Genomic DNA, 72,089 nt, shown 5'->3' with positions numbered 1-72,089 from the left:
GCCTTGAACTCAGAAATCCGCCTGCCCCTGCCTCCCAAGGGCTGGGATTAAAGGTGTGCGCCACCATCGCCCAGCGACCTTCAAGTCTTTACGGGAGACCAATAAAAAGAATGAATTACTGCCCTGAGAAAAGGCCCGCCCTTAAGTGCCATTGCAATGCCATCCCTCTCACACCCAGGCCCTATGAAGGCAGGGGCTGTGGTCACTTTTAACCAGTGCTACATGGAGATAGAATGGCATGTGGTGTGTAGACACTAGGCACTATGAGCTTATTCTCAATGCTGCTGACTTTAGTTAATATCTCTTGATAACCTTGTTCATAAGGTAAAGAAACATGACAGGAGACCCAAAAAGCAAAGAACTCTGGTTAATGCAGCGATGCAAAATGAAGAGTTCCCTACATCTGCTGCTTCACTTTCCCATAATTTTTCCCCATGTAGAACTGTAAAAACTCTTGGGCAGCTTCTTTCTTATACCAGGATTAAGCACATAGAACATAGCTTAAGTATGGGATGGATGACAATTGTAGTCCCTAGAAGTCCCTACATCCTATAGTTGCTTATAAAGAATTGTGTGTTGCAATGGGAAAAAATATAGACATCCTGTTTATAAAATATGCAGGTGATAGACAATTTAGTATAATGAATCAAACATTAGGTTGTATGAAGAAGCATATTAGGCAGTACTCTCTAAAAAGACAGAACAAGTAGAATCCATACACCGTAAGAGAAGATTTGTTAGATTAGCTTATAAGATAGAGGCCAGGCAGTCCAACAATGACCGTCTGCATTATAAAAAGACATAGAACTTGGCAACTGCTCACTCTGTGAAAATGGATGTCTCTGGAGAGCCGACATGGTGCTGAAGGTCCAAAGCTCCTTTGAGAATCATCAGTACCGACTTCACAGTGGCAGGCTGAAGCTGGAGGCTGGTGCCAACGAAGGGTGACAGCATCCACAGTGGATGCACTCAGAAAGCAAAAGCAGTAAAAGCATTGCTTCCCCTGACCTCTTGGTATTGAGCTGCCCATTAGAAGATGCCCAGTCTCAAGGCAGATCTTCCTTCCTCAGTTCATCTTCTCTGAAAACATCTTCATCTTTGGAGCTGTTCCTACTGGGTGATTCCAAGTTCAGTCAAGGTGACGGTCACCACCAGCCAATTCAGTAAGAAATCAAAATGACCTCAAGAGTCTAGGAGGCTAGCCCAGAATCACTGAATATTAAAAATTATACAGGAGAGGGCAAATGTATTTCAGTGATGTGTTATATAAAATATCTTTGTGATTTAGTCAACTGCAAACTAATTAGGAACCTATTGTAGTAGCTAACAGCAAAGCCAGTAGATCAACATAGCTAAGAGAGTGTGTTAATTATTAGGGTACCACCCCTCGTGTTGTGTCCATCTGAAGGTATATTGTGTTGTTAAGAGGTACATTTACTCTCTGTGAATGTGAACCTGGCCTGGCTCAGGAGTATGCTATCACTGTAATTTAGGCTCGTTTTCTATCTTGCCTGGTTATGTCTTGCTTCAGGCTCTTTGTTTAGGGTGTTGCCCGCACAAACTCATTTTCAAAACCAAAAATTCTCATATACTCCCTGTCTGGAATACATCCTCCTCCCCTTCCCCATTACTCGGAATCCCAGGTACCTTTGTTATAACTGATAAGCCCAGCAGGTACTATATTATTCCTCCAAAGCCATGCTTTCTGTTAAGATTTCCTCTTGATGTTGTATATTCTAAGTGGTTTTGATAAATGTATGATGACATGTAACCCGTGATCATAGTATCCTGTTGAGTTGCTCCACAGCCCTGAGAACCCCTGTTCTCTCCTATTCATCCCTCTTCCCACCAAACCCTGGCAAACACTAATCTTTAGCCTGTCTTCCTAGCTTTGCCTTTTTCAGACTCAATCCATTTTCATGCTGTAGCCAGGTTGCCTTTTACTACATTATAACCATGTCATCCACTCCCCTCGTTCTTTGTTGCTTGGAGTCAGGATTAAATATAGGGCTGGTTTGGCAGTGAATAAGGTGTTCGGGTTCTCTCCTTTTACGGAAGAGAGAGTGCGTGTGTGAACAATCTATAAATAACGGAGCTAACAAACAGTACAATGAGCTCATGTGCAATAAGTACTACCATGAGGATGCCACAGCAATGCGATAAGGAGTCACTGGGACCAGGCTGGCGTCTCTTTCGAGTGAGAGAAATTGGTGTTTAGAGTTGAATGATGGAGATTTAGCCTTGAGAAGACTTGTGGGTGTGAGCCCTCCAACAGGAGGAGCAAGCTTCAAGGCCCTGAGCCGGGTATGTTAAGGGTCACAGAGCAGCTGGCAGCAGTGGCAGTAGAAGGAACTTCTTGGCTGGCACATATGGAGGAGAGAGAGAGGAACCATCATTTATTAAATTTTTTTTTTACTGCTTTTAATTATAGAGATATTGGAAATTGTCACTTGTATCCATATGAAAACAGAAGAAATGGAAAGTTACCAGAGTAAACAATCTGACCAGAAACAGTAGACCTGGGATCTGAACTCTGATCTGGCTGGATGCATTCTTCACACCTTTATGTAATTTCTTTGGCAAAAGAGTGTGGAAAGTTTATCCCTGCTGAAGAGTCCTTATTGACACATGGTCTTGCTGTGTATCCTGGTCTGGTCTCTACATGTTGGGATTCCTGGTGTGTGCCTAGCCCATAAACACTTTTCATTTATACAGTAGTTATTTCTTTTGATATTTTTAACTTCATTCTGCTTTTGAAAGCTACCAGGTGTCATGACCCTTGGACTCAAGGCATCATTTTGACTGTGTTGATGATAAACAATGATCCAGTGTGCCTCTCTGCAGAAATTTCCTTATTTTAAAACAACCATTCAGAGCTGGGAAGACAGTGGCTCATTGCATATAATCCTAAGCCTTTACCTAGTTTCTGTTCATGATGTCAAAATAGGCAAAAAGACTTGAAGAGATTTCTATCAATTTTTTGGGTTTTTTTTTTGTTTGTTTGTTTTTTGAGACAGGGTTTCTCTGTGTAGCCTTGGCTGTCCTGGAACTCACTCTGTAGACCAGGCTGGCCTCAAACTCAGAAATCCGCCTGCCTCTGCCTCCCAAGGACTGGGATTAAAGGCATGCACCACCACTGCTCAGCGAAGAGATTTCTATATTCCTTAGGGAAAACATTGTGTTTGCATTTTTAAGCAAACTAGTATAGTAAGGTACACGATATGCTGAGGTCAGTTGTTCACATAGAAGGTTTACAGATATGCTACTTCATATAAGTATAAAGACACAGAAATTAATGAAACACATTTACCTCATTACCTTGTAACCTGGTAACTGCATTGAGCCACGGCTAGCATGCATGACAAAAGCAAGTTTGATTATTCAGATCGGGTCCCATATTTACCATTTCTTCTTAAAATTTGAATTTGCTAGTGTTCAATGAAGTCCATAAATAGAATAATTAATATAGCACTTCAGTGATAGTGGCTGGAACATTCCATTTGCTCTTAGTGAATCTGCCTGTATCTGTTTGTTAAAAAGAATTCAGTGTGCCTATGTGATAGGCTGGACTAATTCAGAGTTGTTTTGAACTATGCTTAATTATGTCTGGTCAGTTTTTGCCTGAGTAGAGGAAGCCTGGCTTTGTGCAGAGATATTCAGGTGGATTTGGGAAAGGGAGAACAGAAATTTTGGCTAGGAAAATTATCTGTGAAAACAATAAAAGAAAACTGGGGCATTGAACATTTAGTGGCAACCTTCCGAACCACATAGAAACATGTAATTATAGAAACCACCATAAAAGTATCTGTAGAAAAAAAAGATAGCAATAAAGATAGAAGGAAAATAGCAAAATAATTGGGCTGTAAAGCCAAAGGGGAAAGTGGACAGCAGCCCAGGTGATGTGAGAGTATGAATAGAATAGAAAAAAAAAAAAAAAAAAAAAAAAAAAAAAAAAAAAAAAAAAAACCAAAAATGTGAGCCAAGTGCAAGAAGCCTATCTACAGAAAGAGTTAGCTGTCGACACAGGTTAGGGTCCACACTGGAAGACTGAGAACAAGGTGGGCTGTATAGGGAAAGAGGCAGACATACTAAAATCATGTCACCAGATAGGAAGCCACCGCTTCTTCCGTGGCAGAATAGCAGAGCGGGACCAGAATAGAAAAGAGAAACTAGGTGCGTGACCAACTTCTGATTCCTTCCCTCTGAGCTTGTCTTGTTCTTGGTAATGGATTTAGCAACAAAAAGCGAAACATTTTAATGCTTCCATTTAAAAATGCGATTGCAAATAATAGTGTGGCTATTTCAAAATAGAATACGATGCTGTGGTCACTCAGCTCCAGCTTGTAACCTCTCTTTGTCGTCTCTCTCTCCCTTCCTCTCTCCCCACTCCCTTCCCCTCTTTACCTTTCTCCCTCTGTCCCCTCCCACCCCATGTGTGTGTGTGTGTGTGTGTGTGTGTGTTTAACCCCCTCCCTGCCCTTTCCCCCTTTCCCTGCAGTTTTATCAGGTGATGTATTGTCAGGCTGCAAAGTGCAGCAAAGAATAGACTTGATTTGAGTATTACAGGCTTTGTTGTCTAAACTATGAAAGCATTATTAGTCAGACTGATGGACTGAAGTTGGGGGAGGGGTGAAGTGAGGATCCATTTGTGCTTTTAGACTGATTGCTCTCAGTTATTTTATTTCACTTCTCAAGGGTTTTTTGTTTTGTCTTTCCTTTGTAGTAACAACCACAAAATGTGCAATCTGTTGGTGTATCTTGTTTCATTTCATTGCAGATTTTAAGTGATCCTGTAGTCTTGTATATAAATCACTTATACTTTTGTATGACATTTACTGTTTTCAAATTCAATGTAAGTTGATGCATGACAAGATAATTGACAAGCCTACATTACACTGGCAAATGACTGCAAAAGATATTAGAACACTCTATTCTGCCCTTCTTGTGCCTGCCTACTGCCAATCACTCAGCTGTTTTGACAGGGAAGCTCCACATACAGCAACAGTAATCACTATTGTTCATAGCCAGCGACCAACCTAGGGAGATCCTGAAGCCCATGAATAGACTGACCGCTTATCTGATGAAAGTAGCTTGCATCTTACTTAATAAGGGAGAAATGATTGCACCAGGGCAGCTGGGGTTTTATTTCAGTCAGAATGAGTTTGGTGCTGTTTTGTATAGCTTTGGATCTACACATCTCATGTGCTTGGAGTGCTTTATCTTTCATTTCCCACATTTTTCTTGCACATGCCACAGAAAACAGGGGAAATGCTTCCCTGTGTTCTCCCACTCCAGAACTGCATTCTCTATTGTTAGGAGTCATGCTGTTGTCAGGAAAAAGTGGGAGGGTTCCAGGATAAGAAATCCTCTACCAGGGTCAAAGGATGCTATACCAGTGAGGTTTGTAGACTTGTCCAATGTTCATTTCACTGCTGATACAGAATAAAATTGCTATTAAGCAGTCCTGAGCTCCCCTAAGCAGGGACCAATCTTTCCTGGAAGGAAAGAGCAAGCTAGGCTGCTCCCAGTATGGAAAGTAAAGTCCTCCAGTTGTTATTAGGAAATGACCAATAGCGAGATGGTGAGGTATTGAGCTTAAGAGAGGAGATTTGATGAAGAACTAAAAAGATTTTGGTGAAGGGGCCAACAGATCAGGGAAGGAGATCTGAGGAGAGTGGGAGGTAGTCATGGCATGCTGGCTACAGAGGAAGGAGAAGAGAGAAAAGTAGATGAAAAGGTAGTCAAAATACTTCAAGAAGAATATGACTTAAATGAGTCATCTTTTGCTATCTATGGGGTATTGTTCCAGAACATCCCATCTCAAATGCCACCCCCCAAACATACCAAAATCCAAGGATGCTCAAGCATCCTGTTAAATACAGATTATCTGCAGTGATCTATGCCCATCCTCTAGGCTACTCAAACCATCTCTGGATTTTTTTTTTTTTTTGGTGCCCACTGCAAATGCTGTTTAAGTGGGTGTTCTGCTGTATTATTTATGGAATAATAAGAGGAGCAAAAGTATCTATGTCTTTAATATGGTGTTTTTCCACCTTCAGTGTACTGAATCATTTAGGGTGGAATATAATAATAGAATATCTATAATACATAAAATATCATCTATCTGTCTATCATCTATCTATCTATCTATCTACCTATCTATCTACCTATCTATCTATAATCTATATAGCTCAGTGATATATATAAACTCTTTCCATTGTAAGTCAAAATCTGCTTTGTTCATACCTTTGGTTTGGTGCTATTCAAGAGACTAGGAGAATCAGAGGAGAATTGCATAGCGCAGTGGCAAATCATTCCTGTTATGGCTACCTATGAACTTCTTTCTGGGTTTCTGGGAATAAAGAATCATCTGTGACTCAACACATTATGAGCTCTGAAAGGTCCTATGGAACAATGATACCTTCTGCCTGGTGACTCATAAAACAAACACAGCATTCAATCTCAGAAATAGATAGTCATTGCTTTCAACTGAGAAGCCCACCTATGCTTGGCTCTGTGATGACTCAGGACTGGAAGAACAGGCAAAGAGATGATAGAGCCAACATCACAGCCTCCAGGAGAACTAATCCTGTGTTAGTCCTCAGCAGCAGTAACATTTAATACTACAACCTTCAATAGTTAAATACTTCCAAATCTCATTTTGCAGTTAATGAGGGAATCACACTGTGAAGAAGGTATGGAACATTTCAAACAGCTAGTCAGGTCTGTTGTCTGAACTATCAGGCACCATATTAATGCTTTCTCTTATGTGTCCCAAAGGTAGAATTATTATACACAGCACTCAGGGTTGAGAGCAGCAAAAGATGAAAAAAAAAAAAAAAACCAGAAGCATCTTTTTCATGCTCTGTGGCATTGCCTGGATTTCTACAAAGAAGCTACATGGGCTGTGTGCTTCGTCTTGTATGAAAGGGCTTAGATTGACTGTCATTCTGAAAATATAATTAAGCGTTTCAAAAGGCATAACATTATCAGGCATAACTTCAGTTATGAGTCACACTAGGATATGACTGCAAAGAACTTCAGAATAAAGAGAGATACAAGGATACAAGAGATCATAGGTAAGCCAAATGAAGAACTTTTGAATGTTCGGAGGTGCCTCATAATGCTATGGTCAGTCATGGCTGTGGAAAATTTAATTTCTTGTCTTGGAATGAGTGGAAGGATGGTGGTGGGAAGGCTGGTAGAGGAGAGGGGTTAGAAAGTATGTTTCATCAGAAAATTGAAGGGAGTCTGTGCTGCTCAGTTGTCATGCATGTAGTCCCTATATAAGTCACAGACTCATTCTTTTGTAATTCCTATGTGACCAAGGAATGCATTACTCATGGTGAAAGTATCAATTATTTTTAAAAAATTTCTCCTCAACTTCAGCCCTTTTGAAACTGTTCCCCTGGAACTTTGAAGTGGACTAAGGACTTTATATATTCTAGGCAAACACTCTACCACTGAGTTTTATCCTCAGCACTTTAAAGTTTTAAAACATTTAATACATGAATTCTCTAAGTTGTTCAGGTTGGTTTTGAACTTACTATATAGCTCACACAGGACTTGAACCTCCTGCTCTGTCTCCTAGGTTTACAGGTGTAGATCAACAAACTGGTTGTTGTTGCTTTGTTTAGCTATGAAATTGAAATCTATAGACTATGTTCTGGTCAACTAATCTTTAGGCCTTTTCTTTCTGAAAACAGATAAGGGAACACTGGACTTTGATAGTCTTCATTCCCTGTCCTGAGGACCAATTTGAGATTCTGTAAGAGATGATTTTCAGTACACACAAGACCCTGCTACATGATCAGAGCTAAGACAACTGATCTTCATGTAAAGCAACCACCCTGCCAGGCACTTTTTAGTAGACTCACTGAGGGAACTTGGCCCACAGAATTCAACAATTTCTTTAAAGCATCTGCCATCTCGGGACTCTTGAGGTCAGCATATCTCCAACCTGTAGGCATTATGATATTTTTCTCTTCTACTCACATGCATCACCAAGCCCACATATGGAATTCTTCTTAGAGCTGTGAGTCCTAGCGAGAGAAATACCACTTTTTATTTTTAACCCATTGGTAAAGATTAAGCATCCTCCTACCTCCATTTTCTTTTCCTGTTCAATCTTTATAATTTCCTATCTTTTGGGTTGAGATTCTGGACAACTGACTTTTTTTTTCCCAAGTGGGATATACTTTTTATGCATCTGCCATTCTTTCTCCAGGCAGCCCTCACAACAGTGTTCCTTTTATCTTGATTTCCATCTTACTGTTATTCTAATTGGATGTATTCTATTTTAATCAATAACCCTTTGAAGTTCTAAGCATCTATTCTATGATGACTCCTCTAGTATCCTGTTAAGTCTCATCTTGAGACTTTTTTAAGAAAGAAAGAAAAAACTTAGTATCCTACAAAGACAGAGGCAGACAATGTAGGCAAGTCTGCTGGGCATTTTCTTGATTGATGATGGATATGGAAGGGCCTAGCCCTCGGGTGGTGCCATCCTTGGGTTAGTGGTCCTGGGGTATACAAGAAAGCATATACAACAAGCTATGAGGAAAAAGCCAGTAAGTAGCATGGTATATAACTTCTCTTCATGATGCACTACAGCTATAAGCTGAAATAAACCCTTTCCTCCCCAAGTTGCTTTTAGTTATGGTAGTTGTCACAGAATTAGAAATAAAGTAGATATGATTTTTGCAAAAATGTCCAAATTTATGTAGGCATTGTATTAATTACTTTTTTTGGATGCTGTGACCTAATAGCTATCAAGATATACCTTAAGGGAAGAAGAATTCATTTTGGCTCACAGTTTGAGAGGATTAAGTCTGTCATGGAGGGAATAGTATGGTGGTAGGCATCTCCAGGGAGTTAGGAGTGTGTATCTGCCAGTCTTTACCTTCCATCTTGGTGGATCAGGAAGCAGAGATGAATGCAGGTGTACAGTCTTTGTTTGCCTTCAGTCTTGGACCACACCTTATAGAGGGAATAAAAGATCTTCCCTTTTCAATTTTAAACCTTTCTGGAAAGACCCCTATACAAACCATCAGAGATGTGTTTCCATGGTGATTCTAAATCATGTCAAATTGATTGTGAAAATTAACCACCCCATACAGGCAGTTACATTCAGATATGCCTAATATCCCACATGTATATTTCTTTGTTCTCTTCTTTTGAATTCACAACCACTTTGAGAGAAGGAGATATTTATGGTGTGAAAATGGAAATATATCACTTTAAAGGGCTCTGGCCATTTCCCGGATGACTTATGGGGTTATCTGCACCTATGATGAGAGAAGTCATGGAGAAGCTGATTCAGTCTTAGGGTGTTGGAAACATATCTACAGAGTAAGAGAGATAAAAGAGATATCCATGAAGGAGACAGTTCTGAGAATTCGCTGGCCTTCTCTCCCACTACTGAATGACATTTATTGACCAATTAGTGCTACGAGGTATTGTGGGATTTCCTTTTTCTCTGCCCTGCTGGAACTTACCTTACAGCATGACAGAAGAACAAACAAGTAGATGGTAAGGAGGCTTTTGTAAGAAAGTGGTGGGAAGGGGACTCCATTGGAGGCTCCAAAAGCAGCTGCTGAGATGTTGACAGCATGGAGGGGAGAGAGGGCAGCAGAAAGAAAGAAGGTTGGTTGCAGACTTGAGGCCAGTCTTGAGGGATGAATGAGCACAGCCTACCTAACTGGCAGCAGAGGTGAACGGGTAGCAGTGATGGGATTGGAGATAGAAGCATGGCTGAAGGTTGCCCTAAAGAGTTGTCCATTTTCCCTAAAACTACTGGGTAGCATTAGATTGGATCTCTGCAGAAAAATGACAAACGGATTTATTATATCTTAAAGACACAAGGGCTTCCGGATTGTCATGGTTACAATCACACTCCCCCCCAAACTTCAGAGTCTCCCAGATAGGGAAGAAAGAAACTGTGAGTCTTTGAGAATTCCATTTAATCCAGTCAGCCAAAGAACAGTTTAAATATTATCAACCCTGCTTAGAGCTGTTCTTATGCCAAAGCATCACTATGCTACTATATTCTGGGGGCGAAGCTAGGCTCTGCCTGGATAATTTCTGAAAAAAAAAAAAAAAAAACCATTTCTTTTTTCTCTTTTATTTTCACAGTGGCGTGGAACATTCAGCACATATCAAAGTTTCTCCATGGGACTTTGCCCCCTGTTGAGAGCAGAGCTAAGACTCAGTAAATAACTATTTTATCTTAAAGTGGAATAGCAGATCTAATCTGGGACACTTATTATTGAAAAAAATGATAGTACAAAGCTAGATAATAGCATAGTTTGTACTTTCAGAAGTTCCTGTGTTGAGCCTCAGGGTCTTCAGAAAGCAAGGGCTTGTACGTAGATTTTGGGAACACTGAATCTAGAACATGCTTTCTTACTATTTCCATTTGGCATCCCCTCACCTGGTTTAAAAAGCCTTATAGGATTTAGAAACAAGAAATAGTTAAGCTTTAAAAAAAATCTGGTTAAACAATTACTTTTTTTTTTTGAAAGCTAAAATAGTTTACATTTGAAGTATTCAATTTGTGTTCTTTTTACCTAGAAACAAGTAGGTGAACTGTATCTTATACCGGCTGGTTAATACACTAATTCTTTGGTACCTTCACCTTGGTTCCGTAATCCTTAGGCATGAAGAGAAACTGACTTTATATTTAAATCAAAATGCTAATTCAGGTAGACTGCACTGCTAATTATGAAGTGCTCTTTTTGTATCAAGAAGAGATGATTCCAGAGTGAGCTATTGAGCTGCCTTTGGGAATTTACTAAAGGCAACATAAGTGGCCACATCATCTTCAGGAAATTAAAATCTGCAAGCCGCTGTATTCGATTTTGAACAGAAGCATTTATGCTTGACTCTTCACATCTCTTTATAAATCTGGTTTCAACTGGCAAGATCAAGACTGGCCACTAGATTTCATTTTGAGTGCCAGCCTTCTTCAGTCGTCATGGTGGGAACAAGTGCAGGAACACTTCAAGTGTCTGTCCCTGACCTGTTGGAGAAAGTACAGTGTTGGAAGAGCAGCTTCCACTATGACAAGAGTCAGGCTAGAGCAGTGGTTCTCAGTCTTTCTAATATTGTGGTCGTTTGATACAGTTCCTCATGTTGTGGTGACTCCCAACCCTAAACTTATTTTTGTTGCTACTTCATGACTGTAGTTTTGCTACTATTATGAATCATAATGTAAATACTTAATATGCAGGAGATCTGATATGAGACCCCTGTGAAAGGATCAGTGAATTCCCAAAGAGGTCTGACCCACAGGTTGAGAAGCACCAGGCTAGAGGCTGTTGAATGCACTCATGGGTTCTGTTTGATTCAGCTCTTACCAAAGACTGGCATGTTGGTGGGATTTTACACACCCTGTCTACATTTTAATTTCTAAATTTCCTTTTACTTTCCATTAATTTTTAATTTTTTAAAAGTCTATTTAGTTAAGTTAAAAATATTAAAATTTTAAATTGTATGTGTGTAGATAATTTACATGCGACTGTCGGTCACCATGGTAGTTAGAAGAGGGTGCTGGATCCCCTGTACCTGCAATCAGAAGTACTTGTGAAGCACTGGATATGCGCGTTGGGACCCAAACAGATCAGTTCTCTGCAAAAGCAACTAGCACTCTTGCTGAGCCATTCTTTTGTCCTCGAGTTTATTAATAACATGTATTTTGTATGTGTGCCACATATCGTGACTGTGCATATGTGTGATACATGTATGTGCATGTATGAGTGGGCCAGAGATCAACCTTGAATGTCGTTACTCAAGAGCCATATGTGTTGTGTTTTGAAACAGAGTCGCACTGAGACCTGAGGTTCACTGAATTAAAGTGATTGGCTCGATTTTGAGTAGCGCGGTTTGGTTTGTTTGTATCTCCTCAGAACAGATTAGCACATCCTAACAAGTACAGCTGTCTAGGTGCTGGGGATCAAACAGGTCCTCATGCTTCAACAAGCGTGAGGTTCAACATGCTTCAACAAGCATGCGGCTAGTTCTTTACCAACTAATCTATCTCCTCAGCTCCCGGCTTTTAAAATTATACCCATCTGACTTTGTTATAAACTGATATCATCTCAATGTGACTTTGATTTATATCTCCTTGGTGATAAAACACTAAACGTTTTGGAAAAAAAATAGAAAATGCAAATTTTGTATGGTTTTCTTAAAATTTCTGTGTATGCAATTGCTTCACATCTGGCTGTTTGAATTTCTTGCCTAACTGCATGGCTGGAGCTGCAGCACAGCACGGTCAAGCATATGCATCACTGTCTTTGTCTTCTTTTAGGGGGCTGTTCTCAGTCTTTCCCCACTAACACCATGTTGGCTGTTTGGGGAGATTTCTGCTCAGCTGGGTGTGTCTTTACTATTTCTAGCTTATGCTTTAAATCATGGAAGGATATAACATTTCGCTATGTGCTTCTTCAGTGAAGTGATCACTTCAGTGAGTGATCATGTGCCTTTGTTCAAATTGATTCTAGTAATATGGTATCTCATATAATTGGCTTTCCAGGGGCATATTCTTTTTTTGGGCTCAGTGTATAACCTTAGGTGTCATTGCTGTTGCCGAATCACTTTCTTCTTGTGTGTGTGTGTGTGTGTGTGTGTGTGTGAGAGAGAGAGAGAGAGAGAGAGAGAGAGAGAGAGAGAGAGAGAGAGAGAGAGAGAGAGAGAGAGATGTTGTGGAGGCCAGAGACTGATGTCAAATGTCAAGTATCCTCTTTTATTCTCTCTCTCTCTCTCTCTCTCTCTCTCTCTCGCTCTCTCGCTCTCTCGCTCTCTCGCTCTCTCGCTCTCTCGCTCTCTCTCGCTTGCTCACTCTGTGTGTGTGTGTGTGTGTGTGTGTGTGTGTGGTTGTTTTTTGGGGACAGCGTTGCTCTGTGTATTCTGGCTGTCCTGGTACTTGCTCTGTAGACCAACCAGGCTGACTGGCCAGCTTCAAGTATCTTCTTTAATCACCCTCCACCTTAGTTTTTGAGACAGAGTCTCTTACTGAAGCTGGAGCTCACCTTTTGAGTAGACTGGCTGTGTCAAGTATTTTAAGGTCCCCTCCTTTTTTCTCATAATAGTGTTTCTCTTCCTTCCTGCTTCCTCCCTCTCTGGTATCTTAAGGAAGTCTCTGAAACTGACTAGATTCACCAGGCTCTGCCTTGCCAGAGGAAGTAAAGTGGCAAAGAAAAGTCTTCAACAAGCAAAACTGCAAAAAATGACCTTTGCTTGAGACAGGACAAGTTTCCTAGAAGCAGAAACCAGCCTGGAATAGGTTTAGATTGACTGAGGCTGCTGGAAAGACACTCTCCACCCTGTTGACCTGCTTGCATTACGCTCCAGGTTCCCATCCTTTGTAAGCTGTTACCTGTGCTGGGGTGGGCTTTGGTGATGCAACTGTTTTTGAGTCATTTCTGCTGCTATAAGTAACTTCAGTAAAACTCATTGGTTCAATAAGTTGGACTTTGGTAGTATCCTTGCTTCGGTCTGTCACAGGCTCGCTGTCTGGAGTGAGTAGACGTGTGTTGTATCTCCTGAGGAAAATATTTGTCACACAACTTTCCTTCCCCCTTCCATTTACCCTCCCCTCCTCTACTTTTTCCTCTCCCCTCCCCTCTTTTTTTCTCCCCTATCTTTCTGTTCCCTTTTCCCCTCCCTCCCTCCCTTACTTTCTCCTTTCCTCCCTCATCTCTTTCTTTTTGACGAGGTTACCATGTAAACCAGGCTGACCTCAAGATCTTGCTTCTCCTACCCAGTCTCTCACTGATGGGATACAGGTATGTACCATCATGCTTATCTTGAGAGTATTTTGCCATGTTTTGCTCCTATATTCACACTGATGTTAGTTTATGGCTCTCTCTCTCTCTCTCTCTCTCTCTCTCTCTCTCTCTCTCTCTCTCTCCTCTCTTTCTTTTCAGTGTTTTGTCTGCTTTTTCTATCAGGTGTACTGGCCACACAGAATGATTTGGAAGTGGGTCCTCATTGTTTACTTTTTTGAGAAGAAGAAAGCAAATTGTGTACTAACGAGGCGAGTGTGCTGGTTTATTTTTCATATAAAGAGTTAAATATTGGCGAATTAAAATTTTGATTTTATGACTGTCAGCACTGAGGAGGCTGCTTTGCTCAGATTCAAAGCACAATATGGTAGAAGTATGCTCAGGGTCATTTCAGAAAGTGTTGGGATTCTGTCCTAATCTCATGCCAAAATTCACTTAACAGTTTTGTGAAACTCAGGTCAGTGATCCACGCAGCAATTATCACAAAGTTATATTATGCTCACACATATGGTCCCAGATGGCAGTTTTCATGCAAGTATATAATTAATGTGCTTTGGCCATACCCTCTGTGCTGCGTGGCCTTCCCCTCCCTGATCTTCCCTTTCTCGTGAATCTCATATTGCCCTGGTCTCATTTCCATGTTGTCTGTACACATAGGATTTTATGTATCTATAAAATTTAGGATCTACAAAGAGATGGTTGTCTTTCTGAGAACACACCTGGCTCTTCCCAAGGGTGCTGGGGAGCCAATTCGAATGCTCATGCTCGTTTAGCTCGGCAGGCGCTGGACTGACTGAGCTACCTCCCTACCCGTTACTCACATTCTTGATCTTAAGACCTTGAGTCTCTGCTTATTTTTCTGTTTTGTTATCTTTTCTCTCTCATACATTGTGTCACCAGGAGGCAAACAGTGGTTCCTTCTCCAAAGTTCATGAGTATGTTAGTGATTATCAGCTACCAGCAACATCAAACCAATGGATTCCCTTTGACTTTCTGTCCAGGCCATACTCTGGCCACTCTTCTAAACCACATTACTGCCTTGTGTTCATGTTTTGTTTGGATCCTGAACTTGGTAAATCATAAATAGAACTGGGAGCTTCCTTGTGAACATTGGTTCACTTCTAAACTCATGCCAAGTTGGCATCTGCTCCCAGGGACCACATTAACATTGCCTTTTCTGATGTTCTCAGTGTTTTCCTAGGTTTCACACTCAGTTATTAAAGCCACGATTTTTCCAGTTCTCATTTCACTTGGCTTTTTGATAGCATTTACTATTGCTGACCACTTTTTGAGGTGGTTTTCTGGATTTCCTCTGCCCTTTTCTCTTTATTGACAATTTCCCCATATACACACATCCCTACCCCCTTTGACCTACCTCAAGATATTATTGTTCCTCAAGTTTCTGATCTTGGTATTCTTTTATCCATATTATACACCAATAATCTTAAATTTATTTTACTATACTACCAATTTTTCACAAACTTTGAAGGCAGCATTCTCAACTCTCCATCATCTGCACCCACTTGGTTTGCTCATAAGCATCTCATTTCAAACTTGTATCAAGTTAAGCATGTCTTGTAGAATAAGTATTTACTTGTCTATGATATGTAATTTCCAAAATTCATGGAACACATGTGCAATACCTTTTACTCTTTACACTTTTATTTTAAACTGACACATATCAATTATTCATAGAGGTTATGGAGGAATGTTTTTAAAACATTTTTATATTTGTCATATCTATCACCAAAGACCTTTATAATTTCTTTGTGTTGGGAATACTCATTATCCTGTCTTCTATCTATTGTGCAACATTCAATTAAGTCATCATCTTATTACACAGAGAAACTTTCTGTTTGTTCTGCATTTCACAGGTCAGTGATATGGATAATTATGTATCTATTCAATGTGGCAAAATCATAGAGTTTTATTTTTTTGACAACGAAGCTCTTTCTAAATCTAATTTTTTAACCTGTTCTTAAATCTTGTTATTTATATGTTATGACATATGATTGATATGACATGCCTATCTTATGATAGATATTTCTGTCATATCTATATATGCACATCCAAAATCCTGTTAATTTTTTCCCCTTCAGTTTGTTAGATCACTGAAGTTTGGATCTGTATTATTTCTTATTGTGATGGAGGTCTGACACCTCTAACTAGTTTTCCCATTTCCTCACCTTCCCCTTCAATGCTCTCTATTACCATCCCTTTAATACTATGACATTCATAATGTTGCAGGGACTCTATGTTGCCTCAGCTTGACACATAAAGACATTAACTCTTTGGGCACAACTATCTTCCAGCATTGAATATATACCCTCTTGTATAAGTGCTAGATTTGTTGATGAATTCTATCCTGTATGTGTACACATATAGATATAAATTCTTAAATGTTTCTTATAACACTCTATATCAATTCCCTGGTGTCACTGAATAATCATCCTTTTAAGTTTCTGATTATCTTTATTAGAACAACTTGATTTCATCATTTGAAAATCTACCTGGGTTGTTTGAAACTCTGTAGCCTCTGGTCAGGGCTCACTTCCTATTTTTATCTCAAGCCATATGGAGAAAGGTGTTAGAGCCCAACTCTGGAATATGTCTGCTCCCTGCATCTTGTTCAAGCTCTGCTTTAGTGTTTGAAGTAAGGGTGAGAAATTAGGAAGCAAACATCGTCTAATTATGGTTAATCGTGATGGTCATTGCTGATGTGATTTCAGTTTAGGCTTCAGCTGACTTCTCAATCCCATGCCAAATCCTGTAAGAATACCCTCACCTTATTCTGATATACATGGCACTATTTTTTCCAAATACCTTCTGTGGGTTGGGCATACCGTTACTTTGGCTTATGTCTATACAGAAGCCGTATGGTTTCTGTCTTTTTCCTATCTTTATGTCCTTCATGTGAAGCTTCCAAAGTAACAAGGCTTCCTTCCATATGTTCTCAGCCCAAATATTCCCAGTCACAAGCTATACTAGAGTTACTTCAGGATTTTCCAAATGGATTACTCCAACAGATGTACAGCCCCCAGAAAACTGGATCCAAGAACACAGCATTCGTTGCCTTGTTCAGTTATTCTGTGAAGCTTGAATATTCTCATGGAGAGAATAAAAGATATCAAAAGCATGAATACATTGGCTCACAAAGCCCTCTTATGATGCTGATGGTAGGACAATACAGGAGGCAGTGAATATGTATACCAATGGTGTGCCACAGAAGAGTGAAATTCTTATTTAATGATAGATATGCACTTAAAATGGCAGATTTACATTACGTTTGTTTTATCACAAATAGTTTCACCAGTTAAATATGGAAGATTATGGGGATTGCATAGGATGCCATCTAGAAGGATGAATACATACAGCTCTAAATTTGTGTGTTTATTTCTTCTACACATGTCTTCATTTAATACATCGTTGACTGAGATCCAAAGGCAATTCAAGATCCACCTCCAGTAGGTACTGGTCAGTTTCCCATCTTGAAAGTGAGACAGGAATACATCCATGATGAGACATGCTTTTTTTCTTATGGCCAACACCTTTACTCTTATGAGGTTTGACAACTAGTTCACCAAGATTCAAATAAAGGTAATTCAAAAGTGGTTAGGTGCTTAACCTTAGTACTCGTGGGTATTCAATTTGGTAAAGTAGATAGGGTCCTATCTGACCTTAGCAGGTCCCAGTAACATGTAGTCTTCTTCTATAACTTTCAATTAGAATTGTTTTTGATTGTAGTATACAAGGAGACACAGCTACAAGAATCTTCACAGATCATGATGGGAATCTATAATCTCAACACCTGTTCTGATCCTCCATGAACTATGCAAGTCTGACTTTGCTCTGTTTTTTTTTTTTTTTTTTTTTTTTTTAAATTCCAGCATGGCCCACATTTGACCATGTGGAGAAAGCAGCTATTAAGAACCCAGTGTGAGCCATGCCAGCTGGATGTAATTTTTAGAGTATGGCTTTCGTTCTCTATTTTCGGAAGGCATTCTATTCACTTTCCAGTTGGTCAGCATTCCTGAGACACTTGGTTCATCAGAGGTCACTCAGAGGGCTGGCCCAGGCATGAGAAGGAGGCACAGTGCTTTGGAGGCATCCTGCACACAGTCCTTTCAAAGGAAAGCAATGCCATTTTAACTGAGATACGACCAAGTTCTGTTATATTGCCGCTGCCATCCTGCAGCTCAGATTTCTCTAACCACTACTAAGTGACAGGGTAAGGGATTATCAAAGTATTACAAGTTATTTCAGAAATGCTTGGAATAGTGCACTTGTTATTTAGGGAACTTGCTTGATAGTAACTGACATTCTCAGATGAAAGACACTGGGTCCAAAGTAGATAAACCTTTTATCCTACAATGATTTACAACAGATGCAAAATCCCCTTCCTTTTTTCCCCCAGATGTCATTTCTACATTCAGGGTGATCCATATTCACATTTTAAGCAAAGGATGAAATGTGACAAAAATGTTTTTTTCCATATTCCATTTTTTAGTGAGGTGAAGTTTTCATACAATGAAATGTACACACCTCTTGCGGGGCTGTATAATTCACTGAGTTTTGATATCGGTATACCCCTGTGTTATTATTTACAAGGAAGATACAGATATTTCTAGCACCTCGACAAATTTGCCCATTCATATTTATATTCTTCCCACTTCCCGTAGGCAACTGTTAATGTGCTTTTCTGTCAGCACATATTTTTGCCTATTCTGGGACTTTGGATGTGTAAGCCCAAGCAATGTTTCCTCTTACACATCTGTGTTCTGTTCTTTTGTTCAATGTCAAGCTTTTGTGGTTGGGCATATTGCTGCATAGATTAGTATCTTTCTGAGTCTGTGCGATCTGTAAGATATTTTTCTCCCTCACAAGAGGAGGGGAAATCTCTTAACTATTATCTAAAGTATTTCTTTTTTTTTCATTCATTTTCTCAGGCCACTTGATCGTCTCCTGTAGATCACTGAAACATTGCTTATTTTTTTCCTCTTTTCTCCAGAGTGGGCTTTTGATAGTTTGATCTCAAGTTCATTAACTTATTTCACAAGTTTACATTCATTCACTGCCACATGGTTATAATTTTTTTATTTACTTGTTTTGTGGGTGAGTGTGTATGTTGAGGGGGTACAGTGTGTGTGTGAAAGTATGTATCTACATGTTCATGTGTATGCATGTGCATACAATGTATATGTGGATGCCAGAGGTCTATGTCTAGTGTCTTTCTCAAACACTCTCCGCATTTTTTGGGTCAAGGTATCTTGATGAACCTGGAGCTTGCTTATTCAGCTAGACTGGTTGGGTAGTGCATCCCATGTATTTTCCTGTCTATGCTATCCTTAATATACAGGTATATGAGTCTGACTGGGTTTTTTTGTTTATTTGTTTGTTTATTTGTTTATTTATTTGTGTATGTGTGTGTGCACGCACGCTCATGTGCACATGTGCATGCATGCAGGTATACATATACCACAACACACATATAGAGGTCAGAGGACAACTTTCAGGAGTTGCTCCACTCCTACTACCTTGTAGGATCTGGGAATCCAATTTAGGTCATTTTGCTTGTGTACAAGCATCCCAACAGCCTGTGCCTGGCTTTATATGTAGGTGTTAGAGATCTAAATATAGGTACTGGTGCTTGTGGAGCAAGCACTTTACTAAGCTATGAACTGGTCAGGCCCCCATTAAAAGCTTGCAGTAACTCTACTATCTTCCTCCCCTGTGTGCTAACTATTTGGCTTAGTGAATAGTTCAGTTATTGGCTTGCCACCTTTGTGTTGGGTATCTTTGGTCAATAGTATTGTTCTAACATATTTCTAGAATGTTCTGAAAGTTTCCTAAGCCCTTCTAATTGATAGGATTCAGATTCCAAACTCCTTCCTGATGTGTAGTAAACAGTTTTCTTTTTTCTTTCTTTCTTTTTCCCCTTGAGACAGGGTCTCATGCTTCTCAGACTGGCCTTAAACTTGTTATGTCTCAAAGAATGACCTAGAAGTGTTCTTTCTGACACCACCTCCTGATTATAAATATATCCCCACAGCAGGTTTATGTGGTGTTGGGGATTGAATGCAGGACTCCATGCATTCTAGGCAAGCACTCTACCAACTGAGTTATATTGCGACCTCCACAGCAAATAAATTTCTTACTCAGTTCTTTTATATTTCCTACTATTTTTCTTTTCTTTCTTTTTTTTCTTCTTACAAGGTTTTTGGAGTTTATCTTTGTTAAGCATAGTTTCAAGGCGATAGCCAAGAGTTTTATAACAATTTATATGTAGCTCTTGGAGGCCATTCATTGGGCAGAGCTGAACCCTGCTCTCTGGCTTCTTAATTTAATGATGTGCCTTTCTGTCTGAGTTTTCTGTACCCTGTATCACATGTGCACTGGCAAGTGTTTTCAGGAGAAAGGCAGGGAATTGTGGACCTCACTCAATAAACGGAGTTTGTTATGTTCAAAAATCTAACCTTCACTGGAAGGTACTCTACATACTACCAAAGGAGAAAGGCAAACAACAATCCAGCTACAACCCCTTTGATCTGCAATGATGAGCTGCCTGCAAGATACACTGATAGAATAGTGAAGTGTATTGTTCCTTTATTCTGTCGAGGCAGGGTCTCATGGAACCTGGGCTGGCCTCAGATGTACTATGTAGCTAAGTATGACCTTTAACTCCTGTCTGCCGCAAGATCCTGGGTGTCAGAATTACAGGCAAGAGCTAGCATGACTTTAAACACTTTTATGCTTTTGAATGTATTAAGTGAGAGACTATCTTTCAGGAGTTCATTCTAATTCAAAGCACCTAGTTAAACCTGGGTTTAATCTTAAAACAAAATCTTTTGGAAATGTTCAAATAAATATTTATATTGTTTCTTTTCCTCCCTGGCATCATCTTCTCTTTTTTTTTCCAAAAAGAATTTTTTTTTTTATTCTTATTTTTTCTCTCAATGCTGCAGCCTTTTTACCCTCAAGAACATGTCTACTCTTTTTACCCCTTCGCACATGTCTACTCTTTCCTCAATATTTTTACTGCAATGCTCCTTGAGTTACAAATTCACCATATATTGAAAGTATCCTAAGCAGAAAATGCATTTAGAATACTTAACCTACAATCATCCCAGCTTAGCAACACAGCACCAGGTAGAATTTAGGCTGTTTTAACCTTATGCCCACATGGCTCACTGGGAGTTGTGGCTGGCTTGAAATGTATCGCGCAGCATACAGTCAGCACAAGAAAGGATCTAAATTCAAAATGCGAAGTACAGTTGTATTGAATACATGTTGCTTTCTTATCTCCCATAGAGTCAAAAAGATTTGAGTTGGACTATCACAGACTGGGGACTATGTTAGATTATTTGCTCTTCTGCCCCGTGACAAAATGCCTGAGTTAAAGTATGAAAGGGTTTGGAGGGAAGCTCCTGGTTTCCAAGGTTGCCTTTACTGAGGCTCGTGCCACAACAGATGCAGATAAACAGGTAGGAGTGCTTTGTGGCAGACAGGAAACAAAGATAAAAGGAACGAATATATTGAGCTCCCAACACCGGTCTCCAATGGCATGTCCCCCAACTTCCTCCCACAAGGACCTATCTTCTAAAGATTCTACCACCTATAGGCAGTTCCAAAGCTTCCAAATGGAATTTCAGGCTATCCCACTATGGGCCCTTATTTAAAATGCTTTATATATAGTTACAGAAACTACCATCAAATACTTAACATTTCAGTATATCTTCAATACTATTTTATCATTTATGGGTTGTTTTGATTTTGGAAGTCAGAAGTTACCTAATATGGGCTCCAAATGGCTGATAATGCTTGATATTAAAATTTTGGAGAAATAAATGAAATTGGATATGGTGGGGAAAAAAAAGAAGAGCTTTTCTTATGCAATCAGGCTGGCTGCCTCAGAGCTTTCCCTCCTTATCTTCATCACAGAAGCATGGTTGGTTGTATGACCATCACAAAGATGCTATGAACTACCTGAGAAGCCTCTGATAGTCTATTTCCAAACCAGACAAGTTTGCCTTTAGCTCTCTCTAAAAGAAGAGACAAAATCTTGTTCTTTCTATAGTGCTTCACTGTAATTCCTGAGTAGTGTTCTATCGCTATGAAGAGACAACATGTTCATGGCAACTCTTATCAAGGAAAGCACTTAATTGGGGTTGGCTTACAGTTTCAGAGGTTCAGTCCATTGTCATTATGGTGGGGAACATGGTGGCACACAGGCAGACATAATGCTGGAGAAGCTGAGAGTTCTACATCTGGATCTGCAGGAAGCAGGGGGAGAGATACTGAACCTGGTTTGAGCTTTTGAGATCCGAAAGCTCACCTCCAGTGGTACACTTCATCCAACAAGGGCACACTTCCTCCAACAAGGTCACACCTCCTAATCTCTTTGATGTAATACCACTTTCTAATGATCAAGCATTCAAATCTATAAGCCTTTGGAAGCCATTTGTATTCAAACCACTACATCCTGCTATGTGACCATATATTGTATGAGAGGGAGGGTGTTGTTTTTTGCTCATCTGTGTATTTCCTATGCTTAACACACTATATATGTAATAGTATATTTAATAATATATAAACACACCATCTTTCCCTTTCAGCCAATATCGACACTGGTGGAAACTCTTAGCATGTAAACTTTTAGATATTATAAATTATAAATGACACATAGCTAAGATTATATAACTAAATATATGTCTTTTGTGTATGATAATATATCCTAGAAGATAGTGATAGATATTTTATGGTTGTCATCACTATGGTCTCTGGATAATACAGAGATGTTTTCATAGAAAGTTTGAAGATTTAATTTAAAAGAACTTTTATAATTTTATTCTTCTTGTATACAGAATGAGTCTGATAAAAGCCGATTGGTTGTCAGTATCCATTTTTTGCCTCAATACCACCACTGAATATGGCCATACTAAAGTAGGGGGGAGGGAATCCTTGTGGAGAAGTTTAGGCTAGGAGGCTGGATGAGAAGAGCTGAGGGGAGCCACAGGTGTTGAGAGAGCCAGAAGCCAGCATGCACTTAGGTATGCTAATGGACACCACAGCCATTTGTTCCAGGTTTTCTGTGGACTAAACAGTGGACAGTGTCATGGTAGTAGATACACTAGACAAGAGGTTACATTTAAACCATAGCTAGGAAGTAGAGAGAAGTGAGCACTGGTGCTTAGCTCACCTCCTGCTTTGGGACCTTTTCTTACTCTGGGATCTCATCTCATGGAGTGGTACTATACACATTCAAGATAGGTCTTCCTACCTCTGACATGCCTGGAGATTTGTTTTCTAGTTGATTTGAAAACCCATCTATATTGGAATCATGGCTACCCATCAAATAAAGCATTTTATATTTCTAATCATATTGATACTATGAATTAAAACATTAAAATTTCTTAATTATTATTGTTGTTTTCAATATTATCAATTAGGCATGCATTCAACTTGATATCCTTACAGCAACATTTGTGCTCCCAAGAACAATGTTTTTTTTAAATTATTTGTGGCTTGATATAGTTAGCCCAGCTGTAGAGAAAGTAATATCATAATCTCAGTAGTTATAGCTAGGGAAAAAAAGAAAAATACATAAATGTTTGTCAAATGACAACAAACAGAACTTTTTTTTTAAGTTTCTGGCTATTCTTCAGAATATCAGGAAAATAGGAAGATGTGCAAAAGATTATTTGGGTGATATGTCTTATTGAGAAGTTAAGTAAAATATAAATTTTACAATTAAAATACTAACATAGGAACAAATTTTACTTTATAAAGACATACAATCTTACATAAGTGGGACATCTTATGATTATCTATGTCCTTCACAGGCTTGATTGATATCACTTCATTTATAATCAAGTTATGAGAATAATAATCAAATCCAGATACTTATTTCTTTAATTCCTGTGTCTAATTTGGATATAGCTGTGAACAACCTGTACTGAATATCAGATATGTCACTCCATTGTTTGATAGGGGAAACTTGGTGTGGGTGTTGGAATAAGAGCTGACTCAATATACTGTAATCTAATTTTTGATCAAGATCAATTTCTATGACTTTAGTTTCAGACTTAAACTGTAGGCACACAGTGAGTTCTGCTGGTGCTTTACCAGAATAGAAATGTGTACAGGATTGGTAAGGACAGAGAGTTTTTGTTTTTTAGTTCACTGTATGTACTGCCTATCCCTAAGAGAAAACATGGTTTGGATTCTTAACTAACTTAGTAGATTTTTTTTTCTATAAATATGAAAAGACTGTTATTTGTCTTCCCACAGTAAATCTCTTCTGTATATTACTCAGTATTACTTTTCTATTTTAAGATCCTAGTGAAAACATGCTTCAGAGTCCCAGCATTCCAATCTCCAGTTATAAAGCTCCTCCCCAGGTGGATGTAATGTTAGGCTCAGATTTGTATCAGCTTTCATGTGATAGAAGTGGGCTTTCAGCCCACTTTCTTCTATGACTTTGGGAAAACAGCTGCCAGGGTTGGTTTGAGACCTTTATCACTTCACTCACTTACTGTCCCTTTGCTCCTTCAGTCTTGACCTTTGGCCTTCTCTCAGGAATGGAGATAACTTGAAACTCCCAGTCACAGAGAAAGAAATTGAACATCGAGGAGAAAGGTAAACTGAACAAAAACTATAGCCGTGCATTTGAAAAGAATAGAAATCTCCTCTGGGTATTTTCACACAGAATCAGCTTATAAAATCAGATAGAAATGTTTTATTGTTTTAGTTCCTTTGTCTAGAAGCATAAAAAGGGTTGAAGAGATGGAGGACCATAAAGTCTTATTTGGAAAAACACTCTGGTGGTCTCGTTAGAGAGACTTCAGGTTCCTGAAGAAAGCCTTCATTCTTTTTTTTTTTTTTTTAACCTCTTTCACTTGTAAATAGAGTAAATCTGTGAATTCTCTGAAAAAATTCCACGAGTTCTTTCTGAATTTTGAACATCTGTGTTTCACCTGGAAGCCCATACCTTGTAACTTTGAACAGATTGCTAATTCTTTTATTGCTCAAACATTATTCTTTTGCATTCCTCCAAATGCTTGCAAAATCATTCAGGTTTATTCACACAAAAGCAGCATACACATAAAGCCCCCATCATGTGTGTTATCAATATGGTTTATTTGTTCATGGCATGCAATAATATCTGACATATTTACTTATTCACTTGTATTTTTTCTGTATTCTCATTAGACACAAAATTTTATGAAAATGATACTTCTCTTATGTATCTATGTTTAGTCTCTTAGGTAATGTCAGGAGCACAATAGGCATTTGGTGTTGGTTGAACACAGACTCACTCTCCAAATACCTTTTGTCTTAGTCATTAATATATGGCTGTGAAGAGACACCATGACCAAGGTAACTATTATGAAGTAAAAGAAAGCATTTAATTGTGAGGTTGCTTATAGTTTCAGAGGTGTAGTCCATTTTCATCATGGCAGAGAGTACGGCAGGATATATGCAGTAGCTGAGAGCTACATCCTGATTTTAAGGCATATATATCTCTATATCTCTCTATCTATCTATCTATCTATCTATCTATCTATCTATCTATCTATCTATCAAAAGAGAGGAGAGAGACCAAGCTTAGCATGGATTTTTGAAACTTCAGAGCTCATCCCCAGTGACATACTACCTCCAACAAGGCCTTACCCCATAATCTTTCTGATCTTTCAAACAGTGCCACCCCTGGTGACTAAGCATTGAAATACATGAGCATTTGGAGGTCATTTTTATTCAAAACACTACATTCTACTCTCTGGCCCTCATAGGCTTGTAGCCATATTATGATGCAAAAAAAATGCTTTCAGTTCAACTTTAAAGTCCCTGTAATCTGTCACAGTCTCAACATCAAAAACCCAAAGTTCAAAGTCTCTTCTGAGACTTATGACAATTTCTTAACTGTTACCACTATAAAATAAAAATAAAAAAGCAAATCATGTATATCTAACATATAATGACACAGGATATACCACTCCCTGGTGACTAAGCATTTGTATATATGAGCCTATGGGAGTCATTCTTATTCAAACTACCACACCTGTCAAATGAAACTGTCCTCTTTCTTAACTTTGCAGATATTTCCCATGCTTCGAGTCACCTTTGTGTCTGATTTTCCTAATTGAACAATTTAGTAGAAATTTCACACTTGACAAGCCTATAATATACTTACTAATTTTTAAATAAGAACCCCATTGTGTCATCTATGGTAGGTGGTTACTTGATTTCTTCCCTTTTTATATCCAGTAGTTACCCTTATCCATGGAGGATATCTGGCCACTCAGCAGAATCTTGAAACAATGGTAAGTACAAATGTTAGCTACATATTATACACATGTAATGCCTTTTAACTCCTACAGACACAGACACAGACACAGACACACACACACACACACACACACACACACACACACACACTTTTAATCTGTGGGTTAGCCAAAGTAAGATATTAACAATAATAACTAAAAATAAAACCAAATGATTTTTAACAGTATACTCTAATAAGTTATGTGAATAAGGTCTCTGTCTTGCACACTATTTTACAGTGCTGTAGAATAAGTTTGTCTGTGCATGTGCGTGTGTGCATCTTGTGTCCAACTCATTAGTAGTTGGATCAGACATCTCCAGTTCAGAAACAATCCTCAAGTCTGTCTCCCTCCTTTCATCTTTCCAGTTTCCAGTTCACACAGGCCACTGCTGACTTTGCTACTTCAGTAGCCTCTGAGTAGTGACTCTGCTCTCCTTCTTGCCCCTTCACCGAGTGTTTGTCACAGAAGCTGAGGTGTTCTATGCAACAGTCAAAAATCATTTTGCTGTGCCCCTCTCTCCTCTGCCGTTGGGATAAAATTCAGAGACTTTCCTATGGTTTTAAAAGTGTTTCTATTCTAATTCTGGCCTCTCTTTACCTCATGTTGTCCTGCCTTTCTCAGGAACTTCCCACCTCTAATCTTACACAGCAACTAGGCCAGGATGTGCCTGAACCTGTTTGAACTTGGTGTATCTGCACAATGTTGTCATGGCTAGTTCATCTTGTTTTCAGATGTTGGCTCTGAAATGTAACAGTGGCCACCTCTCTTGCTCCATCACATTCTCTAAATTACTATCTCTCTAGATCTTAAACCATGTGAAATGATTTGTCATCTGGGTTCCCCCGTGCCCCACCCCGGACTCCAAGAACAGAAGTTCCTCAGGAGCTGAGTTAAAAACCTTGTTCTTTCTTACTCTGTGATATATCAGCAGGGCTTGGAACAGTGCTTAATAAAATATAAGACTAAACGTGAACATGTACAGATATGTATTCATAAAAGTAAAAAAAAAGAAGCTAAAATGTTTTTGTCATGGAGATATCGAATAAAGTATACTTCCAACACTACCAATGGGTACACAGAGAAAAACATTATGTTTTTTAACTCGAAACTTATCAGGAAAGAAAAATAGGGAAGAGTCTATGAAGAAGCCTGGTTGGGGTGGGGGAGGGGAGAGGCAGGAATGGTTTTGTTACTATTGAGGACATGCCAGTCTCCTGCTCACCATGCAATCTTCCAACTGCTGATTCTCTGAGACATTATGTTGTCAACTTGAAAATGCTATGTTCCATGAATCTTAAGTGGCAATCAATACTTTCTCTTAAAAAAAAAAAGGAGAATTTCAATTAAGTTTTAGAAAGTAAGGTTATCTATGAGCCGTAAGTAATATGTTAACATTGTGCTGGATTCTAAAGACCTGAGAACATTAACTTGGAATGTGCTGAGCTAGTGGTAAGTTGATATCCGGCCTGCAGTTGCCAGAGGATTTTTTTTTTTTTTTTTTTTTTTTTTTTTTTTTTAGTCTTGTCATCACATAGAAGAGAAAATGTAAGGGAGTCTGGGTCAATTAATTGCCTGGGTACTGCCCTGTCTTTTCCTGGGTACTGCCCTGTCTATTTCAGGCAGAAAAAAACTGAAGAGGGCTGGGTGGTTTACTCTTTAAGTAGCTTCTTGCTGGGGAAGCTCAGTTTCTAAATCCTAGAGACCATATGTGTTAGTTTAATCAGAGTTTGGCCCGGAGGAGATTTAAATGAAAGGAAATTCTACAATTAGAAGGTGTGGAAGTAGAAAGCCGGCTAAATCAAGCCCTTAGAGAGGCAGTGTGGGCTGGTGAGATTACATTCTCAGGACGGATAATGGGCTCCAGTTTTAAATTCCCGATTTTTACTAGCATCTGTGTCTGGATTCTACGGGAGTGGGGCCTTGTCTCAGGCTGTCTTTCCTAGCTTTCTTTACAAAGGCCTCACCTGAAAAGGGCCAGAGTCCCTTACTCGCTAAAGATATGAGTGCAGTTTGTAGCAAAGTGTTGAATAGGAGGTTTTGCTTTAAAATATGATCTTTCGCTTTTTCCAGAGGTTTGTTTCTTGTTTGGCCAGACTGACTTTCAACTCGGTTATTAGCTATGAATTGTCTCTAGTTAGATTATGTTGACCCAGAACTGCTCAGGGACTTTCTCAAATGGAAGGGGGATGGGGCCGAGCCTGGCTGCATTCCCAGTATGGTAGAGAGATTGAAGAACGCAGAAACCAAATTTAGAAGTTTTCCGGGATATGTCTTTGGTGATAGGTAGCACCGTACCAACAGCAACCTTGAAATGAGGAGCATACAATATAAAAATAAAATAATAGTACCAAAACATAAAAATGCAAAATAGCCCACCAGTGGACAATTTGAAAACCGCGTGGAAATGTTTTTCCTTGTTCACATGCATACCTACCGACAAACTCTACCCTTTTCTCCATCCCATCCTAGAGATCATTTCTTTTGTCACCTTCCCTGTCTTCTTAAATGTAGGATGAGCTCTTCTATCCACATCTGATTTTGAGAGCATAGTTTGCAAATTACTAAAGGTGAAGGAATGAATATAATAATTCACAGGAGTATTAGAGCAGCCAAATAAGTAAAGAATCCAATTTTATGCAGTATTTAAGCTATAATATAGTATGTTCAGTTGACAGAGATATGGTTGATGAGGGTGGGAAGCTTAAACATGTATGAGCTGTGTGAGGAGTTAACAGTGAAGACTTGAACTGTATTAAGGGAGAAGACTATCATATGCCAACCAACTGATTATACCCACTTTTCTGGGTATAATTTTCCTATTAGGGCCAACTCCGGTCTAGCTTTCATCCAGTCAGTTTTTGTATATAGTCTTGTCAGAGAAAATTCTAAATCAATGGTAATGTGGTCTTTATTTGACTCAAATATATTAACTAGAACACTTCCCTTTAAAGAACGATGTCAGGGACATAAAAGGGGGAACTTTTTGATGCAATAAATAGAAATGATAGCCCATTTGGTGTTTTGCAAGGTTTGTCAGCTTCAATTCTTATTTGTACTTGACTCTTCTCTTTGATGCAGAATCAGAAAATGTTTTAGAAAAGGAACATACCAACGCATGATAAAAATTTACTTTTGAAACGGATTTGAATTAGGTCTTGCCTTAGATAAGTTCGTTCACATTAAGCTGCTTTGAACTCTAACTTCTATTTAGTACTGGGGCTATATAAACACAATTAGTCAAACTCTGTGCAGTGAACCAAAATGGAGATGAGATTACCTTAAATCAAAATCTTGCAATAATTCATGTTGAAATTGGAGGAATCTGGAGCGTGTTCTTCTTTTTCCTTTTATGCTGCAATGAGTCCTGTTTAAATTATGTTATTCAAAGGGTACCAGCGCTTTCATACATTATTCATCCACAAAGATTTAGCTATTTTGAGCCACATCCTCTGAAAAAGAATGAGTTGAGTAAAATGATTTTCAAAGCATTCATAAATACTTCTTGGCTTTCCATAACTAATTGTGGTGTCTGTGTAAGGGACACTTGCTTCCTGCTATCAAGTTATCACACCTAATAATTCCCCTTAATAAGATGACTTGCAGAGAAGTTTGGTCTCATTCTGCTGATCACAGTAAGTTCAAAACAGAGAAACAAAGAGTGTTTCTCCAGGGATTTCGGCACCTTTTGACTCTTCCTGTGTGATCTAGTCTTTTCTTAAATATCCATGATTGCATGCCTTTCAGACAAAGCAATAGATCTTTTCTTATATGACTTTCTACCTCTGTGGATACTCACAGTCATGGGCTTATCCTCTAAGAAACTCTAGCTCATGTACTTTTGTTACACTTAGGACTATACACAGGGGCCTGGAGAGATGACTTAGTGGTTATGAGCAGTTGCTTCTCCAGATGATTCAGGCTTGATTCTTAGCACTGGCATGGTAGCTCACAATCATTTGTAACTCTAATTCCAGAAAATTCATTTCCCTCTTCTGGAATCCTGGGGCGCCAGGCATGCAGGTGGTACACAGACATATATTAAGGCAAAACACTCATGCATATAAAATATTTTTTATGTTAAAAAAGATTTTAAAACTTTATACCAAGGAAGAATATTTCAAATTTGGCATTTTCTGCAAAGGTTTCTCCTATCTGAACTACCTTGTTCCATTGTTTGACACAGAGGCTCTTCTGGTAATCAATAATCTATAATTATGATTTGGAAAAAAATCATTAGCAAAGCTACTTAATAGTCACATATGTGAGCAATTTTATAAAGCACATATTCTGTAAGCTTGTGAAGGATAATCTTCTGTATCCATCATTTGGGTACACCCAACATACCCAGCAAGCATCATTTGGTATAGCTGATATTCTCCAGTCCAGTGTGGTCCACACTTGTCAGGTTTCAGTAACTTTTTCTTTCTTTCCCTTCCATGTTTCATTCCTCTGAATTGCAGGTTCTGCTCTGGACTTATATCAATGTGAACAGGAGGCCAGACAGAGTAGGAAATTATCATTTGACCACTTCTATAAGAACAGGTGGAGAACATTCCAGAAGGAAAAAGGAGCAGGATCAAAAAGTGACAGCAACTGAGGCTGGGCTGTGAAGTAAGGAGTCAATGAGTGGGGAAGAGGGAGCAAGAAATGAAGAAAACCAGTTCTGCAGGAAACTTGGAGATGAGTTAAGGAGACTGGAGGAGCAGCTGCAGGATGTATAAGAGTGAGGGGCTATTTAAACATCTTGACCCTGTTTGCTCAGTAGGAGTAGGAGTAGAGGATGCAGAACAATAGCGATATCCAAAAAATTCTTGGAGCTCAGAGATTAGAGAAGGTGAAGGGTTCACACAGAGGGCTTAACATTAGCAAGGCAGCAAAATACATCATGAGTTTCTAATGAGGAAAGAAACACAGTGAAGATATATTTTTATGATGTATAAATTTTTGCCTAGACTATGACATCTCCTTGCATGTTCAAAGAGTAGTCTAAATTTTGTTGTGAAGGTGTTTTTCTTAAAAAAAAGAGAGAGATGTTATTAATATTTAAACCTGTAAAATATGAGTAAAGTGGGTTGCTTTAAAATCAATGGACCTGTTCCAGGACAGCTGAAGACTTTAAGGGCAAAGACCCATATTTTCTGCCTTCAGTTATACATTTGGAGTTTTGGATGCTGTCTAAACTTTTCTCTATCTCTTTCTGGCTTTCCAGCCTGTTTCAAACTCTGCAACTGCTTAAAACACACCACACCTTCTCTTTGTTGGTATGTTACTAAAAGTATTAAAATTACAAAAATTTCAGAGAACATAGAGGTATCCATGAGACTGACTTCTTTAAGAATACAAACCATATCATAATAATCTTGTTTTCTAAAATCACAGCAAAAGACCTGATAGTTTGAAACTGTTCAATCAACTGTTATGCATGGAAGTGGCACAAAAGGCCTATGAAGGGGTCAGCCAAGGTTAGATACTATGGGTTCACTGTGAGCATAGTGTTACATAGAATTCTGTCACTGCAATGTGAACGGTCAAGGATGAAGGAATTAAAAACGATTAGTAAGATAGCAAGCAAAGCATGAACTATGAAGATTACTGAGTGGGAGGCCTATGCTGGGTAGAAAGATCACAGTAGCCAGATTGTCATGGTAAACCTGGGTATAGTGGGGACAGTAAGGGCAACAGTGACCTTAGAAATACTGGGAGGTTGTTCAGTGGAAGTGAACGAGTGGTAAGAAAGGAAGGACTTGCTTATGACATTTATATTTCTCAGGATTATAATGTCAAAATGGTTAGAAGTGGTCAAAGTATGGGAAAAAATCTTGGAATTATTTAACAAGTATGTTTAAATTTTGCTACTTATATACATATTAATTCTTTAACATATAAGAATTTTTAAAATTACATGCATGTATTAAGGTCAGTTCTAGGTTGAGGGTTTAGCAATATAATAGATGCAAATAGTCAAGAAACAAGCATGACAATAAACACTAGTAAATAGTCAAAGAGCAAGCAAGGCATTAAACCCAATTACATGAACACTCCCGTGATCACTGTTTCTAAGGCTTATCAGGATGACCAAAGTATCTGAGCCTTCTTCCCTGTCCTAGCCCAAAGTCATTTTCATGTCTGAAGCCTACTTCCTTGTTCTAGCCTAAAATTTAGATTCCTGTCTGAAATTACTTCTTTGTTCTAGCCTAATGCCAGATTCCTGCCTGAAATTATGTCTTTGTTCTAGCCTAATGTCAGATTCCTGCCAAGCAGCCCCTTTCCTTGTCCTTGGCCCATGTCAGATTCTTGCCAAGCAGCCCCTTGTTATTTCATAAACAAGACTGAGTCTGTCTTAGGTCGTTCTGACAACAATGCCTTCCTTACCTGTCATGGAATATGCATTATCCCAAGCAATGCACTTCTGTCTTAGGTTGGTAAGGCTCTGTGGAGAATCTTACCCGTCCATGGCTTGCCAGCCTATTAATTTAATAACTCTGTCTGGGGGTCCATTTTTCAGGTTCAAGCCATGTACTTTGGCTCCCAACATGTTGATGATGTTAAAGAAAAGCTTTAACATGATGGGCAAGATTAAAAGAATTCCAAGGACAAAAAGGGCTTCATAGAACGAATTGGATAGTGTTACTTCTCTTTCTAGTTTGTGGAATATTTTTTTATAGAGTCAATATTAGGTTTTCTTAGAAGGTCTGATAGAATTCTGCACTAAAACCATCTGGTCCTGGGCTGTTTTTGGTAGGGATACTTTTAATGACTGCTCCTATTTTTTTTTTTTTTTTTTTTTTTAGGGGTTATAGTACTATTTAGATGGTTTATCTGATCCTGATTTAACTTTGGTGTTTGATATCTGTCTAGGAAATTGTGCATTTCATCCAGATTTTCCATTTTAATTGAGTATAGGCTTTTGTAGTAGGATCTGATGAATCTTTGAATTTCCTTAGTTTCTGTTGTTATGTCTCCCTTTTCAGTTCTGATTTTATTAATTTGGATACTGCCTCTGTGCCCTCTGATTAGTCTGGCTAAGGGTTTATCTATATTGTTGATTTTCTCAAAGAACCAGCTCCTGGTTTTGTTGATTCTTTGTATAGGTCTTTCTGTTTCTATTTGGTTGATTTCAGCCCTGAGTTTGATTATTTTCTGCTGTCTACTCCTATTGGCTGCATTTGCTTCTTTTTGTTCTAGAGCTTTTAGGTGTGCTGTCAAGTTCCTAGTGTGTGCTCTCCAGTTTCTTTTTGTAGGCACTGAGGTCCATGACTTTTCATCTTAGCACTGCCTTCATTGTGTCCCACAAGTTTTGGAATGATGTGTCCTCATTTTCATTAAATTCTAAAAACTCTTTAATTTCTTTCCTTATTTCTTCCCTGACCAAGTTATCATTGAGTAGACCATTGTTCAGTTTCCACGTATATGTGGGCTTTTCGTTGCTTTTATCATTATTGAAGACCAGCCTTAGTCCATGGTGATCTGATAGAATGTATGGGATTATTTCAATTTTCTTGTATCTGTTGAGGCCTGTTTTGTGACCAATTATAGCCAGTTTTGGAGAAGGTACCATGAGTTGCTGAGAGAAGGTATAGTCTTTTGTTTTTGGATGAAATATTCTGTAAATATCTGCTAAATCCATTTGTTTTATAACTTCTTTTAGTTTTACTGTGTCTTTGTTTAGTTTCTCTTTCCATGATCTGTCCACTGATGAGAGTGGGATGTTGAAGTCTCCCACTAGTATTGTGTGAGGTGCAATGTGTGCTTTGAGCTTTAATAAAGTTTCTTTTATGAATGTGGATGCCCTTTTTTGATGCATAGATGTTTAGAATTGAGATTTCATCTTGGTTTGTTCTTCCTTTGTTGAGTATGAAGTGTCCATCGTTATCTTTTTTAAATTACTTTTGGTTGAAAGTCAATTTTATTCAATATTAGAATGGCGACTCCAGCTTGTTTCTTGGGGCCATTTCCTTGGAAAATTGTTTTTCAGCCTTTTATTCTGAGGTAGTGTCTATCTTTGTCACTGAGGTGGGTTTCCTGTATGCAGCAAAATGTTGGATCTGTTTACATATCCAGTATGTTAGTTTATGTCTTTTTATTGGGGAATTGAATTCATTGATGTTAAGAGATATTAAGGAGAAGTGATTGTTGCTTCCTGTTATTTTTGTTATTAGAGGTGGAGTTATGTTTGTGTGGCTATCTTCTTTTGGAATTGTTGGAAGAAGATTACTTTCTTGCTTTTTCTAGGGTTTAATTTCCCTCCTTGTGTTGGTGGTTTCCCTCTATTATCCTTTGTAGGGCTGGATGTGGAAAGATATTGTGCAAATTTGGTTTTATCATGGAATATCTTGGTTTCTTCATCTACAGTAATTATGACTTTTGCTGGGCATAGTAACCTGGGCTGGCATTTGTGTTCTCTTATGGTCTGTATGACATCTGTCCAGGATCTTCTGGCTTTTATAGTCTCTGGTAAGAAGTTTGGTGTAATTCTGATAGGTCTGCCTTTATATGTTACTTGACCTTTCCCCCTTACTGCTTTTAATATTCTTTCTTTGTTTTGTGCATTTGGTGTTTTGATTATTATGTGACTGGGGGAATTTCTTTTCTGATCTAGTCTATTTGGAGTTCTGTAGGCTTCTTGTATGTTCATAGGTATCTCTTTCTTTAGGTTAGGGAAATTTTCTTCTATAATTTTTTGAAGATATTTACTGGACCTTTAAGTTGGGAATCTCCTCTTTCTTCTATACCTATTATTCTTATGTTTGGTCTTCTCATGTTGTGTCCTGGATTTCCTGGATGTTTTGGGTTAGAAGTTTTTTGCATTTTGTATTTTCTTTGACAGTTGTGTCAATGTTTTCTATGGTATCTTCTGCATCTGAAATTCTCTCTTGTATCTCTTGTATTTCTGTTGGTGATGCTTGCATCCATGACTCCTGATCTCTTTCCTAGGTTTTCTATCTCCAGGATAGTCTCCCTTTGTGATTTCTTGATTGTTTCTACTTTCATTTTTATGTCCTGAATTGTTTTTTTCAATTCCTTCACCTGTTTGGTTGTGTTTTCTTTCTTGTAATTCTTGAAGGGACTTTTGTGTTTCCTCTTTAAGGGCTTCTACCTGTTTACATGTGTTTTCCTGTAATTTTTTTTTGAGGGAGTTATTTATGTCCTTCTTAAAGTCTTCTATCATCATTATGAGAAGTGATTTTAAATCTAAATCTTGCTTTTCTGGTGTCATCGGGTAATCAGGACTTGCTATGTTGGGAGACCTAGGTTCTGATGATGCCAACTATCCTTGGTTTCTGTTGCTTATGTTCTTGCATTTGCCTTTTGCCATCTGGTTATTTTTAGTACTACCTTTACTCACTATCTCTGACTGGAGTCTGTCTGTCCTGCTTTCTTGGTTGTGTCAGAACTCCTCAGAGTCCAGCTGTCTCTGTGATCCTGTGATCCTAAAATCCTGGTTGTGATAACTCTTGGGAGTCAGACTCTTTTGGGCTCCTGAAATCCTGGTGTGCCCAAACTCCTGAGATCTTATGATCCTAATATCCTATGGTCCTATGTGTTAGAGCTCCTGAGAGTCCAGTCTCCTCTGGGTTTTGGGGGGTTGGGTGCAGAGCTGAAGCCTTAGGGATACTCCAAGAATGTTTTAATAAAGAAGAAAATGTAAATGTGTGGGGAGCCGACAGAAGGCGGCTATCATCCTTGGAGCCATCTTGAGCCATATACCCTGATAAGAGATTTGATTACAATAGCCTACAACAGCTGAGCACACTCTGATAACATCTTGTCTTAGATACCCAGGATCTTCCCTTAGGAGTGTGAGACTTAAAGGTGTGACTTAGAGATCAGATTTAGAGACAAGACCTAAGGGCATGATTAAAGGCGTGACTTAGAAGCGTGGCTTAGAAGTGAGACATATAAAAGGCGGGAGGCAGACAGGAGAGTTCAGAACAATTTAGAGTAACAGAGATTCAGACACTTGGAGTAGGAATTAGGTTAGACACTTGCAACAGATTATTAGGCACTTGGAAGTACAACTTGGAACTAGAAATTAGGTTAGAGAGTACAACTTGGAGTAGGAATTAGGCATTGAGGAAGAAGACACTTGGGCTAGAGAACTCGGAAGAAACATTATTAGTTATTAGGCACTTAGCACTTGGAAGAAGTAACTTGGAACTTAGAGGCACTAGGAACTAGGAACTAAGTACTAGGAACTCAAGACTTGGGACTTGGACTAAGAAGAGAGACTGAAGAATAAACAGAATTGAATCACACTCTGTCTGGTCTCCATTCCTCACGTCAGTCCTCACTCTCTCTCTTGCTGAACCTCTGACCCGTGGACCAGAGCTGCTTGGGGCAGTGCGGGCTAACAAGTTAGTCCCCAAGGCTTTTGGCAGTGTGGGTCTCAACATTGACAGAACGGTCTGAGACATTTTGGCCCCCAAACATGGGGTAGTGCAATTCTCAACATTTCTGGCCCCCAAGTGTGGGGCAGCTCAGGCTGCAACATAAATGTATATCATTTCTTTGTGAAAATTTAAGAGTGGCATATGCCATTGTCAAAATACATTTTTAGGTATGGGGTATTAAATATTTTAAGCATGGTTTGAACATACAGAAGATTAAAGGTTTTTTTCTTAAAAAAAGATTTATTTCAGTTTTTATTATGTGTACATGTGTGGGCATGTGTGCATGTGAATGCAGGTGCCCATGGAGGCAAGAAGGCATCAGATGCTCTGGAGCTAGAGTTGTAGGTGATTGTGAGCTGTCTTCAAACTGGATTCCTTGGGAGAGTATCAAGTGCTCTTAAACACAGAACCAAACTACTTCAGCTTATGTGAACACAAATGAGAAGGTCTTAGTATAAACACACGTTTTGCTACTTGTTTGCCAAGGACCAGCCTCAGCTTTGAGAGTGGGTCCTGAGGAAGGGGTGTTTGGAAGCAGCAAAAGAATGACTGGAGGTCAATTGTGGGTACAAGCTGACAGGTTTGTGTTCTACTGTAGTTGGCTCTCAGATAGCTGTGTAGATAATGTAAATAGCTCAGCTCTTGCAAACCAAAGCAATAAAAGCCAAGTAATAAAAGCCAAGTCTTTTATTACCAAGTCAATCATTACCTCAGGTTCTCTTTTGATTATCCCACAAATTAGCATTTTATGACCTTAGTCCCTTGATTCTTAGAAATGACACCAAATACTTTTTTTTTTTTTTGCATATCAAATGAATTAAGAAACCTGACTGGCTTTGTATCTTTCTGACAAGCTGGCTTAATGCAGCTACCTTTATTCTTTTAGGTCTGTAAAGCCCCTCATACAATTCATATTGTGTCCTTATATTTTGGATAGTTGAGAAATTATGTATTTTGGAACTTGTGTTTTCAGAGTTCTTTCCTACAGCCTTAAAGGCTGTCTGGAAAGTCACAGCCTTCACCATTTTGCTAAGGAACACATTCTCATCTCTTGGAATTGTGCTGTTTCTAACTATCAAGAAATCATTAACCTCTACAAGGGAAAGCATTCCCAGAAGAGGAACATGAAAATATGTACAGTGTCATACAAGTAAGTCCCACACCCACAGCAACTGAGAACACTTGTGGAGGTTCAAACCCTGTTAGCTCTGCTCCAGGGGTGAGAACTGTGTCATGCCATCCTTTCCACATGGCAGGACTTGGCATTTATTGATTATTTACTTTGGACACTTATATAATTTAAAAACTATGCTGTTTTACAAAAGGTTCATGATGATCACAGTTTAAAATTATTGTGAATATTTTGCAGTTTTTAAAGGTTCTTTTCTACTCTAAAGTTTAAATACTTGGCAATAGTTTATGAATATTAACTGCACATGGAACTATTCTTTGATGAATATTCTATAGAAAATACATAATGATTGTATTCAGTTAGAAAGTAGCATAATTAGACTGAAAAATTTCAACTATCTTATTAACTTATATTGTTTCATGATTACTAATATTTGATAGAACATAGATGTTTTATATAACACAAGCCAAAGTATGGGTTTTGTAAATGTGGTTTTCCTTGTTTTCAGAGGTTATTCATTTTATTCTTATGATTCTTACTAAGAATGATGGAGAAGATACATGCTTGTGTTTAACATGCTTTCAATAAAATGAAACCCAAATAGAAAAAAAGCCTATTATACTCTGAAATGACTAAGGTTAACAAAATGATTAATATCATGTTAGTTTAATCTAAGAATAAAGAAAATCTATATATAGAATTATATAATTTATATAACTATTTTCTCACTAATTTTAATTTATCTTTTATAATTACTGTTCTAAGTTCTGTGGTCCAGACTCTAGGGACTGGAGAGATAGCTCAGTGGCTAAAAACATTGGCTGTTCTTCGAGAGAGATCTGAATTTGATTTACAGCACCCAACTGGTAACTCACAACTGTTCATACCTCTAGTTCCACAGGATCTAACATCTTCTTCTGGTTTCTGTAGGCAATACACATTGTGGTGCACATGCAGGCAAAATATGTATATACGTAAACTAAAGATAAATAAATCTTAAAGAGAGTAGAATTTCTAGCAAGGTATTAAATATCTACCCTGAATTTTCAAGTATTATCTTGTGCCCTATAACTTTGTGTAACAAGCACATTATTTTGTATTAAGTATTTGAGTAATTAGCACTTATTTGTTACACTTGAATGATGTTTAGATCACTCTATTGAAAGTACCATGGCACAGTGATGTAAGACACCTTTTCACTTTGGTCTCTATGAGGAAGGGACTTTTCCATCAGCACGGCTTCAGTGATGCCGTATGCTCTGGCTTCATCACTGACAGCAGAACTCTCATTCTAGCAGGAGGATGTACACTGAGCTGTTATAAAAACATTCCAAATAGATACATATAGGTTGGGTTTATTGGCTAGGGCTTTGTGTCTCTCTCATGTAACAGTGAAGTAGGAGAGCAAGTGGTCCAGGACAGGCAGCATATCCTACCCTGCTATTCATTCTAATAAGCCTGGATGGTAGGATGGCTTTGCCACCACTAGTGTGTGGCTTCTTTCTGTCGATTTAAGAAAACTTCTAGAGGTGCTGTATTTCCTAGCTGTCAGGAGAAAACAGAAGAGGGATCTAAAGTCTCCTTTTTTTTTTCCCTTAAAGCTTCTCAGAACTTGCTCATGTTATCCAACCTTCACCACTTCATCAGAACTTCTGTAGACTTATTTGCTTTCAGGTAAGATTGGGCACTGTAGTTTCTATCCGTGCAGGTGGTAACATACTTTTATTTTTTCTCTTCTACCATCAATATATAATATGCAAATTTAGACAGTCCACCTTTTAAATGGTGTCTACTATCATTTTTCATAATCCTAAGGGTGGCTTCTGCCTGGAGTATCCTAATAGCCCTCTCTCGATGGTCTGTGTGCTCCCACTCTTGCCTCATCAAGTCACTGATAGTAACCACTGACTTTTGAAAACACAAAAACATCATGTGTCATTCTAAATCCTTGGTGTGTTTCCATTCCCACAGAATAAAATTTAAATTCTGCCCCAGATACCTTTATGGCCTAGTAAAGGCCTGGCTCTAATCCATCTGGTTCAATCCTGCATGGTGCTTTTGTTTGTTCTCTATGCTCTGGTTATTCTTGCCTAGAATTCTTTCTAGAACTCAGTGATAATTCCTTGCCTCAGGCACTCACACTGAATACAATTTGTCCTGAAGAAACAATCTGTTAGGATTCTGCCACACATATTATCTCTTGGCACTCAGCTCTCCGCTCAAATACCATCCATTGTGAGAATGTTTCCTAATTACCCCTCCTAAAGCAGAAGACCTTGTTTCCAGATACTTATCATCACATCACCACATGTATTTTCTTCCTAGAACTTAAGAAACATTGAAAGAGCCCAAGGGGTAGTGTAGTTTAGAGTGTTTGCTTAGCATGCAAGAGGCTCTGGCTTTCAACACTGCAAACAAAACATCATAAAGTTTAAAATCACTTACCTTGATCAGCTCTTACTATTTGTATATTTATAGGTATAGTTAAGTTCCAAAGAGATACACTATAGTAGTGCAGCAAACCTTCCTTTTAACCCTTCAGAAAAGAACATTGTCATCATTTTGATTTTGTTCGGATTCATAAAATTTTTACTTAGAAAAAATATTCTGGTGAATGCCATACTGAAGAGCTCTGGTGGGCAGGTGAGCTTTCTGGAAATGGCCCACCACAGCTGCAGTGGATGTGCCTCAGAGAGGCACTGGCCCAGGGGATTCATCTCTGGATTGCTTCTCGCTGCTGCTGTGCCTTCTCATGTTTATTATTGCTATGTTCCTCCTGTATCTAGCATGGTGTGATGGGCTGTGGGGAGATCCTCTCTGCCTATAGTTTGGTGTGATTGCTTCTTGTTAGACAGTCCACTCTATTGGGCAATTTTTCTGTAGGTCAATTGGAAGACAAACTTCCTTAAAAGTCATATTATTCATATTATTTATGAATATTAATGATTTTTACAGACTTTCTGATTTCATTTAAATACTTTTAGAAAGTTAGTGTAGTTGGTAGAAAGTTTCAGGAGATGGTTTAAGTTATTTAGCCAGAAATATATAAATAAAGTTAGAATTAAGTATAGAATGTGGCCCCTCCCTTGTAGAATAGTGAGGGCTGCTCAGGGTAGAATAGAAGCACAGTGAGCTTTCATGCATTACAAGCACATAACTGCACTTGAAAGAGGAACATAGGCTTGGGACAAGTTAAAGATCAAAGAAAACATTTATTCTAGGTTGAATCTAAGTTCCTAGATCTTGTGATCTAGTGATATAGCCATAGGTTTTGGTGCACACCATGAAAAGACAGGGTTATGAATACAGAAAATAACTCTGTTATGAGTATAAGAATAGAGAATAGATGATTAGCCAGTTTAACTGAACAAGATTTCAAAAATAAGATGTGAGAGAGGTAGATGATAATCTGTTTCTTGGTAAATACCCGTCATCAGCTAAGCATAGGAAAAACTTGACTCGCTTAAACTTTGTTAATCAATGACAAAGAATTATTGCTTTGGGGTTGTGATACACTTGTGGAGAGAAAGATAGATGGGAAATGTTTAGTTAGGTATGAGTTTCAAATAATACATAATCAATTATCTTGTTGTAATTTCCTTTTGTGTAATGATTTTAATCTGTTCTTGAGGAATATGTTCTTTCAGTGATAGTTTTTGGAGAATATATAACTTGTGGCTATGAGGTAATCTTTCTTTCTTACATGGATAACTTTTATCTTAGGTGCTATAAAAAGGCTAAGAGAAAAAAAAAAAAGTTGTTGGAACTTGCTTGTTGGATCTCTGCTCCATCCATCAAATACATGTATGTGTATGTATGTAAAGTGGTTTGAGCTTTGCTTCATCTACCCAGTGTGTGAATGTGTGTGTATGTATGTGTATGTATGTATGTACATGTGTGCAAAGTTGTTGGAACTTGTTGAAACTTGCTTCATCCACCCAGTGTGTGTGTGTGTGTGTGTGTGTGTGTGTGTGTGTATCTGTGTGTGATTCTTCACATCCCTTTTTGTCAGCCCCTAAGGAAAATCCCCATGGAGTATTTCACTAGTCCCAGTGAATCAAACTTTGTTTCCTCAGAGAAAAGTCTGTAGAGTGATCAGTTGCCAACTGTATGCCCTGCCTCAGTTTGCCCTGTGATGTTGAAGCTAGCTTTTGACAACATTCCCTTTAAAATTTATGGAACTGCTGTGAAAAAATATTTTATTTATTGGTTGACCCATTCATTTGCTAATAATCTTCAGAAAGGCTGTCTGTTTCTAAGTCTCTGGCACCTAACCCTAAGCTCAACAAATGTCAGCTGAATGAATTGCTAAATGACCTGGCAGGACTCTCCATGACTCTTACCAAGAAGAAGCTGGTGTTTATAAAACAAGGTCAGAAGAACCTTACTTGGATTTTCTTCTGCATCTTGATTTCCTTCTTGGGTATGCTGCTTGTCACTCTTGAGCTACCAGTTAATCATCTTCAGATGATGTTTGAGCCTTTAGCCCTTCTCCTCTGTAGTAGGTTAAAAGCTTATTTTCAATTTATGTTCACATTTTCATAGCTAGACTCTGTGAGCATTACTTTATTTGGAAGAATTGTCTGCAGATGTAATTAAGGATCGTGAGATGAGAACATTTTGGATTTTTTAGAGATGGAGTTTAAATCAAATGTCAAAAGACCCTGAGCTTGGAGAGCTAATACTCAGAGGAGAGGGAGGAGAGAGTCATATGATGTGACTACATAGCCACAGATAAGAAGGCCTGAGGCATCAGGAGGACCTGCCCCGAGATTCTGTAGTCAGCCCAGCCAGAGACACCTTTATTTCACACTTGTGACCTCAGAAACTTCAAGGGAGCAAGTTTCTGTCGATTGAAGCACCTGACTAATTTTTGTGTAAATATGTAAATATGTATAAATAAGGCCTAAATATTTCAGGGTTCATGTTTATATTGAAATTCCAAGTTAAACTTGGCATTTTTTATTTGTTAATTCTGATTATTTCACTTGAATCTCAAGATGGTTTGAGAATGGAGCCTAATTTGGGAATAATAGATAGATTCTGTCATGAAGAACTAGAATAAAAATTAAAAAAAATCAATATAACAAAAAGAGAGTAGAACTAATGTCAAAGAGTTTCAAATATGCTGCAAACTCCTAAACTTGTACTAAAAAAAAAAATCAAACATTTTTTAAAAAGTCATATTTGAAATAAAGCAATTTTTTTATACTTTAAAGCTGGTATAAAACATCCTCAAAAGAGGTCAATCTCTGTCTCATGGCTGTAAAAAGACGTAAAGGCTGGAGGGATAGCTTGAGCAATGGTATAGAGAACATGTTACCCTTGCAGAGGGCTGGTCCCAGCACCCACATACTAACAGACAAACATTCGTAACTTCAGGCCGGGGATCCAATGTCTTCTTTTGGCCTCTACCTTCAGTTCTGGGTTCAGCAAACACAGGCACACACACGGTACACATACACACATGCAGGGAAAACACTCATACATTAAAATAAGATAAAATTCAAAACTAAAGTCCATCAGATCCTAACTTACTCAAGAAAACATCTTTAGAGGATGAAGAGCAAATTAGAAACTGTTGTTATTTCTACTATTGACAACATGTTTTAAAATTTGCCTTGAAAAGGAGCGAATTAAAACCCAAGAACTAAGGAAGAATTAGGCTGAGAACAGCTTTTGAGGAAGATCATTAATAGATGGGCTTCCCCAAGGGCTGCAGGTGTTTCTGGAGTGAGCAAGATGCCTAGGGAAATACCTTGCCTTGCCTTTGTTGTCCTCAGGAGAAAGTGATAATACTCTGGAGGCAGAAGCTAGCTTTTCCCTGGCTTAAAATTTGCACTCTTGTAATCAGCCTTTCGCCCCCTTGTGTGTTTTTAAGTACACATATCATGCAGGCTATTAGATTAGTAATTAAGTCTATTGAATAAACAAATGGAGTGGGTGAGGAGGGAGACTGAGGAGAGAGAGAAAGAATGCAGGGAAGCAACATTTCCAAACTCAGTGTGCTTGTTTAATAAAAGAGCGGATGACTTGGATCTATTGTATATTTCTTACAAATGAGCATCAGATATTGTGATGGTTTGTATATGATTGGCCCAGGGAGTAGCACTCTTTGGAGGTATGGCCTTGTTGGAGTAGGTGTGTCACTGTGGGTGTGGGCTTTAAGACCCTACTCCTAGCTGCCTGGAGGCAAGGATTCTTCTAGCAGCTTTTAGATGAAGATGTAGAACTCTAAGCTCCTCCTGTACCATGCTTGCCTGAATGCTACCATGTTCCTGAACTAGACCTCTGAACCTGTAAGCCAGCCCCAATTAAATGTTGTCTTTCATAAGACTTGTCTTATAAGACACTCATGGTGTCTATTCACAGCAGTAAAACCCTTACTAAGACAGATACCTACAATGGAGAACCATGTTAAAAAAGAACCGTAAACAGAGTTTTACTCTATTAATCTAATTTATGACTTGGTTGTACTCAACCAAAGGCAAGCATCCCTGTTCTGTGCTTTTAATAATGTGAACTATTTAGAAAGAGGTATGAATAAGCACAGAGATACGCCTGGGTATGAAATGGTTGAGGGGGAGGTGAAGAGGCAGAGAGGCATCGTAGAAGAAAACAGAGAAGTGTGTAATGATTTTCCACTAAAGAACAGTAGGGAGTCACTTCAAAGGAAGTTTCTGATGTTTGCTCATTAATTTACCCCATGATTATGTACTGACTACATAGTATGTGTTAGGAATTATACGAATGCAGTCGTTTCCCCGAGGAGCAAGGTTGTCCTGATTTTACAGGGTGGATTGTGTGTGGAGAGGAAGAAGTCCTTCTGGATTGTCCTATTTCCCAGCCTCCTTTGCTGTCTGTATATTAGCAAATGGATGTGTGTACTAAGAGTCACCTTTAAGTTTTAATGTCTTTAGTAAATTGCAACCTACAGGCGATTATTCCTGTTTTTAGTATGGATAGTCCCTACCATAGCCACATAGTAAATACAACATTCAAAGACAGTTTCCCATAGAAAAACCCACATTGGAATCCAGTTAGCAGGATGCAGTGTTTTGACTCAGCACAACACAAATCATTCTGCTTTCTACCCAGTGGGATAAAAGGTAATCTGATCAACATGCATTTGGCTATTTACCACATTGTTCTCATTTCTCTATAGGTCATGGAGGGAAACTCCTGTTGGTATCTAGTACATAGCATGATGGCTTCTGAACTGAGCTTTAGAGCAATGTTCCTCAAACATTGACATTGTATGCTCAGCTGCTGCAGACCTTGTGAATCTCTGGGTCTGGGCTGGGATTGACAGTCTACATTTCTCAATGCTGAGGATCCCAGGAGACTGTGGAGCTGCTGACCAATGGACAGACAATGTGCTGAATAATAAGGATTTGTAATTTCTGAGACCAGCTTTTGGCTTGTAATAATTGTCTTGATCTCATGGTGCACAGAACTGTAATAATACATTAGAGAATACTCATCTTGTTTTTACAATATAGAAACACTGTGTAAAGTATAAGATATAAATAGAAAAGTAGTCTTTACCCTCTTATATTACAGAGATACACTCTTGTATGTGAACCAGACATGGAGTAGAGAATTAATCGTGGTAAAGAAAAGCAACTAGCCTATAACCCATTAAGGCAATATCAAATCTTATAGCAGCATCTCACAATGGAACTTTTTAACTATTTAAACAGTGATACATTAAAGGTTATCTGGGAGGTGGGGAACAGGGTTCTATATGATTTTAAAATGAAAGTTTAGATTTAAACTGATAGGCATGTGATAGGCTCAGGAAGAGAAATGTCCTGTTTCTAGAAATTGGTGAAGTGAGGATCATGAGAAAAGGTAGAATTTTGTAAAAGAATCAGTTAGTGATAGATAGTACATAGGGAGCCAAAAAGTAAAAGAGAAGTCAAGGTCAACTCTCAGTTTTCCAATTTGAATGTTGAATGGATGTTGGTCCCATTCACAGAATGGAGAACCCATGAGGGCTTTGGCAGTCTGAAGTGAGGATGTCACTTTATGACTTAAGGTGTCTGCGGTTTTGGAATCGAATCCCAGGGGTGTCAACACCAAAGGAGCCCTGTTGGGTCTTGCCAGATGCTGAATTTTGACTGCCTCCAGTTTTTCCACATCCTTTCTTGTGTAGATTTTGGAAAAAGAAAAGCCCAGGATTAGAAAAATCTGACCCAGAAAGGTTGAAGGGATGTGGGAATAGAAAGAACTTAAGCAATGGTTTGTTAAGTTCCAAGGTTTTTAGAGAGACCCACCTTGAAACTTTCTAATTCCATTTTCAGTAATTAAAAAGAAACATAGTTCATTGCTCTAAGAATTTTTGCTCATGTAACTGGTGCCTGGCTTTGGATTCATTTGGCTGGATGGAGTAAGATGAAAGCAAAGTCCAACATTGGCTTTACCTGTTAAAGCGCAGATAAGGGATCAAATGTCTTTTGAAGCACAAATACAGTATTCATTTTTGCTTCATTTTCTTTGCAAATATATTATATTTTGGGAAATGTTTATATACTCATTGAACTAAGAATAGTTCAAGCTTACCTCATGTCTCTCTGTTTCCTTTTTTAACACTATTAACACCTTAACTTTGCTTTTAACTCAAACATCTACATTTTTTTTATAGATTTAGTACAGAAGCTTAACTGTAGACAAATTAAATGATATCAATAACCTAGAAGGAGAAGGTGTAAGGCTTCCTGTTACAAACAGCTATCAGTCTGCACTTTTTAGTGCCTCAGTAGCATCTTTCTCTGATGGCCATTTGTCTTTATGTTGGCAATTGCATTTATTTTCTATTGCTGCATGACAAATCACCCACAAGCTTGGTGGCTGGAAACATCAGTTAATATTTGAAGGTTGCTTTTGAGTCTCATATTAAAAACCTGTATGTGGGGTTGTTGGAGTATCTTAGTGACAAGCCATTCAGCTTCCTCTTGATTAAGGGACCAGAGAAATATCATGCAAACCTTGATGTCTTGTATTATCTTGATAATACCTTGATAATGATATTTTATCATTCATTTGACATCTCTTTATTTACATAAGTGGCCTATGATGTGTGAGGTGTTCGACAAGGACATGAGTAGGAGATATAGTTTACGTAAAGAGATTGGGGCTGTCTTAGGGTTTCTTTATTATTTTATTTACACCCCAAACACTGTCCCCTCCTGATTCCCCCTCATAGAGTCCCTCCCCCATCTCCTCATCCCTTCTCCTCTGAGAGGGTACATCGTCACCATTTCCCCTCACCCTGGTGCATCAAGTCTCTATAGGATTAGGTGCATTCTCTTCCACTGAGGTCAGACAAGGCATCTCTGTTGGAGAATGGGTACCACAGACCTTTACTCTGGTTGTTGCATATGTGCTCGGGGACTCAGTCCAGCCTGTGTATGCTCTTTGGTTGGTGAATCAGTTTCTGAGAGGTTAGTTGACTCTGTTGGCCTTCTGGTGGAGTTCCTATCCCCTTCAGAGTCTTCAATCCTTCCCTTAACCTTTGGGTCTCTGACCTCCATTCAGTGTTTAGCTGTGGGTACCTGCATCTGTTTCAGTCAGCTACTGGGTAGAGCCTCTCAGAAGACAGTTATGCTAGGCTCCTGTCTGCAAGCCTAACAAAGTATCATTAATAGTATCAGGGATCGGTGCTTGCCCAAGAGACAGGTCTCAAGTTGGGCTGGTTATTACTTGGGCATTCCTTCAGTCTCTGCTCCATCTTTGTCCCTGCATTTATTTTGTACAGGACAAGTTTTAGGCCAAATGTTTTGTGGGTGGGTTGGTGCTCTTATCTGTGAAGAGACACCATGACTACAGCAACTCTTCTAAAGGTCAGCATTTAATTAGGGCAGGCTTACAGTTCAGGGGTTTAGTCCATTGTCATCATAGTGGGAAACATGGTGACATACAGGCAGACATGGTGCTCAAGAAGGAGCTGAGAGTTGTACATCTTGATCTGCAGGCAGCAGAAGGATAATTGTGTCACACTTCCTCCAACACTGCCACACCTACTCCAACAAGGCCACACCTCCTAATAGTACCACTCACTCCCTATGGGCCTATGGGCATCATTTTTATTCAAGCCACCACAGGGAGCATGGTGGATGTTCGACTCTACAGTTGTATGAAAACTACTTTTTCAAATAAACATTTGTCTAGAGAAATGCTTGTCATGAGATTCTAAATTCCATGAAAGCCATCATTGCGATCTTGACTTCTGCCAATCATTCTCTTTAGAAGCATGTCATATAGCTGTATAATCATAGGCATAATTAGAAATATAGTTTTTTTTCAATTGTCTTAGGGTTTTACTGCTATGTACAGACACCATGACCAAGGCGAGTTTTATAAATAATAACATTTAATTGGGGCTGGATTACAGGTTCAGAAGTTCAGTCTGTTATCCTCAAGGCAGAAACATGGCAGCATCCAGGCAGGCATGATGCAGGTGAAGCTGAGAGGTCTACATCTTCATCTGAAGGCTGCTAGCAGAATAATGGCTTCCAAGCAGCTAGTATATGGATCTTATAGCCCACACCCACAGTGATACATCTTCTCCAACAGGGCCACACCTTCTAATCGTGCCACTCCCTGAGCCAAGCATATACAAACTGTCACATCAATTAATATCACTTGGGTTATGAAGAGCAATAGTGCATAGGTATTTTCACCTTTATTCTAAATAGTTATGGCTTCTAAATTGTGAACTCTCGGTCTCATTGTAAATCTACTTTAATGGATTGTTGCACCTGGTAAAGTCAACAACACATTTAACTGAATATATTTCCTGGTCAGATAGCAGCTGTACTTTCTTGTGAATTCCTCTCCAAGAAGATAAAGACTATGTTTCATGGCAAATGATTACATTGTTGCTTTCCATTTCTTACTATCCGTACAAATTTATTCTAGAAAGGTATTCCTGTATAAGGGATTTTATATCTTCTTTTAATTCTGTGTATATGTGTGTGTTTGTATATGCATGGGTGTGTATGTGTATGGGTGTACATGCACATGTGTGTATGTGTGCATGCAGAGGCCAGAGGTTGACATCTAGTGTCTTCCTCGATGACTACTTTGTTTACTGAGATAGGGTCTCTTGCTGAACCTGGATGCTTGGTGATCTACTAGTACAGTTAAGCAGCTTGCCCAGAGACCACCCCATCTCTGTCTCCTGAGCAGTAGCATAGCAATCTACCCAGCATTAAGCTTTATAAGTATTTCCATTTGTTTCTTGTTTCCCTTCTTTCCTCTGTGATCCTTCAAAAATGTTATTTCTTTTAATATAGCTTATATTCTAGGGCATGTGTCAAACAGCATTAATGTGTGTCAGGAGCCTTCCAAATGTTCCATTAACTGTTATTAGGTAGGTGAAGTAGGTAAGAGAAAGTCAAAGTAGGTTGTGGCGTCCCTTAGGGTTAGACATCCCTGTGTAATCTCTTCCTGCAGTCCTGTCAGGCCACCCGAAATGGAATTCCTCTACTCAGAAGTGACACTGTCAGAGGGTAAGGACATGTCTGGAAACATTTCCAATATTTCCAATTGGGTAGACTTTATCCTTTTGTATCCAGAGGAAGAAGCTGAAATGAAAGTGTGTGTGTGTGTGTGTGTGTGTGTGTGTATGTGTGTGTGTGTGTGTGTGATGTTTCCTGAAAAGGCACTGTATCCTGGAGTGTAGGGAGCATGCTTTTAGAATTTAAGAAGTGACCCTGCGGCCAGCTTTAGTCTAGCTTCTGCTCTGGCAAATAACTTAAGTGCTAGTTACATGATAGAGCAATTGGTCTGAACACGTGAGGAATACATTTCAAAAAGGGGTAAATTTGAATGAGTGATCTGGAGCAATGGCAAGCTTAACTAAATTACTAACACGCCAGTGACCCTGCCTGTATTGATTCTCTAGCAGCACAGGCAGACTTCAACTTAGCCTCAAATCCTCACATAAAAATTCTTACCTGCTTTTATACTTTTATTGACAAAACAATGCAAATTTGCCCCTTAAAATATAATGGAAACCTGACTTTTTCTTTGAAGGATTTATTGCCCACTCTATAGGTTGGGTATTTGTACAAATTAAATAAACTATTGGCTTAGTGATTCTTATATTGATATAGCAGAACAGTAGCAAGTAGAAGTAGTCCCACCTGTACTCACAGGTAACGTAATCAATATCATGTACTAAGTGAGGGCAGAGTCTGGATATAGCATTAATAATTACACTTGCTATCTTACCCAGTGCCACGTTTATCTATAACACCAGGTCAAACATTCATCCCTTTTAAAACAGTGTACTAGTGATATATAAATAGTCCAACTAATGAAGCAGAGACAAGAAACTAAAAAGTCTCACTGGTTTGAATAAGCCAGGATTTACTTTTGGCTTAGCTACCTGTCTATTTGGTGTCAAATCCATACACGTCATGTTACTTTAGTAGACAGAGTGGCAGGGTTGGTTCTGTCTGACACACTGCCCGTCTTAAAAGAACAGAGAACTGTGGGAGTCCATGGGCTGGATTTTAAAGTTTCTTCTTGGAAATGTAACCTTTCAGATCATGTTACATTGGTTAGTGCAAGTACCGTGGCCAGTCTTGACACTAAAACCACAGGACATGCCATTCTCACTGAGGCATCATTAAAATGACCTAGAAAAATGTACTATGTGAAAGATAAGACTCTAAAGAGATGGACCAAGTGTAAGAAACACTAACAGAACACATCAAATGGAAGCAATAAGACTTTCAATTTGCAAGAAGTAAATGTAAAAAAAAGTAAACTTTTCCTCATTATTTTTCTAATATTAAGACATAAAAGATCATCCTGGGAAGTGTTGGCACATACATTAAATTCCAGAAATCAGGAGGCAGAATCAGGCAGATCTTTGAGTTGGAAGTCAACCTGTCTACAGAGTGAGTTTCAGGACAGCCAGAGCTGCACAGAGAAACTCTGTCTTAAAAAATTAAAACCAGGGCTGGAAAGATGGCTCAGCGGTTAAGAGCATTGATTGCTCTTCAAGAGGTCCTGAGTTCAATTCCCAGCAACCACATGGTGGCTCACAACCATCTATAATGGAGTCTGATGCCCTCTTCTGGTGTGTCTGAAGACAGCGAGAATATATTCACACATGTTAAATGAATAAATAAATCTTTAAAAAAAAAATTAAAACCAAACCCAAGCAAAATAAACAAACATACAAAACGAGGGAAAAGACTGATATGATCTAAAGAGAAGTTAGAGTATATGTAGTTCATGATAGGTACACATAGATGGGGATGTATGGGATACATACTTGTTGAACGAATGTTTATCAGTGTAACTTATAGGAAGCTTTCGTCTAAAGTGGGAAGTAAAGTACATGCAAAAATACTTAACAGGGCTTAAAGAGGCATATATAGGAGACATACCAGGGTGGGTAGGCATGTTCAGGTAGCTGGTGACTTCACATCTTGGAGCTCTCCCAGACTTGGATAAGACTAGTGAGGTGAAAGGTTAGAGGCCTGCAGATTTCAGAGAGTGAATGACAATACTATTGAAATGGCTGACATCCGTGGGTGGCTAAGGTGGTAACAGAATTCAGAAGGGTTTAGATGGGTAATGAGATGCTACAGATTTAGAGTCTTAGTCTTGGTGCAGTGCTTCGTCTAGGCTTGGTCTGATAAGGATGGTATATGTGAGAATACCTGTATGACAATCATCAAACTGAGGTGCTGACAGGTACTGAGAGAGCAGGAGTAGACAAGGAGGCTCTATAAGGAGCCAATGAATACCCACGGAGAACAGAGCGTCTACAACCTGAAAAGGGGATCCATATTCTGTTCCCCTAACTGGGCTGCCTTGTCTGGCCTTGGACTAGAGTCCTGCAGTAACTTGATATGCAGGAGGGCTGCCCCCTTCTCCAAGGAGAAGGGGAGGGGGAGGGGCTATGTGAGGGGGGAGTTGGAGGGGAGGGGGCCTGTGATCAGAGTGTGAAGTGAAAAAATAAATAAATTAATGGAAAAGATAAGAAAAGGAAAGGAAAAAAAAGAAAAAGAAAAAGGATCCATAGAAGGCTGTGGTTCCTATAGGCTTTTCCTTGTACACACCAGAATCCTTCTTAACCCAGCTCCTGTTTCACTGAAACAGTTTGCACATTAATCAGAGATGTGGATATACTACACACCTATGCGCAGACTTCTCTCTAAGGGCCACTGAGTTGATTCTGTGGTGAAGAGTTGTGAAGAGTGCCCACTGCTCTTGCAAATGACCCAAATTTGATTCCTAGGACCCAAGATGAGTGTCTCACAACCCCCTGTAATGTTAGCTTCAGGGGACTGGACAATGTCTTCTGACTTCTGTGGAAATTTGAACTTAATATGTGCACACCTCCCCCCCAAAATATGCATAATTAAAAACCAAAATACTTAAAAATAAAAAAGGAAAGTGTTGTCTAGATAGCTGTAACACATTTGTTTTCTGTTCAAACTTTGGATTATGGAAAGGGGAGCATGGCATTTCCCACAAATTTCTGTTTGGCTATTGCACTTGAAACTATGTAATTTATTTAAATATTGCATAAACTGGTGAAATATAATAAGAAGAGAACATTGCTTCCATGAGAAATTAAGTCGAATATGTGTAAAAGTACAATAAAATTTAATTGCTAAAAAATTTTGCTCGCCACATAGATGGGGTAAAGAGATATTGACAGATTCTACACTTGGAGTTTTGTTTTAAACCTCATGTGTTACAGTTGCATGAGGAGGACAAACATAGAGAATCTGTAGTCAGATCTGCCAGGGTCCAGGGGTAGTTTCATCTACTTGGCAGCTTGGTAATTAAGAATCGTAGTTTCCTCATCTGTAAGAGCCAGATAATAAATAACTCTTAACAATCTCACTGGGGAGCTGTGTGGCCATAGTGACTTCTGAAACAAACTACCCAGCCAAAATTCAGTTAAGGCCAAAGCTCTCCATTAGTCTCTTCTCCCTTCAAACAAGTTCCTGGGCTGCCTTCTTTTGGGAGAAGCTAGGTACAAATCTGAGATGTTGGCTGATCCCTAAGGCTTGATAATTTGCTGGGGTGACTTGTCAACCTCAGGCACATGCTTATGAATACAGTCTTAAAGGAAGAAAGACACAGAGGCAGCCTATGGGAGAGGGATTCATTAGGCATGATCTGGGATGATCTCAAGGTTCAAGTCTCTTCTTTATCCTTCTCTTGTAGAGGCCTGGATATTGGTACTTGTGCCTACCACATTGTGTGAGCTGCTTTGAGCAACCACAATTTTCACTGAACTTTATTGCATCAGCATAAATGACAACTCAGTTTGCTGCCTTTCTCCCGTCTGATACCATGTGGCTCAAATTGCCATATCTATAACTATTTTTTTTTGTGATGTGCTACTACATCTTTATTGGATGAAGAATATATTCCTTTCCTATCTCCTCTCCACTTCACCATCCTACCATATGTCTATTGTGTTTTGAATTTATTCTATGTATGTGAGTGTACATGCCGGAAGAGGGCATCAGATCCCATTACAGATGGTTGTGAGTCACTGTGTAGTTGCTGAGAATTGAACTCAGGACCTCTGGGAGATTGAATTTATTCTAAAATCATGAACTTTTTCAGAGGAGCTGAAGAGTTAGATTTATTCTGATCCACTCTGCATTATTACCCAGATCATTTCTATAATCTCCCAAGGAACTGAGCTCTGAGTAATTGGTAATGTCAACGTACCATTATGAGAGTGATAAGGGCTAAAGGGGCTGGCGTCTTAGGATTTCTACTGCTGTGAAAAGACAGCATGGCCAAGGCAACTCTTATAAAACATTCAATTGGGGCTGGCTTTCAGGTTCAAGGGTTTAGTTCATTTTCATCATGGTGGGAAGCATGGTGACTTACAGGCAGACATGATGCTGGAGAAGGAGCTCAGAGTTCTACACCTGGATCTGCAGGCAGTAGGAAGACAGAGACACTTAAGCATTTGGAACCTCAAAGCCCACCTCAGTGACACATTTCCTGCAACAAGGCCACACCTTCTAATAGTGTTACTCTCTGGCGACCAATCATTCAAATCTGTGAGGCTATGGAGGCCATTCCTATTCAAACTACCACAAATGGTGAAAACGTTGTGAATGGAGATAATATAATGGCTACTAAATGTTATTATCCCTAGTTTGCATTGTTTTTTTTTGAAAATTATTTGTACAATTTATTTATTATAACTTGATATAAATTTAAAGTATTATTTGCTGATTATAAGACACATGTTGAAGTCTCTTGCTAAGATACAGCAAGTGGGAAACCCTAAAAGCTATAATAATATCTGCATCTATATATGTATTTATGATCTATTTCGCTTATAGAGTAAGTATGGAATATCTTGCAGTTTTTTCACTTAAAAATTATGGTGTTTGGTGATTATGCAAGGCTAAGTAATATCCTCCAGCATTTTCCAAATGTATTTGCCCAGGTAATCATTTTAAAATATATTACCTTAAATGTAATTACCTTAAATATAATACCCATTAAGACCATAAGGGACACTGAGCAAAGGTTAAAAAAATAAATAGTCCCCAAATCTGACCCAAGGCAAGTGTGGTATCCTGATATTCTCACACAGATATGATTTGATGTTTTGCCCTGAAATCTTTTTCTATTTGAAATGTTGGTGTGGAGTAGAAGTAGTATCAAATATAAAAAGCCAGAATGTCAGCAGACTTAACAAGAGTCTAATGCTGCAGGAGAAGACAGAAACTCCGGGAAGTGCACATAGACTCTTTGTTCAGACTGTTACTTGCAGCAAATGTTTTTTAAAAACTCTTTGTTTCAATCCTTTGTTTTGCTGGTAAACCCTAGTACCTTGGAAGGCTAATTCCCATGAGGCATCTGATTCCCTAACAAGTTAATGGATAGAAGGCTGGCTTTGTTGTGAACCAGAGTCTGATGGTTGGGGAGCAGGGGCCACTTCTCAGCTGTGTTACATTGGACAAACTTTCTCTCCAAACTTTCTCTCTTTGCACAGGTAAAGCATGGAAGCAGACAGGCATGAGCAGAGATGGAAATGTCTACTTCAAAGCATTGTTGTAAAAATCTGAAACTAAATGTGCCACTCTACCCAGCACTTGCCCAGGGGACAAGTCTTCAATTCTTGAGCAAAGGTGTTTTAAAATTAATTTATTACTGCAATTATTGCAATTTAAAGACCAGGAAGTCCCCCCCAAGTTGAATTTTCCTAAGCCTTTGATAGCCAATGATCTGCTACACTCTTAAATTTATAGTTAACAAGGCCACTTACTGAAAGAGGGTGGGACAAAGAGGTCTGAAAATGATAATTGATTTTTGATTTTTTAAGAGAACAATTTCATTTGAGTGGTGAGAGCAGAGGCCTGATTGAGGGTGTGGTAACTGATGGATAGAGAGGTCAAAGAGATAGGGAAGGTGACTGAAAAGCACCAGGCTAAGTATGTTTTCTGTCAATTTTCATCTTCTTTAGGGTGCCCCCGACCAGATTGAAATACGACACGATTACATTTCTTTTGTGTTTGGTTTGGTTTTGATTGTGTTTTTGAGGCAGGATTTCCCTGTGTAGGTCAGGGAGGACCTGAAATCATGAGTCTCTTTTGGCCTGCATGGGAAGTGCCGAGACTGTAGTGATTCACCGCCTTTCTTGTGACATCCTTGCATTCCTTAAAGGTCAGAACGAATAAACAAGATGGTGGGAAGGGAATGTATGGGAAAAAGAGCTGTTTTGATTAAGGCTTTGTCACTGGCTGCCAGTGTAAGCCTTTGGGCACAATCCTTACCCCCAAGTCCTTGTACCATCCATCTTGTCTTCTTCGTGACTTTACGTTGAAGATTGTTTTAATAAGGTCTGTAAAATATCTTGAAAATTACAGAGGATGGGATCCAAAATGAGTACCAAGTAATCTCTCCAGGAAAACGGTCCTCTTTGTCCGAGATGATTACGTCTCTAGCTGGTGCTATGAAAATGTTGCCTGCTTGTTTATGAAGAAAAAGTCTGATTCCTGAAGCATTGATTGATCTGAATTGAACTGGTAGAGCACTAACCCAGCAAATGTGCTTTTAAATTACATGGTGAATCACTCCTCACGGTTTATGAGCGGAGAGGTCCTTGGCTGCTCTCAGGCTCGCTGCTTGTGGCTTTCATTACTTACCCACCGGCTGTGCAGCCTGTCAGGTCTCCGTTCTTCACCGCACAGTTTAACCATATCTCTCGGTAATTTTCTGACTGACAAAATTGCTTGCTCTTTGTTTTCATGGACATAAACGGTACCCACTTAAGTCCCATTTATATAGCAAGAGGAACGGCTGTTTAGAAACCTGGCGTCAGACACTGCTTTCAGACACTGCTTTTCCAAACGGTGTCGTGTTTGAGCCCTATGCTATCAACAGAGCCAAAAGTTAAATTTTTCATTTTGAGCTGAGAAGGCTGGGGAAGACCTTTTAACTTAGAGTTTGAGGTTTGACGTAATCCCTCGGATTCCGATTTAGAATTTTCAACTTGTGTGTGTTTTTTTTTTTTTTTTGTCACTGTTTGCATTAGGTGGGGTTGAGGGGAAAAAAGAATATATTTACCAAGAACTAGAAGCTCATATTCATTTTAAGCATTCTTCAGTTATATTTTAATTAATTTAGTATTTGTGTGTGTGTGCACAAATGCATGCCAAGGTTCATGTGTGATTTGAAGACAACTTGTAATTGTTTACTCATTTCACAGTGTAGATCCAGGGAGGCAAACTGAAGTTGTCGGGCTTACAGGCAGATGTACATCTGTGGCCTGCCGACCACAAGCTTTGACATCATCATGGCTAACAAGGCTATTATATTATTCTCAATGAACTTTGACGTATATGAATATAGATGTGGCTCGGGCTGATGATTGCATTGTAGGTATGGGTGCTAAGATTAAATAGTGCGGGGGAATGCAGACTGGCCTGGCCAGCCATTCATATTAAATGGTTACATAGAACAGATGAAAAATGAAAGCAGGCTCACTCAGCTCTATGGCTCTGATGTTCTCTTCTGGCATTCATAGCCACCACACACAGGGCATACACGAGCGTACACAAAACAAAAAGAGCCATAGTTTTGCAATGAAAAGAAAATTAAGACTTTCCATGTCTGAAAAATCTAGCTGATGGACGTATCTACCACCCTAAACCTTTTTGGGTGTCCTTTCAAATCCCCGCTTCTTGTCCTCTCCTTTTCCTCTTCCCACATAGCCAAAGCTCTGCTTTCTGTTGCTATAGAATAGTCCTCATTTTCTAGACTGTCATGTAAACATAACCATAGAGTCTGCACTTATTTTTCATCGGTTCTGCCAATGAGCGTGTTTATTTCTGTATTTACCCATGTCGTTCACATATTAATATTGCACTCCTTTGTACTCAGAGAGTAGCGCTACATCTTACGGGTATGCTAGACGTTATGGGTTGCTTCAGATCTTTAGGTCATTTCCAGGTTTTAGCGATTAAACTTAAAGCTTCTATGAAGTAGTCCTGTGGAATTTTATTTTATTTTAAATAAAGGCATGGGCAAACTCAGTTGTCCATATCAGTGGTTCTGATTCTGAGTGTTCTACCTGTCCCAAACTGACTTACCTGTCTCTAGGGTGTCACCTCACTGTTCTGACAGTGTCTGCCTTATACCAGACCTTGAAAGTACGTGGTGTTAAACCCTCAGCTTTGTTCTTTTTTGAAGTTCCTTTTTGGTCAATCCAGGTGCTTTGCATTTTCATGCAATTTCTGAAAATTGCTCGTCAGTTTCTGACAATAATTTGCTAGGATTTTGTGGTTTTTATGGAACACTCCTCAGTCTGAGAGAGAGTGAAAATCAGAATCACAGCGAGTGTTCTTCAGTGTGGTGTAGTTTCATCTATCTGCTTTCTTTTCTAATTCCCCGTGGTAATGTTTTGTAGTCTTAAGTATGCTGATCTTTTCTGTGTTTTTTTTGACAGGTTGGTTAACCTGTCAAAATCTCATATTTATTGAACTATTCAGAAGTATAAAGTTTGTTTTTGCAGCACTTTTAGGTTTGTAGTAAAGCAGGCAGACTATGCAAATTCCCAATATACTTAACTTTCCTAATGCTGCGACCGTTAAATACAGTTCCTCATGTTGCAGTGATTCTCAACCATAAATCACTTTGTGGCTACTTCATAACTGCAATGTTGTACTGGTATGAATTATAATGTAAATATATGATATGTAGGATATCTGATATGTGACCCCAAAGGGATCACGACCCACAGGTTGAGAACCACTGCCATATACTCTGTACTTTCTATGCACAGCCTTTTCCTATGGCCAGAATCCCATATCCCAGTGGCATAACAGTGGTGTAATTACTATGACTGGGAAACTCCCCTTCTAATTGTCACCCAGAGCCTAGAGCTTACTAAGAGTCCACCCTGAGTGCAGAGTCTGAGGATTATGAGAAAGCCTTCATGGCATGTGCTTATCATTAGGATATCATGCAAAATAATATCAGTGCCACAGAACTTCACTGCGCTTTATAACCTGCAGGCTCGTTCCCTGTGCTCTCTGGTGCTTGTTGCTCCTTTCGGCATCAGAGTTTTATTTTCCCAGCATGTCATAGCTGGATTCATATGGCATATGCCCTTTTCTTGACTGATTTCATGTAGCACTATTCATTTAAGAGCCTTCTATGCCTTTTACTGGTTTGATAGCTCTTTTCTTTTAACAATGGAACAGCATTCAATTGTATGGATACACCCCTTTACATACTTACCTATTGAAGGTCATCTTGATTAGCTCTAAACTTTGATAATTAAAAATAATTCTCATATAAATATTCATATCCCTGAACTTTTTCTTTGACAAAAGAAAAAGTCGTGTAGCCCAGGCTAGCCTGGAATTTACTGTGTCACAGACTAGCCCTAAACTTGCAGTAATGCTATTACTCAGATTCTTTTTTTTTTAAATTATTGGATATTTTATTTATTTACATTTCACATGTTATCCCCTTTCCCAGTTTTCCCTCCAGAAGCTCCCTATCCCATCTGCCCTCCCCCCTGCTTTCATGAGGGTGCTTCTCCACCCACCCACCCACTCCTGCCTCTCTGCTCTCAAATTCCCCTATACTGGGGCATCAGGCCTCCACAGGACCAAGGGCCTCTCCTCCCATTAATGCCAGATAAGGCCATCCTCTGCTACAAATGCAGCTGGAGCCATGGTTCCTCCATGTGTACTCTTTGGTTCGTCGCTAGTCTCTGAGAGCTCTGGAGGTGGATCTGGTTGGCTTATATTGTTCTTCCTATGGGGTTGCAAATCCCTTCAGCTTCTTCAGTCCTTTCTCTAACTCCTCCATTGAGGACCCTGTGCTCAGTCCAATGGTTGGTTGCAAGCATCTGCCTCTGTATTTGCCAGGCTCTGGCAGATCCTCTCAGTAGACAGCTTTAACAGGCTCCTGTCAGCAAGCACTTCTTGGCATCCTAGTGTCTGGATTTGGTGTCTGCATGTGGGATGGATCCTCAGGTAGGGCAGTGTCTGGATGGCCTTTTCTTCAGTCTCTGTTCCACACTTTGTCCTTGCATTTCCTTTATACAGGAACAATTCTGGGTTAAAAATTTGGATATGAGTGGGTGGCCCCATCCCTCAACTGGTAGCCTTGCCTAACCTCTGGATGTGGTCTCTATAGGTTCTCCCTCCCCTTTGCTGGGTTTTTCAGCTAATGTTATCCCTGTTGGGTCCTGGGATCACCTTGCTTTCCCTTGCTCAGATTCTTGAAAGCCCCAGTTTTCACGACAGGATTATAATAGACATGTTTTCAATTCATTTGGGTAAATGGCAAGGATCAAAACTGCTAGTTTGTATAATGAAAACATGCTCACTTTTCTAAGAAACTGCTAACCAGGGCTCCAAAAATACTTATAACATTTTGTATAGCCTTGAGCAATGAATAACAATTCTTAGTTTCCTACATCCTTGCCAGTCTTCGGTGTTGAAATAAACTATCTTTGCCTGACTATATTGGCTTTGTTCCTTTGTCAAAGATCAACTGGCTCACTAAAGGGGCCTACCGCTGAGTCCTCTATGCTCCATCGTTTGCTCTATATTTGTCATTTGCACTACACTGTTTTACTTCTGTAGTTCTAGAGTAAGTCTTAGCATTAGGCAGTGTCAGTCCTCTGGCTGGTTTATCCTTTATCATTGTATGAGCTGCATAGCTTGCTTTGAGTCTCCATATTAACCTTGGTATCGGGTTGTAGATGTCTATAAAAGCACTGCCTGTTTGTTTGTTTGTTTTATTTTGGCTTGTGTTGAAGCTATAGATAAAGTTTGGAAATTCTAACATCTTAATATTATTGAGTTTTTCTGTCCACTAACACGAGATATTATTATTTATTTAGTTCTCTGATTTCTTTAGTTAGAACAAAGTTTTATTTTTAATTGGAAATAGTTTTTTTTTTTCATACATGTACTCTGGTTGTGGTTTCTCATCTACTGACTCCCCGCAGATCCTCTAAGATCCCCCTCACCCTCTCAAATTCACACTTTCTTTCCTTTTCTCATTAGAATAGAAACAAGTATCTAAAAACCAATAAAGTAAAATAAGATAAAATAAAAACAAGGAAGAATAGGAATAAACAAACAAACAAGCAAAAAAAGGGCCAAAGATAAAACACAAGAAACATATAGATGCTGAGATACACACATTTCCACACATCAAAAACAGGCAAAAAACAAGGCCTAAAGGTGATTTTCAAGAAACAAGCCCACAGGATTTCTTTTAGTTACTTGATACTCAGTATCCTTCAAATTATTTTTTCATATATACTGTCTGGTTTTTATTTTGTACTTATATACTGAAACTTTTCAACTTATCTCTTGATGATGAGTGTTTCATTTTCTTCCTTTAAAAAGGAACTAGAAAATATAATGGTGAGTGAGGTAACTTAGACCCCAAAAGGCATGCATGATATGTACTCACTAATAAGTGCATATTAGCAAAAAAAAAAAAAAAATACAGAATACCCAAGATACAGTTCACAGAACTCAAAAAGGTCAACAAACAGAAGGGCCCAAGTGAGGATGCCTCAGTCCCACTGGAGAGGGAGAAGAAAGCAACCACAAGGGGGGAAGGAGGGAGGGATCTAGGAGGGAAAGGGGATGGGGGAAGGGGAACCTGAGCTGGTATTGGGTGGGGGAAAAGGACTGAAGCCTACATGGCCAGCAGAAAGAATGGAAACAGGCAACCTCAGGAGGTAGGAGGTAGGGGTAGGGACCCTCTAGAATGTACCAGACACCTGGGAGATGAGAGACTCTCAGGACTCAAAGGGAAGGACCTTAGATGAAATGCCCTACACTGGGTAGACGGAACTTGTAGAGCCCACCTCCAGCAGAAAGACAAGGCACCAAATGAGGGATGGGGTTTCCATCCCATAGGCAAAATTCTGACCCATAATTTTTCCTATCTGAAAGAACTATAGGGATGGAAATGGAGAGCAGCCTGAGGAAAAGAAGGTCCAGCAACAGGCCCAAAGTGGGATCCAGCCCAAGGTGAGGTCCTAAGACCTGACACTGAGGCTATGGAGTGCTAACAAAAATGGACCTATCATGACTACCCTTCAGAAGACCTAACAAGCAGCTGAAAGAGTCAGATGCAGATATTTACACCCAACCAATGGACAGAAGCTGCTGACCCCTGTGGTTGAATTAGGGAAAAGCTGGAAGAAGCTGAGGAGGAAAGCAACCTTGCAGGAGGACCAGCAGTCTCAATTAACCTGTACCTCCAAGATCTCTCAGACATTGGACCACCAACCAGGCAGCATACACCAGCTGATATGAAGCCCCCAACACTTATACAGCAGAGGACTGTCTGCTGGGTCTGGGTTCAGTCAGAGAAGATGCATCTAACACTCAAGAGACTGGAGGCCCCAGGAAGTTTAGAGGTAAGGGTGGGGGGTGAGGGTTAGGAACATCCTCGTAGATACAGGGGATGGGGAGGAAGTATGAAACGTGGAACAGTTGGAGGGTGGATGGGGAGGGGAATAAAATCTGGAGTAATAAATAAATAAATAAATAAATGATTTTTAAAATATATAATGAACATGCTCTTCAGTATTATAAAGTTACATGATTTTACACAAACAATAACCACTCAGTGAGATTTTTAAGCTTTATAAACATGTTATGTGATCAGAATTTTATTGGACACTGTATGTAATTGAGGGCCCTTATTTAAAGATAAGATTTTCTAAATTATTAAGGCATAAAGGGAAAGATTGGAATTCATGGGCATATCCTTAGGTACTATTTTATCCAGAGTTATAGGAACATGAGATATTCTGAACAAATAATGCTTTCAGAAAGTTAAAACTTACAGTAAAATATGATGTGATCTTAACCTAATTATAGCACATTGAAATCCTGAACACAATATAATACACTTTCAGATTTTAGTGCACAGTATAAAATTAAATAATTTAAGATCTTAGTGATTCATAAATATCTTTATAAATATGAACATTCATACTTTCTTGTAGTTGTGGGACAATGAAATGAATCAGTACTGGCAAATGGCCCCAGGGTTGTAGAAATCGAATTGCCATGCATTTTAGCTGACTGGTTGGTGGCATGAATCTTTTTTTTCTAGTTCTCTTACAGTGTGTATTTTATTTATAAATCTATATCACTTATCAGAGTCTGTCTCTTCAAAGTGATTTCTATTCACGTCACTTTATCTCCCAAGATTATTAGTTCCTGGAGGGCAGGGACACTGTGTTCTTCACGGTTTTCAATTCTACTATTTTTGGCTAAGTGTTAGACATGATTAATTAAATCAGATGCATGGAGATCTTGGGAATATTGGGAATTTCACACATCTTTGTGTTGAATTGGGATAAAATTCAATGTATAACTTACAAAAACAATGCTGAAAATGCCAATAGTCCTTTGTGAAAGTAAAATGTCTACATCTTCGTGTAAATATCAGCTCTGCTCCTGTGGGGAGTTTGGCCACGAGTACTTGGACCCACAAAAACACACAAAGAGAGTGAGGATGAGTGGGATGGCAAAAGCAATGTCTCTGTGATTCTAGGGATGAAGACTTCCTTCAGAAATTCTTGGCTTTCTTCTCTGTTTGTACTCTTGATGTTGGTGTATAACCTTACTAAATTCCATAGATACATTTTAGATTAATATGTAAACCATTGCTTTGATACTGGACTTTTAGTACTTGAGCACTGTTTTGTTAGTTAAGAAAGGAATAAAAGCTTAAATTCATCCATTATATTGCCTTGAATCTATGAAAGAAAGAAATATTTAGGATTAATGAATTGAACAAAGACATACATTGAACATTACTTTTCTCAGAAAGTTAAAGATCTGTTGCTTAGATGTTGGTCATCTAGATCATCTGTATTCCTCTAAGATGGAACTTTCTATTGGGGCCAAGTTGTTACATTTCAAAAAGAATGAGTTGGACATTGCACTGTGAAGTGTTTCTCTAAGGTGTCTTTCACATTAATTCCTTTTGGCTATTTGAAAAAGGAATATGCAAAAGGATAGTTAGCCTCCAGTTTGAAAGAAAGAACCTCCAGGAAAGTGTAGCTGCATCTTGATATAAGTAACTTCTGCATTAACAATTTTATTTATAATTTATTATTGCTATCCATCCCAACTTACTGAGCAAGATTAAGAGTGAAATATTTTCTTCTTCTGGTCCCTATTTTATGTATATTGAAATATCTATATTGTAAAATTGAAAAATTTGGAGCACAGTTAAATCTCTATTTTCTGTGGGACCAACTTATTCATATCAGACAGAGGCAGGTGTAGAGTGGGCTAGAGGAAGGATGGGCTTAGAAGGAGAAAAATCCTGCTACGATGTGTGTCCATATTGTGTCTCGGTTTAATTGAACAGAAGGCCTCAGAAAAACTATTGAAGAACAATGAAGTTAGGCCTGTTTTAGTTGTTGATGTATAAATCAACAAATTCTCCTACACAAGATATCTTTCTCTGAAAAACTTTTTCTTCTGATATAGTTTGATACACGGCTAGGTTTATACATGTCTTGAAAGGTGGCCTCTTTCTATTCTAGTAATTTGGAGGATTAACTTGGTAGTAATTGAGTCTAGACTTTGGATGAAATATTTAGAAAATAGGATATATTAAAATTGAGCTCCTAAACAACACAAACAGGTTATTTCAATTTTTTCTCTTCAAAACACCACCCAAATGGGTAATCCAGGTTTTATTCCCAGAAAAATGCTATACACTATTTGTATAATGGCAAATTTATATTAATTTATTTAACCATGGTGCTGGGGATTGAACTTAGGGCCTTACCCATGCAAGGCAAGTGCTCTGTTACTGAGCTATATCTCCAGTCCCCCAAATATAATATATTTTAAAACATTACAATTTTTAAAAACTATGAATATATCATTTATGATCCATATTCTCTTGGTAATATTGAGATGAGCAACTGGATACTATTATTAAGTACATATTCCCTGTGAGCTAAAATTCTTAAATTATTAATTCATTGCATGAAGAGCTTCAAGCTCAATATCCCTAGTATCATTGCTACTATCAAGGTCTACATTTGATTTGGTCATCAGAATGTCAATCCTTGTCAACAGCATCTGTTATTCATATGTCAGGCCAATGAAAATGACTGATTTTCAACTGATGTTCAGTGACACCATGGGCTCTGTGGATATGTCTCCAGCGTCGTCCAATGGAAGACATGGGTATCATGTTTTCTTCCCAGGTCTAGGTTAGAACAGATCCATGTTCATTTGTTTTCTATATTATTTTTCTTTATTTCTTTTAAATTTTCTTTTCTAAAGAAGATATTTGAAAACTCACAGTAAAGATGCATTGCCTATGCCATTTTTCTATCTCTATTTTCTTATTAAAAATTTCTCCATGGGTAAAACTGAACTGGAAATAGAAATACCTTCAAAATCAGCACCCAGAGTGCTAGAATAATTCATAATTGCTGCAGTTATTAATGGTGTATCACTAATGAGGGCTCACTAAGAAGTGTAGCAGAGGAACAAGAAATTACAGGTTGTGTCTACTCTGTGCTTCTCCAATGATTTCTTCTAATTTTAGAAAGTTGATAGGAAAGCAAATGAGAGAATGGTAGAATTTCAGGGAACAACACTGAATCTGCTCTAATTCATCAAAAAAATCATTTGCATGACTGACACTCTAATTATTACTATTGAAATTATTTCAACATTTCATGTTACTAATGACATCACACAGGTTGAGAATTTTCTGTGGTAAGGTACTGAGATCAGGGATCCTTTGTATTAATTTTAAAGAAAGAAATTTCCTGATTGCGGTGGATACATTTCATTGAAAACTCCTTTGAGTTTTGATGTCAGAGGGTTTATCCCATGCTTATTTTAAAATAATATTCTCAATAGAAAAGATTTATATGACAAGAAAGAAACATCCGTGGAGAATGCACAATGACCTTGCCTCACAGAATTGGTGTAGGAATCCTACAAATCATGTGAAGAATATTTGTAAGGACTCTGACCTTCCTCTGATGGAGTGAGTGAGGTTGGATGGGGGACAAGGCTCAGAGAGCCAGGGGCTAGCCAGTTCCTCACAAGGAGACCAAGCAGGTACTTTGTGGTACCACAGTTGTCAAAGTGAAATTCTGTGGGAGATGTGAGGAAAATTGAAATTCACAAAAAAATTATCAACAGTGTAAGAACCTCTACTTTTTCTGTATCTTAGTTGGTCAGGGCTACAGTGTCCTCTTCATGGAGAATACCTGGATCAGGAGTGACCTCCTCAAACTGTCACAGACTAACTAACCCAGAAACCTGGGCCACCAGGGCAGGAAGGTTTGGTTGGTGGTGGAAGAGTAGAGGGAAATGACAAATAGAGGCTTTGATGGCTGTTTGTGGTTGTAAATGTGACTACATCTGGAATTAACTAATATGCAAGTGGCTGGGTACACCTGTGGGGGATTTTATTTTATTTTTATTATTAAATAGTTTGAAGTGATAGAAACAACTTTTTTCTTCTTCTTTTTTCTTTATTTTTTATTAGATATTTTATTTACATTTCAGATACCATACCCTTTCCCCATTTCCCCTCCCTAGAAAATTTTGCTTTTATGCAATTTTTTAAAATGTTGATCAAAGGCTTTATAAGTTTGATAATTCTCAATAACAAGATGCCCATACAATCAGAAGTGTAACTCAATACCCAACCTAGATATACCAACTATCTTTGACTGGTGGAGACACTTGAACATCTGCTTCCATGTTTCCCCACCCCTCTCGTCTCCTAGCTCCTCCTCTCCTTCTCCTCTCCTTACTCTTCCTCTTCCTCTCCTTACTTCTCCCATCTTAGCTCCTCCTATATATCACCATTCCTGTTAAAATAGAACTTTTCTCTCAGAATACAATTAGAGCAACTATACCAATTTGTGTCGGTAAGGTACAAGATAGACCTAATACCCAGTCCATCATTTTGTTTAAACAGAACCTCTGTCATCTCTCCTAACTAAAAGACTTAGTTCTGAACCTGGCTTTTTCTTTGGCTTTAGAATAAATGTCAGCTGAAAACCATACTCTCAAATCTTTTCTCTCAAAGTAAATAGCCAGGATTGGCTATGACACTGTAAGTCTTCAACCACATCAGAAATCCAGAATGACTAGGTTAACTGAAATTATGGGAAGCACAAAGCATAGCTTCTAAACCTTAGCCAATTTATAGAGAGCACTGAACACCTGGACAGTCCCTATACTACAGAATGTTGGAGCATCCGATCTTCAGCCTTCTGGCCCAGGATCATCTGACAGACCTAGTGATGCAGAATTATTAAGGGCTGATTACTCTGTCTAGGCAGATATAATCAGTCAACTATTCTGCAAGTGTGTCCTTTTCTGGACAGCAATTTGTCTGTAGATGGAAAGAGGCAATTCTTGCCTAGTGACTGTCTCACCACAATTGGAATAACTCCAAAGATGCTCAATTTCTTCTTAGAATTCAATACAGGAAGCTGTCAGGAGCAGACAGGTCTCTAATCAAAATGAACATTAATACAGAAATGTTTGTAACATCAATTCTGTGGATTTCTGATGTTTTGAAAACCAACTATCTATGTAAGGCAATCTGGACTGTTGTCTGTTAACTCCTCTCAGCTATTTCTAAATAAAATATAGAAAACACCCTAATAATAAACTCAGAGCCATGAATTTGCTATAGTCCCTTAACTCACAGGCTAACCATCTCAAATCAGTTAAAATGTTAAAGAAAGACTGGGTCTAAGCCTTGTATTCTTAAATGTGTTATATAGGCACAATGCCTATGGGAGTAACAATATTAATTTCACATTTATATCAATAAGAAGCTCGTACCAATGAAAACCTTAAATTTGAAATCAAAGTAAATTTTGTACCACTTAAGAAATTATAACTTCATCTTAATAACAATTATACATATTTCTACCAATAGGTTATGGCTATGCAATAAATCCTAGCTAATCCTTCCTGTTCCAACAAAACCACTACTTTTCCCTAGAAAGACAGCCCAATATTAACTACTTCAGTCCCCAAGCCCAGGGAATAGGGGCGCTGACTCTTCATTAACTTCTTCAAGCTGATTAAGGGCATTGAGATATTAAGAGAGGGGGAAGGGGAAGAGTAAATTGATAAGCCTCTGATGCTGTGTCTTCACTGCATCCAGCTAGAATTCCAGGACATCAGAGGTTCGAGCAGGTCTGCTCAGCTTGCTTGATGTGTAGATACACCAAGGCTGTGTATTCTGCTATATACAATTCTCAAAACAAATTTTAGTATCAAGATAATTTTTTTTTGAATTCTGGAATCTAGTCTTCTGGCAGCCTGTCTCTGTCATGTCTAATCAATATAATTCTGGGAGTTTCTATGAGGGTGTGCTCCCACCATCCTCCCATTTCTGCCTCCCTGCTTTCAAATTCCCCAACACTAGGGAATCCAAACTTTCAGGCACCAAGGCCCTCCACTTCCACTGATGCCTGGCAAGGCCACCCTCAACTACCTATACAGGTGGAGCCATGGGTCCCTCCCTTTGTATTCTTGGGCTGGAGATTTTAGAATGGCTACTCCAGCTTGTTTCTTAGGACCATTTGTTTGAAAAATTGTTTTCCAGCCGTTTACTCTAAGGTAGAGTCTGTTTTTGTCACTGAGGTGGGTTTTTGTATGCAGTAAAATGCTGGGTCTCGTTTATGTATCCAGTCCATTAGCCTATGTCTTTTAATTGGGGAATTGAGTCCATTGATGTTAAGAGATATTAAGGATCAATGATTGTTGCTTCCTGTTATTTTTGTTATTATAGGTGGAATTATCTTTGTGTGGCTATCTTCTTTTGGATTTGTTGGAAGAGGGTTACTTTCTTGCTCTTTCTAGGGTATAATTTTCCTCCTTGTATTGGAGCTTTCCTGCTATTATCCTTTGCAATGCTGGGTTTGTGGAAAGATATTGTGTAAATTTGGTTTTGTCATGGAAAATATTGGTTTCGCCATCTATAGTAATTGAGAGTTTTGCTGGGTATTGTAGCCTGGGCTGGCATTTGTGTTCTCTTAGGGTCTGTATGACATCTGTCCATAATCTTCTAGCTTTTATAATATCTGATGAGAAGCCTGGTGTAATTCTGATAGGTCTGCCTTTATATGTTACTTGGCCTTTCTCCCTTACTGCATTTAATATTCTTTCTTTGTTTTGTGCACTTGGTGTTTTGATTATTATGTGATGGGAGGTATTTCTTTTCTGGTCTAGTCTATTTGGTGTCCTATAGGCTTCTTGTATGTTTATGGGCATCTCTTTCTTTAGATTAGGGAAGTTTTCTTCTATAATTTTGTTGAAGATATTTATTGGCCCTTTAAGTTGGGAATCTTCACTCTCATCTATACCTATTATCTTTAGGTTTGGTCTTCTCATTGTGTCCTGGATTTCCTGGATGTTTTGTGTGAAGAACTTTTTGCATTTTGCATTTTCTTTGACAGTTATGTCAATATTTTTTATAGTATCTTCTGTACCTGAGATTCTCTCTTCCATCTTTTGTATTCTGTTGGTGACGCTTGCGTCTGTGACTCCTGATTTCTTTCCTAAGTGTTCTATCTCCAAGGTAGTCTCCCTTTGTGATTTCTTGATTGTTACTACTTCCATTTTTATGTCCTGAATGGTTTTGTTCAATTCCTTCACCTGTTTGGTTGTGTTCTCTTGTAATTCTTTAAGGAATTTTTGTGTTTCCTCTTTAAGGGCTTCTACCTGTTTACCTGTGCTCTCCTCAAATTCTTAGAGAGTGTTATTTATGTCCTTCTTAAAATCCTCTATCATCATTATTAGAAGTGATTTTAAATCTGAATCTTGCTTTCATAGTGATATGGGGAATTCAGGACTTTCTCCTGTGGGAGAACTAGGTTCTAATGATGCCAAGTACCCCGGGTTGCTGATGCTTATGTTCTTGTGCTTGCCTTTCACCATCAGGATCTCCTTAGTGCTACCCGCCCTGTCTCTGACTGGAGCCTGTTTTTTCTATTATCTTGGTTGTATTAGAACTGTGTGGGGTGGGTGTTACTACTGGGGTTAGAGCTGGGGCTCAAGATCTGCTCAGTGCTCAGGTGCAGACAGGTAGGATTCAGTGCTCTGGCCAGGAATGAATTCCTGGGTCCTAGTGGGTCTCAGTTACTCTTTGTTTGGGTCAGGTGTTGCTGTCTTCTTACCCAAGATACTGCCTGGGTTAGAGCTTCTGTGAGGCCTGCTTCCTCTGAGTTCTGTGAGATTGGGGGCAGAGCTGCTGCCCGGGATCTTCTCTATGACAGGGCCCAGATGGGAAAAAACCAGTGCTCCAGGATAGGAGTGAATTTCTGGGTCCTGGTGGGTTCAATTTACTCCTTGTTTGGGGCGGGTGTCACTGTCTTTTTACCTAACATACTTTCTGGGTGAGTGCTCCTGGGATGCCTGCTTCCTGGGGTTCTGTGAGATTGGGGGCAGAGCTGCTTGCCTGGAATCTGCTTAGTCAACAACTTTTAATCCAGATTTTTTTTTTTTGAAGTGGGAAGCTCCATCTTTAATCTGGACCACACCTTCACACCTTCTGCTGGTAGCCTATATAAAGGACACAGAAGAAGGAAGTGTTTGTTCTTTGCCTGCTTGCCGTCACTCTGCTGGCAATTCTGTTTCTTCACTTGGGACTAGATCCTGCTTCTTTGAGATTCTCGTATATACCAAAGCCCAGAAAAGACAGCCAATATTATGGACTGAACAAGTGTTGGATTTTTGACTTTCTTTTGGTAAACAGCTATTATTGAAATAGCTGGAAAATAGCCTGTAAACTATCTAACAGCCATACAATCATTCATATATATGTATATTATAATTATACATATACATTCACACACATATATTCATTCTATCAGTTTGCTTTGGTGTGTGTGAGTCAGGCAGATTGTAGTGTGTGTAAGCATTTAATAAATGACATTGTTCAAGAGGAAAATTCTAGACCTTTTCCCCCCAGAACCAGGAGTCCTGAAAATTGCCCGTTACTCTTTCCATAGCATATGCAGAAACCCACATGACCTATACAATAAACTCAGATGTGGTTGTAATTCTTCTGCAGGAATTTTGTTTCAAACCCTGAGGTAAATCACCTCAGCTATGTTTTGCCAAGTGTAGGGAGTATCAGAGCAAGAAGAACATAACCCTTGAGGAGTAAGAAGAGCTTTGTCTTGGTGTACCCTGCAATTCATCAAGAATACATGTCAAATATTGTAAAGTTGAGCTATCACCTTGATCGTAAGACTTGATCTTGAGCCAGATTTTGGGTTACCTGGAAAATCTGTACAGGAGGGTATTAAGAGCTTGTTTACACAGAGTGCACTTCTGCTTGAGGAAGACCTTGCTGCTATAGCAGTGATGATTTTTGCTCTTCATAATTTGTACTCAACTAGGGATGGATCTAGCAACAGACAATATCCAGAATATAAAAGACAACAAAATTCTTTTCTGTCTGATCTGCCTCATTAGTCTGAAGCTCTGTCACAGCCTCTTTAGTAAATAGTTCAGGAGGCCATACCACATCCTCTGGGGCAATGAGTCCAGGAAGGCAAACCACAGCCTCCACAGCTAACACCCATTGGTGTGTCTGTGGTCAATGACTGTGCTTCCTCTTTTGACTCAACTTCCAAATCAGAACCAACGAGAGAAAGACAAACATGCTCTCTACAGCAAACATACAAGGCATTCTGTATCTGTCAGCATCTTTGCCATTTTCTTGGGGGCCACAACTTCTACAGGGAGCTTCTCTGCTGCCTTTCCCTGCTTTCCCATGAAGCATTGCCACGTCATTGTGTGCCTTTGCATCCATGGTTGTGCTTGCACCCTGAACACATCTCCTGCTTGTTCCCACTGGGCTTGTTTCCACCTAGCACCTCTTTCTGGAGTGCATGTTTGTTTCCATGAAATAACAGTGTTTAACACTAATCTGTTAACTAGCAGGGAGTAAAATGAATACTTCCAGAAAGGCACTATTTTCAATCATGTAGCCTGAGTTATCCAAAAGCCTTAGTCTGGAAATCATTGACTCCAGGGTTACAGAATCTTATGAAAAAAAAAAAAAAAGAATTCTATTGAGGTATAATTTATACAGTGTGTAATTTACTAACTGAAGTGTTTAGTTCAGTTATGTTTGGTATCCTTTTACATTATACTGCCAATTTTCCCCCATTCTTCTCTGAGAAGCTGCTTAGATTTACAAATCTTGGAGGTTTTCCCTTTAAATTCTAATAAAATTGAGCCACTACTTAGCTATGGATTTCAGTAATTTCAGTTCATATGGCAAGAAGAAACTGTAGTTGAGCAGAAATGTTTATGTCACTGTGGTCAGGAAACAGAGTGAAGGGTTACAGCAAGGTTCCAGGGCAAGATGTGACTTCCAGACACTCACAATGACTTACTTAAAACTAGGCCCTGGTACCTTTTATCACCTCCTGATGATGCCACCATATTATGAATTCATTAATGGACTGACCACTTCATTCATTAGGTAAGAGCCCCCATGAACTAATAGTTTTTGGAATCAGTATCACAGATACATTCAGAGGTGTGTCTTAGTAAATTCCTAGATAATTTCATCATGCAATGTGTTTGCCATAATTTGTCTATTCTAAGTCTCCAGTATGTGTTTCCATATAATGTTGATTCCATTTGTCTAATTACCCAGCATCCTCTGAGAGGCTCTACCCAGCAACTGAGTAAAACAGATTTAGATATCCACAACCAACATTGGACTGAGGTTGGCAACTCTTATGGAAGAGTTGGGGGAAGGATCAAAGGCCCTGAAGGGGATAAGAACTCTACAGGAAGACCAACAGAGTCAACTAACCTGGACCCCTGAAAGCTCTCAGAAGCTGAGCCTCCAACCAAACAGCATACACGGGGTGAACCAAAGCCCCTGGTACATA

General features: G+C 38.9%; 1 long non-coding RNA gene across 1 annotated transcript; it reads left to right on the top strand.

The window, feature by feature from the left end:
- The first annotated feature begins 13,620 nt into the window (after positions 1 to 13,620).
- Positions 13,621 to 61,558, top strand: LOC143443794 (uncharacterized). Its single transcript, XR_013113085.1, has 4 exons — positions 13,621 to 13,787; positions 24,339 to 24,422; positions 26,052 to 26,107; positions 61,090 to 61,558. It is a non-coding gene; the product is annotated as an uncharacterized LOC143443794 (long non-coding RNA).
- Positions 61,559 to 72,089: the final 10,531 nt, after the last annotated feature.

This window comes from Arvicanthis niloticus, chromosome 10 (assembly GCF_011762505.2).
Source record: "Arvicanthis niloticus isolate mArvNil1 chromosome 10, mArvNil1.pat.X, whole genome shotgun sequence".
In the NCBI taxonomy this organism is placed as follows: domain Eukaryota; kingdom Metazoa; phylum Chordata; class Mammalia; order Rodentia; family Muridae; genus Arvicanthis; species Arvicanthis niloticus.
This window is presented reverse-complemented; position numbering and strand designations above follow the sequence as displayed.